Source organism: Spinacia oleracea, chromosome 4, assembly GCF_020520425.1.
Source record: "Spinacia oleracea cultivar Varoflay chromosome 4, BTI_SOV_V1, whole genome shotgun sequence".
NCBI classification, from domain to species: Eukaryota; Viridiplantae; Streptophyta; class Magnoliopsida; order Caryophyllales; family Amaranthaceae; genus Spinacia; species Spinacia oleracea.
The window spans coordinates 24,429,552-24,501,640 of NC_079490.1; the positions used below are offsets into that span (position 1 = coordinate 24,429,552).

The following is a 72,089-nucleotide window of genomic DNA, read 5'->3' on the forward strand; positions in this document are numbered from 1 at the left end:
AGCTACAGAGTTTTTCGAAATCAAAGCTGTAAAGTGTAATTGGGCCTGGCCAAGCCCAATCACGAGGTAAAATGTTTTTTTTTTAAAGATTCTCATTTTCAGGGCTAGCTAAACGAGAAAACCCCCTTGTTTTTATAGGACGTAAAACGAAAGAAAATCCAGCACCCTTGTTTTTATAGGACGTAAAACGAAGGAAAATCCAGCAAAAGTTATCGCTGCAGCGACTAAGGACCTGCGCGGTTTTAATGGCGCAGACCCCGCCGGCTAAAGATGGCGAGCCTGTCTGCTAAGGGTGGACACCCCGTCCGATAGAAGTGGACGAATCTGTTTTTTGAAATTTGAAAATAAGGACCTACGCGGTTTGTGGCGTAGACCCCGCCGGCTAAAGATGGCGAACCTTGTCCGCTAAGGGTGGACACCCCGTCCGAAAGAAGTGGACGAATCTATTTTGAAATTTGTATTGCTTTTTTGAAAATAAGGACCTACGCGGTTTGTGACGTAGACCCCGCCGGCTGAAGATGGCGAGCCTGTCTTAATTTTGAAGACTTTATTTTTCGAAAACTGAGGACCTGCGCGGCTAGTGACGCAGACCCCGCCTGCTGAGGGTGGGCGAGCCCTGTCTGCTGAGGGTGGACGTCCCTGAATTCGTTTTCTTTTCGATTTGGGAACTCGCGCGGTTTGTGATGCGATCTTGCCGACTGAAGATGGGCAAGTTCCTAATTCTTTGGTTCTTTGTGATTTCTTTTGAGAATTTCTTTTTATTCATTCTTGCAAGAGAGAATTCTTTCGAGGGGTGCTCGAATTTAGTTGTAACCTGAACGTGGGCTGACAACGTGTTCAGATGGATCTTTGTCTTGCGACCGTCCGTTTTCGTGATTTTGAGCTAGTCTTTACGGCTCGACTTGGTCTTTGATCAGAGGACCGTGCACAAGTGTCAGTGACGTCCTTTCGATGAGGTCGAACCTATTGTTGTTCTTTTTTGAGATATCCAAACATGATATGGTGTATGGCGCAGTCTGGGAATGTGATTTTGATCGCGCGCTCCTCGTTGGAGTCTATTTTTTCGCGAGCCCCCAAGCACTGGGGCTCGTCGGTTGTTTTTCGCATCTTGTAATCATGTTTGGGGTCATGCTCGTATGTGCGAGCGACCTTCTACAGTAGTGTGCTACTTTAGCGAAGCCGTGGAGTGCGACTTTAGTTTTCAGGCGACATCCGGTTTTAGCTTGGCCCGGATTAATCCTTTGACAGACAAACATTTTTTATTTGGAAAACCAATGACTTGACGACACATATTTTTGGTGTTTCGAAGAATGACCATGATATTTAACTTGCTCTTTTTTTTTGAAAAGTGTACATAAGCATTTTCTGAGACGAGTCTAAGTTTCGACCAAGTTTTATTATATTTTTTTTTGGTTATTTGGGAGCTAAAGGTGCTTTGGGCTTGATCCTACTTGCAATAGGGCCTCGTGTTTAGCAACACGGTCTTAAGTCCTTTCCTGTTCCGTGTTTTGTGAAATCTGGGCCTTGGGCTCCATTTTCAGCGCCCAAGGCCTGGCGTTAAACATTTCGGCGCCTAGCCGTGGGCGCTGAATGTCCTTTCCTGGTAACATTTGACTTTCGGATTTCCTAACACGTTTCCGAATGGGATCAGGATGTCATTGGGTGCGTTCAGCTATATATAGGGGCTAGATACGTCCTTATTTTCCACCACTCTCAAATTCTTTCTCTCCTTTTGCTGTGCTCTAATTATTCACTGCTTTTGCCATGTCGATCCCTACTTTCTCACTCCAACGGACTGTTAGGCGTTGGCTACGGGCCCTTACTCCCACAGAAAAATCTTTGTTAAAAGAATACCACTTAGAGGCACTTTTAGGCTTACAACAAATTAATATTGATTATAACTTTCTGCACGCTGCCTTAAGCTTTTGGGACTCCGATCATCATGTTTTTGCCTTTCGGGGCAACGAAATATGTCCTTTGCCCGATGAATTTGCTGCGATCCTTGGTTATCCTACTAATGCTACTCCTGTTACCCCTGGCACTATTGAAGAGGGTAAAACAATCATAAGGGCTTTCCTAGGGCTAGCTAGATGATAACATGTTTGCTGAAATTGTTGTAGATGATAAGGTTAACTTGGCAAAACTTGTAAACCATCACTTTAGGCCTAGTAAAAATATGACCGAACAGAAATTGAATATTCGAGCCCTTGTATTTTGCTTGTTGAATAATTATTTGCTGTCGAATAACAATGGTGAGTTCGGTGACATAAGGTTGATCCCATTGATTAGCCAGATGGAAAGTTGTTATTCTATTATGCCGTTAGTTGTTGCCGAGACTTTGCTGAGTGCGGATGAGCTGAAGAAGGATGCCAAATCTGAACATTTTAAGGGAAGCCCCCTATTATTGCAGGTAATCGATTTTTCTTTGCGCGCATACACGTCCCTTTTGCATATATTTCTTTTTGCCTGGGGCTGAGTTTCAGCGCCCAGGGCTGGGCGCTGGAATATTCGGCGCCTGGTCCTGGGCGTTGAAACTGCGCCCCAGGAACCGTTTTTTTCTTTCTTTTCATTCTTTTGATTCGATCGTACCTGTTTTTGCAGATTTGGCTTGCGGAACGGCTTAGACTTTTGGAAGCTCCTGCCGATCCTAAACATTATCGCCCTATAGCTTTGGGTAACCGAAAATACTTGCACCAAGGCCAGGACCAGGCCGAATGGACCTCCTTTTTTACTTATGGCATTTGTTCTATTAAGTGGGTGGTACCATGGTGGGGTTTGACTACTATGACAGGGGGGTTTGATGTATCGGTTTATGTTTCTTTGTTGGGGCTATCTCGTCCCATTTATATTTTCCCTTACCGAGTCATGCGTCAATATGGTTTAAGGCAGACTATCCCCTTTTCTGATACGGTACCACCTAAGGTAGCGGCCTTTTCACAAACACGGGTCCTAGTGTGGGCCAAGTATTATGATGGTCTCCCGCGTTGGGCCGTGGCTACAAATGGCTTTGTGGGTCTTTCTGAAAACTACAAGTTGTGGATGAGCTCCGATGACAAAGATGTGAGGACCGAGGCTCGTAATGGGGAGCCGGCTGAGCTTTTGATACCTCGTATTCGTGTTAAGTATGAGGGTCCTGATTCTGCCAAACCTCGTACCTATAGTGTTAAGACTGTGAAAGCTCGTCCTGATCGAAAGCGAAAGGAAGTTCCTCCCCGTTCCAGTTTCAGGCCTAAGAAGATGCCTAACATGAAGGGGCCTACTGTTGTTAAAAGGAATACAAGCTCTCGCGGAGATCGTCGCCGGAACAATGTATGGGTTAGGAAGGCTCAGCCGCCTGTAGAAACAGTGGCTAGTCTAATTGATGATAATAATCCTTCTCCCACCATTGCCTGTGCCCTCGAGGCTGAGCGGGCTATAACTGAGAACGTTTCTGAAGCCTTGGCATCTTTGGAAGTTAGTGTCCAGGAGCCGGTTCTCATGGAGATTGACATTGGGGCAGCGCAGAGGACTTTGGGAGTGGATCCTGCGAATATTGCCCTCTACAAGACTTTATTTGATGATCCAGAAGAACTAGAGTAGTGTAGTTCTTGCTAGGGTGTAGGTGCCCTCTATTTATTTCAGTCGTGTTTGTTTTTATTTTTAGCACTTTGTTTTCCTTCTTATTATATTTTAATAAAGGCGTATTTTTAGTTTTCATTTATTTTTGTTTCTCCTCTTTTTTATGTATTTTATATGTCTAACACTTTTTTGCACAAAGAATATTTTTTTTTATTATTTGGACCGAATCCTTGGTAAGGATTGCCTACGTATCTTGTCAGAATCAGGTCGCGCGTAGTTCTAGCTTTTGGATTAGTTCTAGTATGCCTGATTTCGGTAGATATGCCCTGAGGTGGAAACATATTACTTAGTCCGTCAAATGAGTGAAGTATTATCATTATTTTCATCTGCCATTTTTTTTTTGCCATAAGTCGTGTAAAATATGAAATTCGAAATTCGACTACTTTGTATGGCTATATTCTTGGTTGGTAAGCCTATTTGGAAACATACTGTACCCCCTAAGTGTTCGTTATTTTTCCGTTGTGTGCGGATAAAATGACGAGCACTTCTGAAAAGAAAACTTTTGGCAGGCAGAGAGTTTCACAACCAGGCTGGGGCGTCAGAAATTTCGGCGCCCAGCCCTGGGCGCTGAAAATGACTTGGGCGGTCAATTTTTGACGCTTTGCTTCACATGTTCTTGCGTTTATTTCTATTTCTTTTTTTTTTGTGCCTTGATATTTTGCTTCGTATTTAAAGTTAATTTTGAGGCTATTTTGGAGGCTTTTTTGACTGTTAGCGTGAAACGCATTTTTGTCCAGATTAATTTTTTCTATGGGGACTCAAAACAGTTTTGAAAATGGAGTTAGGGTGCGGAATTTATGAAGATCTTTGTGTAGGCTTTGGAGGTGGGTTGTTAGTGAAGGGTATGATGGAATCTATGTTTTATGAATCTGTTTTTTTGGTAACATTTGCGTTGTTTTGGGTTTTTGATTTCCTTTGATTTCGGGTTGCATGGATTGGCGCTTATGATGACACTGGTTGGCTTTTTAGGTTTTGGGGATATGAATGGGATAGTGTGGTTTATTTTGTGGGTTTCGGGAATTGGTTCCCATGGCACTATTTCAAAACCGAGTGGGCTTTGTTTGTTGGGCTTATAGTGGGCCGCCTCTTTATTTTTGTATTTTGCAAGTACATTTGGTGTTTATTTAGTGTTAGAATAAAAATTTTAGGAGAAATATTACGCCTTTATTGATTCGGAAAGTAAGGAAAACACACTGAAATAAAGCTGACCTATATTCTAAGCGGCCTTAGGACCATCTAAAGTCTCTATTATTTTTTTCTATCAATCTAAAGAACTACTAGGCGCTTTTTACTAATGGTGCTCTATGTGGCTCAAGCCTGGGTTTAGTCTCATAAAACTTCGGTCCTTCACCGGTACTCATCTTGAATTCTATTCCTTTTGCATTGATCCACTGATATGTCTTCACCCATCCGTTCTCGACCTCTTCTAGTGTTGATGCAGGAGAGATTAACCGGGTTGGATCGAAACCTTCATCTTGTAAAGCTAGGGTACTCATCACAGTCTCGTTCTCCATAGGCCTCGATTCGTTAAACAATGTCCATAGAGCCTGGTTGTCCAATATTTCAGCTGTTTTAGTCTTGGCGAGGTGGGGTGCCTCATCCAAGGTGTGGCAGTCATGGAAAATTTCAAATCCGGGTTTTAGCAAGCCATCCTGAACGAAGGGTTCAGGGAAATCACAGCATGGGTGTTCTTCTCCTTCCCGAACGAACATCCCGTTAAGGGTCCTTTGATATGGGGGGAGGAGGGTGGTTTGTTTGGCTTTGTTAAGGCGTAGCCTAGATAGGCGGTCAGCAATATCTTCCTCCGTTGGTTCATAACCTAAGCCAAAGGGAGTAGATTTTTCAGGAAAAGGATGGAATGTGTATTCCTTCTTCCTTATGCCCAATGGGGTTCCTGGGAAATAACCTTGAGCTAACAGCATTCTAGGGACGACTCGGGATACGTGCGGGTCTAGGAATGCTGGATCATAATCTTCGATGAACTGGATTGTTTCTTCCATTTGAAACCCATAAAGGTCGTCTGCAGTTTCGGCCGTTCCAACCATAGTACAACTGACGTCGAGAGGAGGGGCGCGGATTTCTAGTATTACCCCGTTATGGTTAAGTTTAACCATTTGGTGCAAGGTAGAAGCCACACCTCCTAAGTCATGGAGCCAAGGTCTCCCCAAGAGGAGGTTGAAAGTGGGCTTGATGTCGATTATTTGAGACTCCGTGGTGCGTGCCACAGGCCCGGTTTGTATGGTAAGGTTGATTTTTCCCAATACAGGCCTTCGGGAGTTATCCTAAGCTCGTACCCCTTGCGTGGAGGTTTGGAAGTCATCGTTTCCTAGCCCCAAGCAATGGGTGTTTCGCAATGGGCAGACGTTAACCGCCGAACCATTATCTACGAGCGCTAGGGGGATGTTTTGTCCTTTGCATCCAACCGCTAGGTAAAGGGCTTTATTGTGAGCACCCCCCTCTTTGGTTAAGTCTTTATCGGTGAAAACTATGGCCTTTTCTCCGGGTATCTCTCGTGACATGGCTAACCAATGAGTCAGGTGTGATATCTGTAGGTACTGAGATGAGGTCAAGTGAGCGAATAAGCTTTTCGCGATGTTCCTTTGAAGTACACATAAGATCCCAGATGGTAATCTCGGCCTTGGTTCTTTTTAGTTGTTTCTAGAGAGGATTTTCAATGACTTCCGCGACGGTGGCGTGCCGTCCATTCTCAGGAGTTTGCCTAACCGGGATGTCGTCCATAGGAGGTGGGTGAATATCCGGTTGGTATATTCTTCCGGATCGGGTGAGGTTGTCGACCTCGGGCTCCTGAGGGGTGGTGTCAATGAGACCATACCCGGGCCAAGTTTCAGTGAAGAAGTCTTGGCCCGAGACTTGAGATAGGTAAATATCTTCAGCATCATCGTTCCACACACCGCACACTTCCCTCTCGATTCGATCCATAGGGACCACAGCGAGTGGTGCACCTTGAGGTGTAATATACAACGTGGGGTCGAAATTCTCTGGTTGGTCGAGAGAGATGTGACAAGAGCCGAGTGGGCTCTTGTTGTTGTTGGGTTTTCCAACGTTAGGGAGAGGTATCACTTCATCCTCTATCATGTCCTGGATCGTATGTTTTAGATTCCAGCAGTTTTCAGTGTCATGCCCATTTCCTTGATGGAATTTGCAGTAAGTACCTTCGACCCAATTTTTCTTTTGACAGGAGGGTCACGGGTGGGGCCTATAGGTCTAAACTTTCCTTGATTGGTTAGTCTTTCAAAGGCTTTTACCAAAGTTGACCCGAGTGGGGCAAACTTTTGGTCTCGGACCCATCTTGCAGGGTTTCTTCGGGCGGGAGTCTCTTCTACAGCATGGACTTCTTGGGCTTGGGATGTGTTACCCCGATTATAGGTGTTGGTCTTATATGTGGGTTTGCTCTGTATGGTTTTGGCGAGGTCGTCCTCGATCTTTATTCCCACATCATAAACTCTTTTGAAAGTGTCAAGTCCCAGGTACCTAAGGTGTTGTCTGTAAGCCGGGTCCAGGTTGTCAATGAATTTTTGGACCAATTCTGTTTCGGGAGGCCTATTGATTAGCTGGGCCGTCTGGTCCCTCCATCTAGCAAATTAGGTTGTGAAACCCTCATTTTTCTTTTGGAAGAGAACTTCCAGCTCGCGCATGGTGACTTGGAAATCCATGTTCGACGAGTATTGCTTGATGAAGACATTGACAAAGTCTTCCCAAGTGGGAAAGAGCTTAGGGTCCTGGTGATAGTACCATTTGAGCGGCACAGGTTCCAAGGACAAAGGAAAGGCAGGTAAGTACATGGACTTGTCCACGCCTTTCAAGTTCATGGTATTCACAAAGCTTAGTAGATGATCACGGGGGTTGTCCGTGGCCTTGAACTTTGGTAAGTCAGATGAACTGAACTTTTCTGGTAATTTGCCAGGAAAAGGTTCAGGATCGAGGGAGAAGTATTTGCTCCCCATGGTTTGCTGTAGGACTATTTTTTCAATCCTCTTCTCGTTATCGAGGTCATTTTTGGCTTGCGCAGCCGCTAAAGCTTCATTTTCCTTTTCAGTTGGCCCATAAGTTGGGTCATTTGGACCATCTGGTCTTGCAAATCTTCGATGGACATATTTGAAGGTGCGAATCGAGGTTGGGGAAGCGGAGATCCTTGAAATGAGGGACGACGGACGGAGCTTGGAGTTACTAAACCTGGTGTTGGCGATGTATCTTCGAGACGCACTAACCGTTGATTCCCTGATCGGCACCAAGTGGCAGGACCAGTCCTAGGCATAAGATAAGCTAAAGTTTAGGTTCCCAAAGTTTCAAGCATTACGTAGTCTAGACTTCGACTCTCTAAATTGGTTTTTTACTCTTTCTTTTGTCGGTACACTTTTTGGGTTTTTTTTATTTTGGTCATTCTTTGGATTTTCGAAACACTTGCCCGTGTGACATTCATAGTTATTAGCACGTTCGGTTTTGGTGTCGGGTATTGTCGTCGTAGGAGGCCTAACAACGACACAAAGAGTTATTAATTTTTTGCGAGTCGCTTTTGAAATCGAGTGCTTTTCTTATGCCCTCGTAGCAATTCTTTTTTATTAACATTTTTTTTGCGCTACGTATTTTCCTTTCGCGCGGGCACCGAGGCTGCTGCGCCTGACCAGAAGGCCAAGCAGCAACTTCAGCGCCCAGCGAGGGGCGTGAGAAATTCTGGCGCCTAGCCAAGGGCGTTGAAAATTCGTCCCTGGCTGGTTCTCGTTTTCTGTCTTCTGTTTATGCGACTTCGATTTGTGTGCTTGCCTAATAACGTCCTTTACGCGTAACAGCGTTTGTGGGATTCGTTACAGGCCATCCCGAGCGTCGCTTATTTTGTGGCGATCATTCGGGTTTGCGGAACACGTGTTTCGGTATAACTCTTTGGCAAATTAGTCTATGAATGTTTGGGCAATTTTTAAGGTCGTTGGTTTTCTAGGATAGTTTGTCACACACAATAACATATTTCGCTACACATAACTACATTACAAACATGGATTTGGAAATTAAATATGCCACGTAGTTTATGATAGGCTTCTATGGGTAGTTTATTTGCGCCTGGCTTGGTACCGCTTCTATCGTAGATCCAACACATGCCCCGGTCGAGGTAGTGTCTTCAACAGACGAATTTCGCCCAAGAGGCCAACCCGCAAGTGCAAGCCAAGGGGGCATGCAGGCGAGAGGGACCTAATGAGCGAGCGATTGGGTTCGGGATAGGTGTACAACCTGCACAAGTACCGAGTGGGAAACATGCGCGGCGTATGCACCCCCCCTACTGGCGGAAAAAGGTATCCTTAGTCCCAACTCCCGAGGGAGCCGAGATTCGTTATGCAGTTCTGCCCGTTCACATTAATATGCTGATTTTCAGGTCGTCCCAACTTGATGGGGAAATAAACGCGAGGTAGGATCGTTTCACCCTTCGGCTATTTTGATTACCTACAAGCACGAGTATTTCCTTCACTATCCCCAGTGGAGTCGCCACTGTGAGGGGGTCGAAAAAGCACGAGGCTAATGCGTGACCTCGTCCCTTGTGGGTGTGACGATTCTTTTTATTCAATCAAGTGTAATTGGATTTCCTGTGAGTTTACACCCAATTGACTAGTAATATAGGAGTCGCCATTCAGTTTTTAACGACAATGAGAAAAACTGACAAAACCCGGTTATCGTGACATAAAGGGAGTGCAATTATGTTTGACCACGACGGCCGTAGGTTCCCTTGTGATCCCTGGTGTGGGGATCTCTCAATATACACCCGCAAGGTAGAGATTGAGGGTTCGGGGGACTGCAACTACCGAGAGGAGTACTTCGCTCGTCGATAACTCCAGAGGCAGGATATCCTTACTAGCTCAACATAAATAATTGAAGGGACATGCGTTAACTATTAAACTAATCTGAGTTGATTTTAGCAATATGCAACATATAATACTAATTCGATCGTGATTATCTGATTTAAATAGCATTAAGGGACCTAGCATGATAATCCGATTTCCCAAAAATATTATATTTGTTAGGCGTGATAGAACAAGCAGATTAGGTTAGTTTAACAGTTCATAAAAAGGGCGAGGAAAGCGATTGAATCATCGAAAAGGGACACATTACGACGCACCCTTGAGAGGTGCGTCACGGTTCTCAGAAAACTAACCACTTTGACTTTGCTATTTCTCCTTTTTATTTAACGAATCTCAAATTACGGGACAAGATATGTTCTGTTCGATTTATGGATCGATTGCGACAGAACGCGTGAATAATTTCGCAGCGTGAGGCTTAGGCTTAGGGGTTGGAGTCAATACTCAGAATATGAATTGTGTTGTTGTTGTGTGTTCCTTTCACGTCGAATTTAGGGGTCTATTTATAGGGAAGAGTTCGTGGAAAGATAGAATTGCAGAGTTCTAATCCACAAAGAATTAGGAAAAAACACGTACCCAGGTATTTTCAGCGCCCAGGCCTGGGCGCCGAAGATTTCGGCGCCCAGAGCCAGGCGTTGAAAATAGGGTCTGGGATGTTTTCTTTAGTCAGATTCGGATTCCTGAAATCCGTAGAATTTGAGATTTAATCGAGTCTTTTAGCGCGTATCAATTTTATGACGGAATGCGTCTGGGCCCGTTACGAACTCTAGGTTCGTTAGGATTTTAATTAATACGTAACTCTTATTTCCGAATCATATTAGGAATAGGATTCTCGCAGTTTTCTATCTCATTTAGGATTTATGTTGGAATGCAACACCTAATTCTGACAGGTTTCTATCCTTTACGATTTGCCACTTTTAGAAGCTACCTTTTACGGCAGTTACTATTTTTAGCAGGTTTCCATAAATAGCAGGTTTCGGGTGAAATGAAAAGGGGAATTGAGTTTCGTTTATTTTATAGGAGATGCGTTGTCAAGTGGAGATTTATGCTTTCATCATCGAACCTTTCCCTTGCGGGAATGGGGACAAAAGTAGGTGTCTACAATGCCAATCATTATTGACAAAATTACCGAAAATCCGGCGAACATATAATTAAAAAATCGCATGCATTTGCAATTAATTACACCAAATTAATTCACCCCTTTAATTATTTGCAAATTTATAAGATTAATCCATATTAATTTAAATGATTATGAAATTAATTAGAGGGTCGTGATACCACTGTTAGGTTATGGACAATCCAACGGAAAAACCATAAATGCCAAAATCCAAATTAAATGCACATTAGTGAACACACTTTGTGATGCGTGCCTTCCCTTGCTGCTCCCGAACCGAACAAGAACAAGTTAGAACGCCAAACGTAGTCCCTCCCTAGAAAGTACGTTCTGATCCGCCTTAGATCGTACCAACTAGGATATAATATAAGGTTTATGATTTCGGGATTTCACTATTAGGTGATAGGCTATTATTTTGTATGTGGTGGGGGACATACCTTCAATTAGTGTTGTAATTAGATTTACTGCAAAGGAGTGGCCTCAGGTGAGTAAACCACAAGTTTTTTTTTCATGAGGAAGGGTATTTTGTGGTGAGATTTGAGTCTAGGAAAGATAGAGATTATGTCGTCATGGCTGGTCCTCATACCTTCTTTGGAAGAAAATTGATTGTTAAGCCTTGGGCAGCTAATTTCAATTTCCAGGAGGAGGTATTGAGAGTTGTGCATGTATGGGTCAGGTTGCCTAACTTGCCCCTTATTTGTTGGGGGTCTGATTCTCTCAGTAGAATAGGAAGCCTTTTAGGAGCTCCATTGTTTGCTGATGAATGTACCTCAAAACAACTTAGGATCTCTTTTGTTAGAATTCTTGTGGAAGTTGATGTGACTAGAGAATTGCCAAAGTCTGTTGTGGTGCAGGTTCCTGTGGGGAAGACTATTCAACAATGTGTGGAATATGAGTGGCTTCCTCCATTTTGTAACACTTGTAAAGTTGTTGGTCACACTTGTAGTAAGGAGAAGAACAACACAACCATATTTAAGCCTGCAACATTACATCAGAAAAAGGTAAAGAAGGTGTGGCGGCCTAAGACTTTCAACCTGAATACTTGTAGTGTTGAGATTACTGAAAGTGAAAAGGGGGAGATTGCTAAGGGTGTGAGTGATGACTTTGTGGCTCACTTGGACCTAGTTGTCACACCAGTGGTGCCAATACAGGATGATGGTTGGAGGGTGGTCTCAAGGAGAAATAGGGAGGTTAGAACCCCAGTTCAGACAGTTGGCTTGGCTCAAGTGCATATTATAACTGATGGAGTTGCTAATGATGGTGGGGGCACTGGGATGGACTCAGTTATTGATCAAACATGAACCTTTGCACCTGGAATGTTAGGGGAATGAATGACCCCATTAATGTAGTTGAAATTAAGAAGTTTTTAGCCAAGAATAATATTTGTCTTGTTGCTTTGATTGAGACAAAAATAAAGGAGAAGAATAGTAGTAAGATTTTTAAGAAATTGGGGGATTACTGGCATTGGATTATGAATTATGAGCATTCTCCAAGGGGGAGGATATGGCTAGGGTGGAAGCATAATGTTGTTTCTGTCCAAGTTCTGCAGAAAACTGAGTTCCTTCTTCATGGCTCAATTACTTTGAAAAATGGCCAGTTTAATAACTTTTTCACTACAGTTTATGGACTGCACAATGAGGAGAATAGGAGACCTATATGGAGAGAGTTAGCTGCTTTGAGTCAAGATATAACTTGTCCTTGGGTAGTGATAGGAGACTTTATATAAGTCAGTCCTATTGTCCAATGATAGGCATAATGGTAATGCAATTATAGATGCTGAAACAAGAGACTTTGAGGCTTGTGTGGATATGTCCAACCTGACAGAATTGAAGTGTTGTGGCCAATTTTATTCCCGGAGTAATAAGGGGCAAGGAGAGTTGAGGATAAGTTTAAGGATAGATAGAGCTTTTGGTAACTCTGGTTGGCATAGTTCCTACTCTGATGCAATAGTAGACTATATGAACCCTGGACTTTCTGATCATTCTCTTTAGTTTTGACCTATAAAACTGTTGTGGGGGGAGAAAGTAGACCTTTCAAGTTCTTTAATTATATGGCTGAGCATGCTAGCTTTCTCTTAGTAGTTCTAAAGGGGTGGGATGTCCAGTGTCATGGGACTGCTATGTTCAGAGTTTAGAATAAATTGAAGGCAGTTAAGCAAGGGTTGAAAGCTATTCATAAGAAGGAGTTTGCAAGGCTAGATGACAGAATAGAGCTATTAAGGGGGGGAGCTGGCTAGTGTTCAGACACGAGTGGCTGCTGCTCTAACTGATAGTTCATTATAAGTTCATGAGAAAGTCCAAAGTGAGAAGCTCAGAAAGTTCCTGCAGATTCAAGAGAGTGCTTATAAGCAGAAATCAAGAATTTTATGGCTAAAGGCTGGAGATTCAAATACTAAATTATTTTTTAGTGCAATGAAGGAAAAGCACTCAAAGAACAGTATTGATGTACTTTATGATCAGGCAGGGAAAAAGTTGACCACTACTGAGGAAATTAAAGGGGAAGTTATCACCTTTTACAAGACTCTTATTGGCACTATTGCACCTTATATTTAGAGGGTATTGATGTTCAGATTGTGAGGAAAGGGAAGCAGCTTACTCATGTTGCTGCTAAAAGTTTGGTTCTACTTGTCACTGAAGAAGAGATAGATAGTGCTCTCAAACACATTGAAGTTCATAAAGCTCCAGGATTGGATGGTTTTAACAGTCTGTTCTTTCTCAAAGCTTGGAATATTGTCAGACCTGATATCTATGAGGCTGTTAAGGAGTTCTTCAGGATTGGGGTGATGTTGAAACAGATTAACAACACTTCAGTCACTCTTATACCTAAAATCCAGAATGCTTCAGAAGTGAAAGATTTTAGGCATGTTGCCTGTTGTTCTATGGTTTACAAGTTGATCTCTAAGATCCTCACTGCTAGAATGCAAGTGGTCATTGGTGATGTGGTGAGTCATGCTCAATCTGGATTTATCCCGGGAAGGGTTATCTCTGATAATATTCTGCTAGCAAGTGAACTTGATAAATGATATTCAAGGAAGTATATGTCCCCTAGGTGCATGATCAAAGTGGACTTAAAGAAAGCCTATGACTCCTTGGAATGGCCTTTTTTGAGGTCAATGCTTGTTGAATTAGGTTTTCCTGCAAAATTTGTTGGTTAGCTGATGCAGTGTTAACAGACAATCTTTTATTCAATTTTGATCAATGGCTTCCCCACAACTCTTATTCCTGCTAAGAAGGGGCTAAGGTAGGGTGATCCTATGTCACTTTACTTATTTTCTTTAGGCATGGAATATCTTTCTAGATGTCTGGATTCTTTGAATCAGAATCCTGATTTTTCATTTCATCCTAGATGCAAAAGAGTTGGCCTGACATATATTATGTTTGCAGATGATTTATTATTTTTTGCAAGAGCTGATGAAGGGTCCGTGAAGGCTATCTTTGCTGCCTTTCAAAAAATTTCTACAGCTTCAGGTTTGGTTGCTAATTTGCATAAAAGTGAGGTTTACCTTGCTGGTATTCGTAGCTCTATTGCAGATCATATTGTGGCTACTGTTGGGATTGATAGAGGTTCCTTAACTTTTAAGTATCTGGGAGTTCCCCGCACTACAAGGAAATTAAGCTTTACTGATTGCAAACCCCTCATTGAAAAGACAATAGCTAGAATTAAAACTTGGGCAGCTAAACTCTTATCCTATGCTGATAGGCTACAATTGGTGAAATTTGCTCTTTTTGGCTTCTAGTTATACTGGTGCCAGATCTTTGTCATGCCCAAGAAAGTGATGAAGGAAATCCAGAGGCTATGCAGTTGCTTCCTTTGGACTGGTTCTGATACAAATTCTAAGAAATCTCATGTATCTTGGGAAAATCTTTGCTTGCCTAAGAGCTGTGGTGGGTGGAACCTGAAGGATCTTACTATATGGAATAAAGTTGTTGTTCTGAAGCATTGCTGGGCTTTTTCTAAGAAACAAGATAAGTTGTGGGTTAGGTGGATCCACACCTACTATATACAACACAGGGATTTCTGGAACATGCCTATTCCTAATGGCTTATCTTGGTCATTGAGGAAAATTTGGCATGCTAGGGATGTCTTACTGCAGGAAAATGGTGTTGATAAGTTTGTGGTGGCTGGCAAGTTCAAAATTCAGAAAATGTAAGCATCTTCACCACTGTGGTGATCAAGTTGAGTGGAAAAGGCTGATATGCAATAGCAAAGCTATCCCCAAAAGTACCTTTATTGGGTGGCTAGCTGTTCAGAATAGATTAGCAACAAAGGACAGACTCTTGAAGTGGAATTTGAGTGTTGATGGCAAGTGTGGCTTATGTCAGTTGGCTGATGAAACTCTTTCTCACATGTTCTTCTCATGCCAGTTCTCACAGGAAGTTTGGAGTATGGTGTTGCAGAGTTTGGGTGTTGGTAGAAGCATTCTCCCCTGGAATGAAGAAGTGTAGAGAGCTGTGAAGAAAAGTAGAAGAAGCAAGAGTGCAGACTGTAGATACAACATTGCTTTTCTGGAAACTATCTACTTCCTCCGTTCTGGAAATATCGCACCATTTGTTTTTTACACTATTCACATTACGACTTTGACCATTTTTTGTGATTCGTACGTAATGAAATTTTTGTCATGTGGGGTTATGTTAGATTCATATCGATATATATTTTCTAAATATTAATTTTTTATAATTTTTAATTGCACACAATTTGAGATATTAAGAGTCAAAGTAATGGTTAAATGAGTAAAAGTCAACCATGGTGCGATATTTCCGGAACGGAGGAAGTATATTATTTGGCTACAGAGAAATTCTAAGGTGTTCAAGGATCATGTTGATTGTGTTAATATAGTGGTTGGCAGAATTCTGTTCAATATTGCTTGTAGGCAATAGAGCTTGTTTTTGTTGCTAAGGCTTGTTTGCCTTTTTGGTGTTTTGGGATAAGTTGTAAAACTCTCTTTGGTAAATGAAAATAGTTATTATTTGCCAAAAAAAAAATGTAGACAAGGTGGTAATGGTGAAGAAGGGTATTTACTTAATACGCTTTTTGACCATGAATTTGAGAGATAAGGTCTTATCAGGACATTACTTCTTTGACAGTAACCCCTTGATATTGCAGAAATGGAAATGGAGAAGGAGGATGTGAAATCTGTACCCATCTGGGTACAGTTGAAGTTGAACTTCAAATATTGGGGGAGAGGGGGAGAAGTGCTTGTTTAAGATTGTGAGCCATCTAGGGAAACCTTTTAAGAGGGACTATGCTACTACAAGTAGAGATAAGATTCAATATGCAAGGGTAATGGTAGGTGTGCCAATGAAAAAGAAGTTACATAAGCTGATTTCATTCAGGAATGAGAATAGATAAATGACCAAAGTTAGCCTGTACTATGAATGGAGACCAACTATTTTGGGAAAGTAAATAATGAATGGGCATGTGGTTACTGATTCTAGACAAGAGAAGGCTAAGAAGGTCTGGGTTAATTAGGAAGCACACAAACACTAAACAAGTCCAGGTTACTTAGAGTGTTCCATTTACTGAGAGTGCTTTAGTAATGGTCCAGAGGGGTTCCAAAGAGATCTTAGACCAATAAAAGTTAGAGGTTCACCTGTGATCCAAACTCAAACATCTAATGCTTTTCATCCATTGCAGTCTGAGGTGGAGGGAGATCTTGGAAATACAATGGGTCCAACTGATGTGGATAATGGGGGTGAACAAAGGAGAATAACAACTGGAAGGGGGGACTCTTCCTACCCTAATAGATATAATCTTAGCATGGAATGTCAGGGGTCTCAACCTACCTCAAAAGCAGGATGAATTCAAGATATTTGTTCACAAATATAAGGTGGGTTTGGTGGGAATCCTGGAGCACACAGTGAAGCTTGATAATCTTGGCAAGCTTTATCAGAAGATTTTCTCAAACTCGTGTTTCACTGGCAATTCTAGTTATCATACTTGTGGTAGGATTGTGGTTGCTTGGAAGTCCGATAGCTTCACAGTTAACATAGTAGCTGCATCAGGTCGGTTTTTACACTGCCATATTACTCATATGAATGGTATGCCTACCTTTCATTGTACTTTCATCTATGCTTTTAATGATAGTACTCTAAGTTAGGAGTTATGGAGGAATTTGAAAGCCCTCAATACTCAGGGTCCCTAGGTTCTGTGTGGGAATTTCAAATGTGTCTTGGCTGTGGATGAAAGAATTTGTGGAGTTGTGAGACATGCTGATATTATAGACATTAATAATTGTATGCATGTTTGTGGTATGGAGGATATTAAGAGTGTAGGTAATATGTACACCTAGAATAATAAGAAACAAGGTGTAGGCAGAGATTTTTCAAAACTTGATAAAGTGTTAGCCAATGCTGCTTGGCAAGGGTGTTACCCACATGATGAGGTTTATTTCATGCCCCAGAAGGTTAGTTTCATTATTCTCCTAGCCTTCTAACTGTTTATCCCAGGATAGATGGAGGAGGAAGCCTTTTAAATACCTCTCCATGTGGAAAACTTCTCCTGTGTTTTCTGATACTATTCAATTGGAAAGGAGCACTCAGATAACTGGGAGAAAGATGTTCAATATTGGTGATCATATTAAAGAAAGTTAAAGTTGTACTTAAAGATCTTAATAGAGTTGGATTTACAGATATTCAGGCTGCTGATGTGAGAGCTTATCATGATATGGTTGATGCTCAGGAGGCTATGCACTTACACCCTACTGATCAAAGTTTGGATGATTTAACGTTCAGTGCCATTCATGAGTATAAGGTCAAACACAAATCTTATCTGGATTTCTTGAGGCAGAAAGCTAAGCTTGAATGGATTAATTAGGCTGGTGATGAGAACACAACCTTATTTCATCATAGTATTAAAAGAAGAAATTTGCAGAAGCAGGTGTATAACATCCATGATATGGAGGGTGTGTGGAAAGATAAACCTTCTGATGTATAAGGATTTTTTTTATCTTATTATAAAGTCCTCATGGGTAGTAATCATGAGCATAGAACTCATGTTCTTAAACAAAATTTTCAGACTGTCCCTGTTTGTCAAGATCATCATAGAGAAATTCTAAATGCTCATACTTCAGAGGAAGTGAAGGGGGCTCTCTTCTCTATTCAAGGTATCAAGGCACCGGGTCTTGATGGATTTTGTTCATTCTTTAACAAAGATACTAAGAATATAGTAGGTAATGAGGTCATTTCAGCATGGAAAGTTGTTAAAGAGCTAAACCACACAGTAGTTACTAAAGATACTAAGAATATAGTAGCTATTTCTTGTTGTAATACATTGTGTAAATGTATTACTAAAGTGATGTATGGGAGACTTAGGCAGTGTTACCTGATTTAATTCTAGAAAATCAAGGAGGTTTTGTTCATGGAAGGTATATTGTCCATAATATTATGGTGGTTCAAGACCTTGTGAGACACTATGGGAGGAAAGGGGTTGAGTCTACTTGCCTGATGAACATATGATACTGTTGATTAACAGTTTCTAAAGACATGTGAGAACGTACATCTGAAATTTCCTAAACAAATTGTGGAGTTAGTCATGGAATGTGTTATCACTCTAATGTTTTCCTTCATTCTTAATGGTACAATGCATGGATTCTTTAAATCTCATAGAGGTTTAAGGCATGGTGGTCCAGTTTCTCCACTTCTATTGGTCATTTTTATGGAATATCTTTCATGAGTGCAGCATAAAATGAGTGATATAACACAATTTCAGTTCCATCCAAGAGGAAGGATCTCAGACTCATTCATCTGTGTTTTACAGATGATTGATTCTTTGTTGTCAAGGTGAATACCCTTTAATTTACCTTCTACTACAGGCTTCAAGTTATTTTCAAACACTTCTGGTTTATAGGCTAATCAACAGAAATCTTCTATTTTCTGTCATGGGATGCCTGACAGTGATGGTAAAAGATTTGTGGAGGCTACTGGTTTTACTAGGAATAAGCTACCATTCAAGTATCTTGGAGTTCCCATTTGCTCCAAAAATATATTTGCTGCTCAATGTGGAATGTTAGTGGATAAAATGACAGCCCGAATTAAACCGTGGAGTTCCAAGAACTTGTCTTACACAACTGAATGCAGCTGATTAATTCAATTTTTCTTAGCTTACACATGTACTGGGTTCAAATTTACATTCTTCCTAAGAATGTACGTACTCTAGGAGATCGATAAGATTTGCAGATCCTTCCTATGGAGTGGACAAGCTTATAACCATAAAACCAAGTAATATCTCTTGGGAGAAGGCCTGTTCTGATAAACAGTTTGATTGTTTTGGGATTTAGAGATGTTCTGTTGTGGAATGTTGCAAATATGGGCAAGTACGTATAGACTCTTGTTACCAAACAAGACAATGTATGAATTAAATGGTTCACTTCAGTGTATTTAAAATATGGGGATTGGTGGGAATATCAACCTAGTGCCACTGCTAGTTGGTATTGGAAGAAGGTGTGTGCTGCAACAGCTTAGTTAAAACAAGTTTACTCAGGCTGAATTGAGTGCAATGACTATCTATTTTGTGAAACAGGTGTATAAAAAGCTAGTAGGCATCAAACTTAGGGTGAAATAGGATAGATTGGTTGGATATATTGGTTTAGGATAGACTTAACACTCCAAAGAATAGATTCATTTGTTGGCTTGCAATTCAGTCCAGGTTGCAAACAACAGCAAAGCTTGGCGGAATTAGTATTAGCAATTCTGCAAATTGTTTTTTATGTGGTCATGGAGATGAAGACCATTAGAGCATTAGGTGTCTCAAAGAAATGAAGATTTGGATGGGAATTTAAGCTTCTGGTAACACATTGCAACATCTCCTCAAAAGTATTAGTCATAACAGAAGTTCCAAGTTCAGAAAACAGGTTTACTATGCAGGTATAGTACTAGTTGTTTACTTGATTTGTAAGAGTAGGAATACCAGTTACTAGGATACATATTTTCCTACTGTTAAGAATACTATAGCTAGTCTAAAGCAAATAGTGAGAAGTAGAATTGTGGTTGTAATGCCTAAGCATGTTAGTAGGAGGGATAGCCTTTGATTTTTGGCTTTGTAAGCTTATTGTGATGTTTGTTTTGGTTTCTAACTCTTAGTTGAAGGGGTCCAACCTAGTTGGTTCGTTTGACTTTGAGCTAGTTTAGGTTGTAAATTGTTTTGAGCTTAATATTATTCCTACTTGCTTAGGAATAATAAGGAGTGAAAATGCTATGCCATATATATAAGTACACTATACTTCGAAATTTTATTTAGTAGCAACCAAAGAAGACGAATTGGTGCATGCTAATGACACTAGGTCTGTTAATATTGATTCAAATACGTTGGTTCAATAAAATTTATCTGTACAAATTAAAAAGTGTTTTTTACAATTCAATGCTTTTGTACAATTGCACATACAATTAAATCTTTTGAAGCACTCATATAGGACATGATCTCAAATTTTTAACTAAGAAACTACAATAATCTTTCATACATATTGCTGTTGTTGCTTAGGGTTTGAGTTCGCAGAGGCAGCATCAAGCTGAGAATTTGCCAAGGCAATGCCACCTTGATATGGAATGGCTTCCGGTGGGTATTTAATTTCAGCCAAGAAGGTGTAGAGGGTGCATAGACCTTGGCAGCAGGCAAACAATGCCATAAACCCACCCGCTTTAAATAAGTTGTGTTTTAAGGTGTAGCAATGTCCTGTTGAGACTACAAACTCTTGACGACCGCTGAGTTTAGCACCAGATAATAGGAAACCAATTCCAATACCAGAACCAACCCTATATAACACATGATCAAAAAAAGACAAAAATAGCAGGTCAATTCGTCTACCTCTGGCTGAGAAATGGCTCAAGCAACCAACTTAAATTGCTTAGGAGCATATATAGGGCATATACCTATTACTTTACTATATACTAAAAGACACACCATTCTATATTTTAAAAAATCTTATCATTCCTTTTTTTATATAGAAAATCATTCTTTACAAAATTGTTATTCTTTATCAAATTTTTATTTCCTATAAATTAATTTTTTGTGTATATATGTTACGGAGTATAAAATATATTTACGTTATGATTCTTTTTAAAATATGGCAACATATATCTTTTGTATTATGTAAGATTATTTTTTTATAATTTTATTTTTGAACATATATTACTCTATATACTAAAAGACACAACATGAATGACACGTGTCACGTCCTGGTGAGTCCTTAGTATTATTTTTCCTCTTATTTTTTCCACCGAATTTTTTTTACTATATTTTAAATAATATTATCATTCATTTTTTATATTGAAAATCATTCTTTACAAAATTTTTATTCTTTATCAAATTTTATATATATATATATATATACACACACACACACACTCCGTATATGTTATGGAAGATAAAATATTTTACATTATTATTCATTTTATAATATGACAACATATATCTTTTGTACTACGTAACAATTATTTTTTTTATAATTTTATTTTTGAACAATTAATCAATAATTACACTACTTTATTTTAAAAAAATCATAAAGTCTTATATGTGACCATCCACACCATCAACTGGATGGTGTAGTGTGTTCACTTTTATAAATAAACCCGTACATTGGTTAATAGAATCTAAAAGTAACCCCAAAATAGAAAATAAAATAACACCAGCATAGAAAATAAAGTTACACCAGTATATACATAGAATAACCTCTAACATGAAAGAATAATAAAACAAGAAAAAGTAATGGCGAAGTATACAATATATGTGTAAGTAACACCAACATAGAACGTCAAGTAACATCAGTCTATACAAGGAATCTCTAACATGAAATTGAAGAAACTGCAATAAATCAAGAAAAATAACAACGAATACAATGTATAAGTAATACCAACAAAGAAATTCAAGTAACACCAGTCTATACAAGAAACCTCTAACATGAAACTGCAATAAAACAAGAAAAAATAACAAAGAATACAATGTATAAGTAAGACACCGGCATAGAAAGTCTAGTAACATCTGTCTATACAAGGAACCTCTAACATGAAACTGCAATAAAACAAGAAAAGTAACAACGAATATATACAATGTGTAAGTAACACCAGCATAGAAAGTCAAGTAACACCAGTCTATATAATGAACATCTAACATGAAATTAAAGAAAATGCAGTTAAACAAGAAAAGTAACAATTAATACAATGTATAAGTAACACCGGTGTAGAAAGTCAACTAACACTAGTCAATAACGTTCTCCATTAGCTGTGTGCAAGGGAATTGCGTCCATGCGTCACACCATCAAGTTGATGGTGTGGCTGGTCACACAGGAGACGCGTTGTAAAATAATATCGAGAATAATGTCTCACTCCTTTGCGAGAGTTGTTGGCACATTTTTTACTACCAAAATCGATAACTATAACTACCAGTCAATAAATGACTATATAATAAACCTTGAAATCGGGTTGTTTTGATCACATTCGAATCAGGTCATTTCGGGTCACTTTTACTTCGGGTCGGGTTCGCGTATTAGTCAAAATTTTGAGAGATTTTGTATTGTGTTTTATTACATTTTTTGCATGTAATAAGTATTAAAAAGTGGGCTCAACTAAATTATTCAAAAATCCAAAATTCAGTCACAAATCCGGTCTATAAAATAGGATATCCGGACATATATGGGTACCGGATCAGATGCTGATTCTTGATACAAAAATTTGTATATTGGGTACGGTAAAAAATGTTATTCTAAAAACAACGAGTTATTGAGCCTGATAAGCCTTTTCCTTCTATTTTTCCATCTTAAATATTTTTGTTGAACTCTTAAACTTCTAAAATAGTAATTCGTACTAATCACTTTATCCTTCAAATAAATGGTAATTTTCTTTTATATTTCCATTAACATTTGACAAATTCTGATTTTATTTTACTTAATGAAAATATTATTTTTAATAAATTAGTGTAAAATTTTAAAATAAACAAATTATTTATTAACATCCGTGTGTTGCACTGGACCTAACCTAGCAGGGGACTATAAGACCGGGAGTGTGGTGGGATGTAAAATATTTGTTTTGTAGATTAAAGGGACGGAAAGAAGTTTTTCAATGAAGCAAAATAACATATTGTCAGCTTAATTAAGACAACATTTAAATAACTCATGAACCTGTCCAACCTATATACTTAATTCCCATATAGTACCCCCTTCGTTCCTTTATTAAATTTATCGTATTTTTTCCAACGTCAGATTTTGGATAAAAATGAAAACACTATGGAGTATTAATAAAAATAATTTACATTGTTTAAATTGATAATAATAGTAATAAAAAGAATCAAAATACACATTAGTTAGTAATAAAATTGCGTGTACGATATCAAACGTAAAGATTAAAATTGACCTAGGGAGTAGTTGATTGCATCAGAGCCATAAGGATAAGATGGAATAGTAAATAGTTTGTTTTCCCTAATATTTGACAATCAAGCTGGAATTTCAATAAATGTTAGATTTAAAAAAAAAAAGAATAAAAGTAGGCTTGGGTTATCTAAGAAGAGATTCTAGATCGACTTCAGACATTTACGAGTCCAAATGAGGGTTCGTCTTTAAAATGACTAGCTATTGCCAAAAGTAGTATCTTAGCTCAAGTCAGCGGTGAGACTCGGACTTGAAGGTGAGTTTTCCACCATTTTCATTAATCACGTTTGGTTACATATAGCCATTTCAATAATTAAAAAAACCTAAAGAGTCGCACGATCATTCATCCAAACACTCCAATTAAACGGCTTGAAACTTACTTACCTGTTAAACCATGCTTATAGCACGTAAAAAAAAAGTTACCTCTTCGCACTGGACAAGTACTTGAAATCAATCAATTACGTACCATGATAAAATGAAACATAAGATTGCACCAAAAGGGGATCTCGATTTAGTGTTGGTATTATTTCTCCGGCGATAAGCCAAGCGAAATACAACACAAATAGCAATTTGGGTGATAAGCGTGAGCAATGCTGCTATGTATCCAAGTATAATTGCTGGACTTCTTGGGTATTTGCATTCACCCAAAGTTGTTATGCTAACGTTTGATGCCTGGTAATGATCAGCATGAACAATTTAGGGGTTATTTTATTGACATTAGCAAACGCTCCAATTAGACTGCCTGAAACTTACTTACCTGTTAAACCATGCTTATAGTATGCCAGCTAGGTAAGATGTAAATTATAAAATGTTACATGACAGTTTGTCAAACTGTGTTTTATAAGATTCTAAAATGTTATTGTTTGTCCTGATCTCATGAACTACAAGAGCACGCATTAAACTTATCAAAATTAAGCAAAAATAATGATACCTTAATCCTTGTAGTCCCAGCAACAAAAGCAAGAACAGCAGCTGCCGAACCTAGGAAACCCACAGCTAAGTATTCCGCGATTTTTGGCTCTCCCATGTTGACTTCTTTATGTTGTGTCGTCCTCATCTTAATTAGTGGCTTTATAACTCACAATTTTTTTTCAAGTTTATATTTCTATCTTTCCTTTTCACCTTGATATTTTAAATATTAAAATTAACGTTAGTTTTTTGTTAAATCATTAGAAGAACATCTCACCAAACAAAAAAAGAAGATTTCTAGCTAGAAGAACAAGCCTTTGGTATGGTCGCACTTTTCTTTTTGACTCGTCGTATATATTATATACGTGTTCTCAAGTAGTTTTGAAGTCAAGCTCATATCGACTTAAGCCAAATTAACCTGGCATAATCTTGACTGATTATTAAAAAATATTTTGGTACACTTGCTTTTTTAATTAATTATAAGAGAGGATAATTAACTCTAAATAATACTCAATTCGTGTATGTGATCTCCCAAATAACAACACCAAAAGGTCTTGTTCGCACAAGGTGTACAATAAATTTATTTTACACCAAGATAACTTTTACGCTTTTTTTCATAACTTGAACCTAGTTTTGATTAACTTTTATATTAGTAAAAAAAAGTTGATACAAATGATTAATTTCATACATTATTAGTGGTTTGAAGAAATATGTTTTTACTAAAAAGAAAAAATTTATCACTAAAAAATAGATAACTTTTACATATATAAGCTTAACTTTTAAACATTTTGAGTTAACTTTTACTCCGGTGTACAATATTTATTGTACACCCTTTGTAAATAAGAATTTGTGTAACCACAATAGTTTATGGGTAAAATAACATGACATTGTAATAAAATAACACAATATTTTTGTTTTTTTATTTTTTATCAAAATTATAAATAACAAACACAACTCATAACTTTTTAATATAAAATCGTGTTATTTAAGTACAACATGTTCACTGTGAAGTATGTTAGAGCTGTCAATACGGTTACTTGAGTCGGGTCCGGGTCTAGTCATCTTGGGTCATGATCTGGTCGGGTCGTGTCAGGTCATTTTATCACCGGGTTCAGGTCGGGTTCGGTCAGGTTGAAAATTCGTCGGGTCATGTCGGGTTATTTTTCTGTTTCGGTATAGGTCGGGTTCGGTTCGGGTTCGGGTCGGGTCTTTTTCTAGTCGGGTACAATTACGGGTTCGAGTCTTAACGAGTTGGGTCAAGTACGGATCGGATAATTATCGGGTCGGTTAAAAGTCAGGTCGGGTTCACTATCGTGCACGGGTTAAGACCGGGTGAGATAGCTATCAGGTCTAGTCAAATTTTAACCTTATAATTTACTTTTATAAATTTGGTTAAATTTGGTTTAACGCTTTTCACTTGTTCTAGATTATGTAATTATAAAAAATAATATTAACTTGGTTTAATTAAGTTATTATTTAGTTAGGTCAATGACAAATGGGGTTGTCATCATGTCGCGTAAATTCAGGTAACGGGTTGTCATGATTGAGTCAGTAACAAGTTTCACTGGGTTATAATCGATTTTGGGTTGACATCGGGTCGAGTGTTAAATCGGGTTCGGGTCATTATTCTGTCGGGTAAGCTGACTCAATTTTGTTATCGGTTATATTTCGGTCGGGTGTCAGGTTCGGGTCCGGCTCATGCATTAGCGAGTCGAAATCGGTCGTCGATTTTAACGGGTTGGATACGGTCGGGTTACGGATTCCCTATTTTAACAAAATTTCGGGTCTCGGGTCGAGTCCGGATCTTTAAAAATACAGGTCGGTTCAGGTTGGTTTTTCAGATCGGGTCAAATTTTGACAACTATGCATCCTTGTGCCCCACATCTAAATTGTGAGTATAATGTTCTTGCTCCGCTAATTGCATAAGATGATTGGTTTACTCTAGACCTGTCAAACGGGTCGGTTGGGTCGGGTTATAAAAAATTATTTTCGGGTTCGGGTTGAATCGGGTCGGTCATTTTTGGGTTCGGGTTTACAAATGCTTGTTCAAGACCCAGAACTTTCGGGTTCGGGTCGACCCAACGGGTTGAGAGATTTTAAAACGCGCATTATATTTTCATTAATTTAGGTGATAAATATACAAAGTATTAGCAGAAATTAACAAATTTTCCTACACAAGTTTATATTTAGTCAAATTCAACTATAAAATGACGTATAAGTATAAATAAAATCATATTACACACAACAATAGTAAAAACAACGTGCTTATAATGCTTAAATTTTCTCATAATCTCATTTTTTAGTATAAATACAATGATTTTCAATCGGTCGGGTCCAAAACGGGTTCGGTCGGGTTTTGACCCATTACTTTTCGGGTTGCTCGGGTTCGGATAAAATCGGGTTACGGGTCACAAAATCTTGTTCAGGACCCAGTATTTTCGGGTCGGGTTCGGGTCGATTTTCGGGTCGGGTCAATTTTTGACAGGTCTAGTTTACTCACATGTAATCAAAGTTATGTCATCGCCTCTCGTAAATTATATACGAGCGCAAGACAAAATTGTTAGGTGCATGTGATCTTCCATGTTACATTTATTATATTTTAATGTGAATTTTTATAAAGCTAGTGGAAGGTTGCGCGCATTGCGCCTAGTGTAGCTAGGTATTTCAGTTAGAGCGCTAATGATGTTCTAGTCCTTATGAATATAAGGAGTAAGAACTTATTTAATATGCACAAACACTTAGTTATATGTTAAATACGGGTCTGAGCCGCGCCCGTCATCAAGAGAGCAGTGGCGGATCTTGGATAATTTTCTTCCAGGGCCCACAAATATTTTAATGCAATATAAAGATTACGGAATAGTACGTTACTACATTATATATTAGACAACAGAAAATAATTTGATCCTCTAGAAACTATAAATAAGTCCTCGGAGGCACAATTAGAATAATGCACATAGTTACTTTAACAATTTTTGTTCATTATAATACTTGTAATTTACGGTTTAATCATATAAAAAAACTAAATGACTAATTACTCCGTAAGAAATTAAATACAGAGTATAGCAGGAGGCAAGATTGTCAATGTGTGATTTAAGAAAAATTGATGAATTACAAGAAATGCTAGTGTTAGCAAACAATAAAGTAAATACGGAGTATAAAAAAAAATAAAAAATACTTCGTAAAAAGTTAGGGTGGGGTTGCTGCATCATCATGGACCCACCAATTCAGTTAAAGACAAAAGCACTGACAAAAAAGAAGTGGGTTATCCACATATCCTGTTTTGGGTCAAAGACGGAATAATATAGGAAAGGGAATAGGTTAATTGGGTTTCATTTCATTGGGCTTTTAGACATATATTTTTCTTTTGCGCTACCAGGGGCCAGGCCCCAGCTGGCCCCCCTGGAAGATCCGCCATTACAAGAGAGAGAGCCCACATGCATAACAAGACCAAAGGAGGTTCCACCTTAAAACCATATGGCTATAAGGGGAGTAGCCCCTTGGCCTTATTAAGTGTTTAACTCTGTTCTCTTTTATCAATGTGGGACTCTCAACACGTGATGTTTCATGGGTCATATCTTAACACTTCCCCTCACGTGTGAGGTCCCTTTTCAATATGGGTCACATGTGATGTTTCATGGGTCAGAGTGTCTTTATCACTCCCTCACATGGATCCCGCTCAGTTGGCCCAGAATACCGTACAATAAGGTCTCAGCTATGGGCCTGGCTCTGATACCATGTTAAATACGGGTCTGGACCGCACCCGTCAACAAGAGAGAGAGCCCACTTAACAAATCCAAAGGAGGTTCCACCTTAAAACCATATGGCAATAAGGGGAGTAAGTGTTTAACTCTCTTCTCTTTTATCAATGTGGGACTCTCACACGTGATGTTTCATGGGTCTGATCTTAACACTTCCCATCACGTGTGAGGTCCCTTTTAAATATGGGTCACATGTGATGTTTCATGGGTCAGAGTGTGTTTTATCACTCCCCCTCACATTGATCCCGTTCAGTTGGCCTAGAATACAGTACAGTAAGGTCCCAGTTGTGGGCCTGGCTCTGATACCATGGGGGTTTGGGCCGCACCCGTCATCAAGAAAGAGAGTTTACTTAACAAGACCAAATGAGGTTCCACCTTAAAACCATATGTCTATAAGGGAAGTAGCCCCTTGGCCTTATTAAGTGTTTAACTATGTTCTCTTTTATCAATGTGGGACTCTCAACACGTGATGTTTCATGGGTCAGATCTTACCATTATAACATAAAGTTTACAAAATTAAGGGATTAACATTCCCTGAATAAAACCAAAGGTAGTTTGTTAGTGTTTACAAAATTATTGGGCCAACATTCCCTAAATCAAACCACTCTAAGGTGGTTTGTTACATGATACTCCGTATCCAATTGCTATAATAGGTACAAGTCTGACGTAGTGTTGCAAGGAGTAGTTGATGCATTTCTCATTTGGCCTTGAAGTTGCAACTTGATTGGTTTTGCTGCCTACCCCTGTATTTTGAGCTGATATTCTTTCCCCAAAAACTGAACCCAATGGTTGAGAGGATTTACGTCATGCCTGGTGAAGTAAAGCTAGTGACTAGAGTAATCATCCCAGGTGAGAAAGCATACTTTCCAGTAGTTATGAGCTTTGTAAATATTTTGCATAGATCATCATAAAGTGGGGACATCCATACTTTCTGTAAGGTGCAGCTTCAGGATGCACCTGCATAAGACCAATACATATTCAATTCATCTAATTCAGTTAGTAGGGTAATTTATCTCATATTACTTCGGATTTTGGATCGATAATTTGTATTCAAGACCCTAACTATTTGACCTATAACAAAAAAGGGTTTCCTAATAATATTGAGAAATTTCAACTAAAAGCATAGAGGTTCTCTTGAACCATACTAATGACCACAAGTTTATACAGTTATATATTTCATGCTTTGACCTACGTCTACTGGTTAAAATGAAGAAGAAATTCTTACTTGAACATTGATGAAGAGAAGAACAAAATTATGTGTGGAATCAACCATGCCTTTTGGTTTCAGTACCATCTTGTGAATGCCGAGAAATCTTTGTTAGGTTATGATACATATAACTGAATATAAATCATGCGGAAAAACCATAAAGCCAGGAATCCAAATTAATTGCCACATAACAATTAGCATAATTTAGGACACATACACTTTGTAGCGTGCCCTCCCTAGCTGCGCCCGAACCGAACAAGAACAAGTCTAGGACTCCAAATGTCGTCCCTCCGTAGATAGTCCACAGCACGCTCGGATCCGCCTTAGATTTAATTAACTAGAATTGCACCTAAGGTTCTATGTAATTTTCGGATTTTATAGCAAATAAAAATCTGAGTTTTAAGCCTAAAACTTGTATGAATACTTGAATTAGATTGTCCACATATTGTGAATATGAACACCTATTTATAGGGTAGGGAAATCGGATTCTAGAATCCTACAAGGAATCAATTTAGCTAATCTGAAATTAACTTAAATTCAATCACCTAATTTCTAGTAGATTTAGGAATTTAATCTAAACGAATCCTAATCGATCAAGGCTTCGTACACAAATACAAACACACACGCACAACCCACGAAGGGTGTGAAGGAAATAATTCCCTTGGTCCAAGTATGCATTCTATGTTAAGTCTAATAAATGCGGTTCAGTATTAATTAACAAGTTAATAATTCAGTGAGATCAAGTGAGCTGAATGCCTAGCTAGAGGCCGCTTCAGTTCAAGTGGAATTAATGATATTAATCCACAGCTTACTCTTGACTGAACCCGTAGGGTCACACAAATAGTACGTAAACGGATCAAGTATTTAATGGCATTAAATACTCCATCTATGGATATTCGGAATCGACGGATCTTGGTTTCAGTGGGAGCTGAGATCGTCACAGGCAAGAAATGAATACTCCGGAAACGATGATATTGCCGGAAACGGAAATATGGATCGTATCGGAAATATAAATATTATCCAAGTCGTAGATGTTGCCGGAAACGGAAACATGGTACGTATCAGAAAGTGTTATCGGAAATGGAAATATTGCCGGAATCGGAAATATTGCCGGAAACGGAAATATTGTAAGAATCGGAAATATTATCGGAATCGGAAAATAATTCCGGAAACGGAAATATTAAATATTTGTTCGAAACGGAAATTAATTCCGGAATCGGAAATATTAAATGTTGTTCGTATCGGAAATGAATTCCGGAATCGAGAATTTAATTGGAAGCGTATCGTACGAATTAGCATCGGACGAGGCCCGCTAGACGAAGGCCAAGCACGAAGCCAGGCCATCGCCCAGCGAGCCGCACGCAGCAACGCACGCCTCGACCAGGCCCAGCGCAAGGCCAGGCCCAGCCAAGGGCGCGCGCGCACGCAGCACCGCACATGGGCTGTGCGCTTGTCGTGGGCCGCAAGGCCTGCGCGGGTGCACGGCTTGTACGATGCGTGTGCGGGAAATCCTAATTCTATTAGGATTCGTGCGAAGATTAAAATCCTAATCTTATTAGAATTGCTTTGTTATTTAGAGTCCTAATAAAGTTCTAATTAACAAATCCACATCCTAGTAGGATTACAATTCCTTTTCCATACCTCTATAAATAAGGGCCTAGGGTCATTATTTATACACAAGTTTTTAAGTATTCAAAGCTAGGATTTTTAAGCAGAAAAATCAGCCATAACTCTTGCCCATTTAGCCGAAAATAAGTAGTACCTTAAAGGCGATTCTAGTTTGTCAATCTTAAGGCGGATCCGGACGTGCTGTGGACTATCTACGGAGGCACGACACTTGGAGTCCTAAAGACTTGTTCTTGTTCGGTTCGGGCGCAGCTAGGGAAGGCACGCAACAAAGAGTATGCATCTAAACTATGCTAAATGATTATGTGTAAATAATATGTTTTCCTAGCTTTATGGTTTTTTCCGCATGATTTATGAATTGTCATATGTATCATAACCTAACAGTGGTATCAGAGCCTCTTATTATTTTCATAATCTAAATTGCATGAACATGGTTAAATATTACAAATTTGCAAGAATTAAAAGGGGTGATTAATTTTCGTAATTGTTAATTAATTGCAAATTGCGTTTATTTAATTATACGTACGCAGTTTTTCGGCAGTTTCTTCGTTACTCATCCAAATCGAGTGATTTTTGTGTCAATTCCGCAGGTAAAAGGCATTCTAAAATTTTGACAAAAACAGTATTTTTCGGCCGAACCCAGAATTCTCAAATTCGAAGCCTAACTATGACTTTTCGGAGGTTTTAGTTTTTCGAATGCAAAATTTCGTAAATTTAAGATGTTAAATTAAATATTTGCGATTCTTGTTGATAAATCTTGAATTTTTGATTGACCTACTGTATATGTTTAACAAGTTTGAATGCCTAACCTTGTTAATTATGCAATCTAATTTGTAATTATGATTAATTTGTTGAAAATTGGAATAACTTAGAATTAATTTGATTTTCATAATTAATTATAATTTAATTAGATACCTATGATTAAAAACCACCATAAAAATTGTAAATTTATGTTAAATTTTAAATTTTTATGACCTAGACTTGAATCCAAGTTAATCGGAAATCAATTGAATAATAAATTTTCGATTTTTCGCCCTAAAATTATGAAATTAATATTATTTATTAATTTGTCATTAATTTTGAATATAAATTTTAAATTTTTATGCGATTCGCTCATATAACTTGCACGCACAAAGCAATGGACGCTACGTGTTACCCTTAAGGGGTGTTGTATAGTGCGGGCATGTGACGACGAGCAAGGGAGCTCGTCGCCCATGCGGTACGAAAACAATGAGCAAGGCCATGGTGCACGAGCACAAGGCAGCAGCCCTGCCTTGTGTCGTGGGCTGTGTGCGATGGGCGAATGGGCGAGGGCGAGGGCAAGGCACGAGCAGTCGCGTGTGGGCAGCAAGCGAGCTGCGCCACAGCGCGCACTGCCTCGCGCAAGCGTGCGGAGCCTCGCGCGCAGTGGGCGCAAGCTCGCGTGCCACGAGTGCTGCGCCAAGCATCGATCGCTCGCGCGCAGCGAGCGCTGTTGTGCGTGCAACGAGCGCTGCGCCCAGCGATGGCGTGCGAGTGCTTGTTGCGACATGCGACGAGCGCTGCGCCCAGCGATGGCGTGCGAGTGCTTGTTGCGACGTGCGACGAGCGCTGCGCCCAGCGATGGGCTGCAGCAGCATGCTCGTGCGTCGAGCGCTGGCGCGCGCAGCGAGCACCAGCTCGCGTGATGCCTTGCGATGGTGAGCAGCAGCAATGCGAGGCAGCGCATGGGCTGCGCGCACATGGCCAGCGACGGCTGTGTGCGTGTGGCCCATGGGCGTGCGATGCGTGGGATTGTTACGTTGCGATTAAATCGTTTTGAAATTTTAATTTGAAATTTTCAGTTTACGTAATTTTAATTAATTTTAAAATTAATAATTTAAATTATTTTCTTGGATTTTAATTTTGAATATTGTAATTATAATAAATTTTATTTATTCTAATTATTTTACCAAAATTAAAATCATGAATTAATTTAAATACGACTGAAATTAAAATAAACTTTTTGGATTCAATTATAAATTTATATGAGCTTTAAATTTTAATTAAATTTGTATGTTTTCGGTTAGACTAGAAATACATTTTTATGTTTAAAATTAGTAAAGCATATGAATTTATTGGTTTAAGTGGGAGCCCTTTTTAGTCATAAACTCTTGATTAGGTCTACAAATCCTTAAGGTTAAACAACTTGATTAGAATTAATAAGGACTGAATAATTTGTAGATTATTGGTGCCCTTGATTAATTGCTGGAAATGTTTACGTGATGCATGATGTGTTTTACTAACCAGCTATGTGGGCCATTCATGATAATGAATGGATGAATGGTATGTATTGTATATGTACTGTTTTGCAGGTTATGAAGTGACTAGTATGGCCCAAATAGGATAGAAAATATGGTCTGCGTACCATTAATTTGAATGTAATTGGTCTAAAGTACCAAAGTCGTTTTTTAATTCAAATATGGTCTGCGTACCATCAAATAGTTGTAATTAGTTTTATTTATAGCTTATCCTATTTGAAGAAAATGGTGCCTCCCACGGAGATTTTCAAGACGGACTTTGAAGTTAATGCTTCAAGATGAAGTCGGGCCATACTAGATCACATTTATCTTATGCATGTTTTAAGTTATTTATTGCTTTTAAATATGTCTTAAAATGCATGAGATCAAAAGCTTGATTATGTTGCATGATTAAGGATTTTAGTTCACTTAAAATCTAACCAACATAGTAAGAGCCTTAAGTTCCAAACTTAAAAATTGAGTTAAAAGGTGCCATGCCAAAATATACACTTGCTTGGATATCCTTTACATCAATCTAGTAATAGTTTTCGCTCAGCGAGGTGTTACTTATTGGTCCTAAAGGGGCAAGGTACACAAATAATTGTGAGTACATGTTAGTTTTGGTGAAACTCAACGATATAAGTAAGGAGTCCTTTTATGTCGTGGCAAAATCGATAGGTTTACCTAATAAGTTCTTAGACGTGCCTATCAACCAAGAATAGTTTCTAGACTATTAGCAAAAGGCTTTTGCTTACCTAAGATGTTTTAGGATTAAGTCGACTAACTGTGCTTAGTTCTTCAATGATTTTAGGATCTTGGAATCATTTTATTCACACATGCCGGAACACATAACTTGAATAAAATGCTTAATGAACATTGAATTATGCATGAATGCTAGAATTTAAGTTTATTAAGAGAAACTGTGAATGGTTATTTATTTGTTTATTCTTTTCAATTGTAGTTTTAAATATGGCAAACAACAATTCATTCAACATTCGATCAATTCTCGAAAAGGAGAAGTTGAACGGGAAAAACTTCCTTGACTGGCAAAGGAACTTGCAAATAGTTCTTATGCAGGAAGGAAAGGAGTATGTCCTAGAAGAGGCGATGCCCGAAGCCACAGGCGACGGGGTCACTCAGGCAGCCCTCAATCGTTGGATTGATGCCAACAAGGATGTGAAATGTCTAATGCTCGCCACCATGAGTGCAGATCTGCAGAAAACGTTCATCAACTCAGATGCTTTCACAATCATCAGTGAGTTGAAGAACATGTTCCAAGATCTGGCTCGAGTCGAAAGATTCGAGACTCATAGGCAAATTCTTGAGACCAAGCTTAAGAAAGGCGAGCCCGTAAGTCCACATGTTCTCAAAATGATTGGACTCATTGAGAATATGAGTCGGCTGGATCAGCAATTTTCTCAGGAAATGGCTATAGACACCATCCTCCATTCTCTTCATAACGGGTATGATCAGTTCAAGCTGAACTACAGTATGAATAGTCTGGACAAAACGCTCACTGAGCTTCACGGTATGCTGAAGACCGCTGAAAAGACGCTCAAAAGTGATAAGCAGGATGTGCTTATGGTGCGTGGGGGCAAGTTCAAGAAATCTGGAAAGAAGAGGAATGCTAAGAAAGGTGGCAACAAGGCCAGCCCAACTAAGCAAACTGGCGCCAAATCTGTAAAGAGGAAGGTCAGTCAACCCACTTCTGAATCCGAATGCTTCTACTGCAAGAAGAAAGGGCATTGGAAGAGAGATTGCTTGAAGCTAAAGGAAGATCAGAAGAACGGAACAGTCATTCCATCTTCAGGTATTTTCGTTATAGACTGTATACTTGCTAATTCAACTTCTTGGGTATTAGATACAGGTTGTGGCTCACACTTATGTTCCAATCCACAGGGACTAAGAAGAAGTAGAAAGTTAAGCAAGGGTGAAGTCGACCTACGAGTGGGAAATGGAGCACGGATTGCTGCATTAGCTGTAGGAACTTACTATTTGTCGTTGCCCTCCGGGCTAGTTTTGGAACTGGAAGAATGTTTCCATGTTCCAAGTCTTACTAAAAACATCATTTCAGTTTCTTGCTTAGATGCTAAGGGATTTTCCTTTTTAATAAAAGACAATAGTTGTTCGTTTTATTTTAAAGAGATGTTTTATGGATCTGCTAGATTAGTCAATGGACTTTATTTATTAGATCACGACAAACAAGTATATAACATAAATACCAAAAAGGCCAAAAATGATGATTCAGATCTCACCTATCTGTGGCATTGTCGATTAGGCCATATAAACTTAAAACGCTTAGAAAGACTTCAAAAGGAAGGAATTCTAGAACCATTTGACTTGGAGGATTATGGTAAATGCGAATCATGTTTACTTGGCAAAATGACAAAGCAACCTTTCTCTAAAGTTGGAGAAAGAGCAAATGAACTATTGAGTTTAATCCATACAGATGTATGTGGACCAATGAGTACAAATGATAGAGGTGGTTTCAGCTACTTTATCACTTTCACTGATGACTTCAGTAGATATGGTTATGTCTACCTAATGAAGCATAAGTCTGAATCCTTTGACAAATTCAAGGAATTTCAGAGTGAAGTAGAGAATCAATTAGGCAAGAAGATTAAGGCACTGCGATCTGATAGAGGCGGTGAATATCTGAGCTATGAATTTGATGACCATCTGAAAGAATGTGGAATTCTATCAGAATTGACTCCTACTGGAACACCACAATGGAACGGTGTGTTGGAACGGAGGAACAGAACCTTGCTAGACATGGTCAGGTCAATGTTGGGTCAGGCCAAACTTCCATTAGAATTTTGGGGACATGCACTAAATACAGCTGCACTCACTATAAATAGAGCTCCGTCTAAAGCTGTCGAAAAGACTCCATATGAATTATGGTTTGGAAAGCCTCCAAATGTGTCTTTTCTGAAGATTTGGGGATGTGAAGTATACGTCAAACGATTAATTTCAGACAAACTTCATCCAAAATATGACAAATGTATCCTTGTGGGCTATCCAAAGGAAACAAAGGGGTATTACTTCTACAATACATCTGAGAACAAGGTGTTTGTTGCTCGAGATGGTGTCTTTTTGGAGAAAGATCACATTTCCAAAATGACAAGTGGGAGAAAAGTAGACCTCGAAGAAATTCGAGTCGAACAACAAACTCTATAGAATGCTCAAGATGACATTCAGGATGAAACTCAGAGATCTTTAGAAGAATCTGGTGAGAATCATGGTCAATCTAGAAATGTTACCCCGCGTAGATCGCAAAGATATAGATCTCAACCGGAAAGGTACTTAGGTATTTTGAGGAACGAGAGATATGACGTTCTATTACTTGAAAGTGATGAACCTGCGACTTACAAACAAGCTAGTGGAAAAAATACCTGTTGAGGGGGGCATTTTGGGTTTATTGAGGCGAACAAGGCCCGCTGCGATAGACGTAGCTTCAACAGCTCAGTGATCTGTTGAGGCGGGCTTTGTTCGCCTCAACAGGTGATCTGTTGTGGGGGGCTTTCAAAAGCCCGCCTCAAAAACCTCTACAGAAAGCGCGAAAATAAGGACCTGTTGAGGGGGGCATTTAAGAAGCCCGCCTCAACAGCCTCCTCTGTTGAGGCTCACTTCTTAAATGCCCCCCTCAACAGGTCCTTATTTTTGCGCCAAAAGTTCATATGTTGTTGAGGCGTACATTAAAAGCCCCCTTCAACAACATTAATTTTTTTTTTCCAAATTCTTTTAAAATATAAAATAGGCGGCAATAACCACAACTAGATATATACTCCATTGAGTATTGAAACCTGTACCCAATCAACACCAAAATAGCAAAGGTATGAATCTGCTTATCTTTGATAAATAAATCATTACATTAACTTCATTTATATTAACCCAACAGAGCAAAGCGTATATATAGTACGTATGTTTACAATTTTTAAACACCTAGCTAGTCTAACAAATTACAACTAATATTAACAACTAAAGACAAAAGGCTAGAGAGCTAATCTAACAAATGTCTCTAATCCAGCCACTTAGGTCCCTTTAGATCATGCATTACAAACCTTAAGTAAGGTCGTGTTGACTTTCTTCCAATCGACTCGATCCCTAGCCTGCAAGTTGCATGGAAGGAAAATATATATGAGTACCAAAGTTTACACTCACGATATTGTCTTTACATTCCATTGAAGCATAAAATTAAAAGATATAGTTGCAGACTATAGAGATAATTAAGTACGTTGTTGACCTATAACGACCCAATGAGCCTTAAATGTGCATACGTAGATTAGAATGAGTTTTAGAAAGTTAAAGCTATGTATATTAGTAATGTAATAAGAATCAAATGAGTCCTTAGGTTCTTTAGTTCAAAGTTGGGAGCGGAAATGTCATTTTAGCTCTAAACATGACCTATAACGACCTAATGAGCCTTAAATGTGCATAAATAGATTCGAATGAGTTTTAGAAAGTTAAAACTATGTATATTAGTCATGTAATAAGAATCAAATGAGTCCTTAGGTTTTTTAGTTCAAAGTTGGGAGCGGAAATGTCATTTTAGCTCTAAACATGACCTATAACGACCTAATGAGCCTTAAATGTGCATAAATAGATTCGAATGAGTTTTAGAAAGTTAAAACTATGTATATTAGTCATGTAATAAGAATCAAATGAGTCCTTAGGTTCTTTAGTTCAAAGTTGGGAGCGGAAATGTCATTTTAGCTCTAAACATGACCTATAACGACCTAATGAGCCTTAAATGTGCATAAATAGATTCGAATGAGTTTTAGAAAGTTAAAACTATGTATATTAGTCATGTAATAAGAATCAAATGAGTCCTTAGGTTCTTTAGTTCAAAGTTGGGAGCGGAAATGTCATTTTAGCTCTAAACATGACCTATAACGACCTAATGAGCCTTAAATGTGCATAAATAGATTCGAATGAGTTTTAGAAAGTTTTAACTATGCATATTAGACATGTAATAAGAATCAAATGAGTCCTTAGGTTTTTTAGTTCAAAGTTGGGAGCGGAAATGTCATTTTAGCTCTAAACATGACCTATAACGACCTAATGAGCCTTAAATTTGCATAAATAGATTCGAATGAGTTTTAGAAAGTTAAAACTATGCATATTAATCATGTAATAAGAATCAAATGAGTCCTTAGGTTTTTTAGTTCAAAGTTGGGAGCGGAAATGTCATTTTAGCTCTAAACATGACCTATAACGACCTAATGAGCCTTAAATGTGCATAAATAGATTCGAATGAGTTTTAGAAAGTTAAAACTATGTATATTAGTCATGTAATAAGAATCAAATGAGTCCTTAGGTTCTTTAGTTCAAAGTTGGGAGCGGAAATGTCATTTTAGCTCTAAACATGACCTATAACGACCTAATGAGCCTTAAATGTGCATAAATAGATTCGAATGAGTTTTAGAAATTTTTAACTATGCATATTAGACATGTAATAAGAATCAAATGAGTCCTTAGGTTTTTTAGTTCAAAGTTGGGAGCGGAAATGTCATTTTAGCTCTAAACATGACCTATAACGACCTAATGAGCCTTAAATGTGCATAAATAGATTCGAATGAGTCTTAGAAAGTTAAAACTATGCATATTAATCATGTAATAAGAATCAAATGAGTCCTTAGGTTTTTTAGTTCAAAGTTGGGAGCGGAAATGTCATTTTAGCTCTAAACATGACCTATAACGACCTAATGAGCCTTAAATGTGCATAAATAGATTCGAATGAGTTTTAGAAAGTTAAAACTATGTATATTAGTCATGTAATAAGAATCAAATGAGTCCTTAGGTTCTTTAGTTCAAAGTTGGGAGCGGAAATGTCATTTTAGCTCTAAACATGACCTATAACGACCTAATGAGCCTTAAATGTGCATAAATAGATTCGAATGAGTTTTAGAAAGTTAAAACTATGTATATTAGACATGTAATAAGAATCAAATGAGTCCTTAGGTTCTTTAGTTCAAAGTTGGGAGCGGAAATGTCATTTTAGCTCTAAACAGAAGCAAACAGAGGAGAAACACACAGATGGAAGTGAAATTCTAAAGACCACCAGATCAGAATTCACATGCAACAGCAGCAAGACCAGCAGATTAGTATTCAAAGCAATAAATTAGCAAATCCAGCAGACTTGTAATTATGGAAAAATTAAAGAACTTTACCAAATCCATGAAGATATAAACGCTTCCATCTTTGTGTCTAAACAACCTAAGTAAATAAATACTCGGTTGTAAAAAACTTAGCCCATTGCTCACGAACCACATCTATTTCCTCATCGGTATAAGGCGAATTTCTTGGAGTGTAAGCCTGAAATAAGTAACATGATAAGTAATGCTACTTGTAAATTAAGAATTCTACTACGTAAAAGTACTAGTATTAGTAGTTCAACTAACATATGGTAAAAGAACGAACATTGTCTAACCGCTCATCAGTGTTATGGTGTAACGTGACTATTTCATGCATGAACTTCATAACGTAATAGCCACACTCGCGGGCGCCGACTTGTTGAGCACACTGATTTGGAGATAAATCATAAATTATATATCCAAGTAGTTACCCAAAAAAAAAAGTAAAGCTAATTAGTAAGCATGATATACCTTTACATGGAAGCCTTTCAACCCCTGCATAGTCGCTCTATTCGGACAAATCCCATCATTAAACTTGTACACTTGGTATGCCCTGGAAGTTGAGTAAAACTTCATGAATCTGATTCGGCACGAAAAGAAATAACTTAAAAAGAATTGAAAGTAACTTACAAACACAAGATTCCCCATGCACTATTTTCTCGGTTGGAACCTATCGCAGAGTCGAAAATATACGCACAACCTCTACGTAGGTCTAACACGTACAAAATCCAATGATTTCTGCATTATATATAAATGTTATTGCAACCTTATGCATGAAAATAACAATAACATAGCTATTTACCAAATATCGATCAATCTCTAACACTTACTCTTGATGGTATGGGATCAAAAACCACTTGGTAATGTTAGGATCACCCTTCTTCTCCTTTTCAATTTCAGCATTGAAAACTACTTTCAAATACATTGATGCAGCCTGAGGGTTGGCCTTGATTCTAGAGCTTGACATTGCCTCGGGACAAACAAACCCAATCTGAGAGTTGTCAAATGCAAAGGTGTGTTCGTGGAATAAACACCTACAAAGTAAATGTATAATGCAAAAATTTCAAAAACTATTATAGTTGACAAAACCAAAAACAAAAATATCGATGGAAAAGTTTACATCATATAGACTTGGATCACTGAAATGTTGAGGCACGCCCCTCTAAGGAACTCTTCAACGTCAACCTCATTTACATAAGTTTGTCGATCTTCGTCATAATGCCAAACCGAAGCGGGCAATGGGATTGAAGTATTTTTATATACATCACCGGGCGCCGTATTGATGATAAACTTCAAATAATTGCATGATGGGCCAAGACCTTGAATTGTGTCGTCTGCCAAATTTTGCTTCTTACTTTTGGCGGCTGATTCTTCAGTTTTACGATCACAACTACCTACCATCTCTTTGGCCGTCTTAGAGTTCTTCGACTTCGATTTCGACTCCAACTTATTTGAGCATGAATTTCCCTGTAACAATAATGTTAAGCTAGCATGAAAAGTTCAGTTTTGATTTCAGTGTTGAAGCACAGGGGAGTGGGAAGCATATGGTTTACCTTGGCCGTTAACTTCAGTGTTGTCTTCTCTTTGGACCCTAAATCAAGTGTTGCCTTCTCTTTGACAATTAATTCTGTTGTCTTATCTTTGACAACTAATTCTGTTGTCTTCTCTTTGACAATTAATTCGTTTTTCTTCTCTTTGGAGCTACCAACCACCTCTTCAAAAATCTGACTCCTGGACTTCTTTGTTGGGCGTGGAGTAGAGTACTCCTAAACAGAGGTAGAAACCAAAGGAGTTCAAGGCTCTGAATCTAATTCTAAACAGATGCATAACGCAATGAATGACAATTAATAATTAAAAAGTTATACCTCGTCTTCTTCGAAAATCACCAAGTGAATTGGCCATTGCACAAAACTAGCAAGAGCCCTGCCTAAGTTATTGAATCCATCTCCAGTAGGTACCGGAAGAGTGTCATCATCATGTCCGTCGTAAATACAATCAACTTGGACCTTATAATGACTAGGCTTCATCGATCTAAAGTGTTGGTGCAACGAACCATCCAATGGGTACGCCATACCATCTGCCACTATCACTTTGTTACCCAAAACTTTATCCTCAAGGGCAAGACGACATGGAGTTATGGCCTTCACAAATAAATTTACAAAATTTCAGAAATCACTACAAAGTACAATATTAAAAACCTAGCTAGGGGTGTTTTGAGTGTATGCACTATAGAGAATATATACCTTCAGCTCGCGTGGTTGCTGCGATGAACTCGGACAACAGGTTACGAGTGCACGGTTAACATCAAACTCATCACTTACAAGAGCAGAATCAAGTGCGGGGGTAGAGAGGGTGTGTAGTTGACCGGTTGCTTTCAATGTGGCTAGTTGGTTTTGGAGGGCCTCCGCCACCTTTCTCTCTAATTGATCTTCAAACTCCCTTCTCACCGAAGCTCTGATTGATTCGATAGCCTCCGGTGATGGTTCAATATGGCCACATCTACTACTTCGGTCTATTGGACCGAAAGCAACTTTGTAACCGACATTAACTCCACCTGTTGCCTTGACACGCCCACGGTGATCCTTTTTTCCCATAGCCTTGGTGAGGGCATCTTCTCCCTGGGTGAATGAAATATTTCCTTTTCCCTCTTCTTCTATGTACTCCAACTATAAGAATTAGGAAAGTAAAAATTAGATGGTATACATGATGGAAAGGAGAAGCAATCTTAGCAATAGAACTAGGAATTAGGAAATAAAAGGATATAGAACGTAAAATTTCATATGCACTTACAGCCATCTTAGCAATATTTACGGCTTCTTTATCATTCGGGTCAACTTCCCACTTTCCCTCTTTGTTTTTAACTTGATGAGCCAAGATCCACTCTACTGATCTAAACTTCTTAAATCTATCTGGCGCTGTGGTGAGTGATGAGGTCACTGAGGAGGAGCCACTTGAGAGGGTTAAAGCTGCCTCTGGCGGTAGTCGCCCATCATTTATCCACTCTGGTCTCTTTCTAACATAACCCTTTTGGCCTGTGCGATGTGGGTGCTTGTTTTGTAATGCACTTTTACTTGCTTTTTCTCTACGAACCTGTCAAAAAACACATAAAGAACATGTCGAACATTTAAAGATGGCAACAACAAACTAATCATATAATTATATAAAAAAATATCTAGCAAAGTAAATTCATTATTACCAACATCTCCGGCTTGTTTCGTTCTATCACAAATGTTTTCCAATCATCCTCTGTGATTTGATGGTAGATGTCCCAAGGCATGTCATTTGTCTGATGTTTCGGCATTTTTTCTTTCTTAGTTATCCAACGCCGCGTTAACCTGGACTTGAAAGCTCCAAAGCGTTTCGCCACACACATATGAAAATATTTTTCTCTCCTTTTAGCCGGATCATCAATAATGTGGAACAGAAGCTGTTAATTTTATGGATAAGAGATTGTTAGAAACGTATGCTACACAAATAGATAATCTAGGAGAATACAAATCAAGTTTTTATTCAATGTTTACCTTGGTCTCCTCCCAAAACCCCTTCTTTGTGTGTTCATCTAACGTTGAATATTCTTTCACATTAATGTTAATTCTAGCAGCACAAGACCCAACTTGCTTCCCGTATTCTCCTGACCATTCTCCATCGGGGATTCCATATTGATTATACTGAAGATGCATAGGCTTTTTGGCTTGAACTCCTTTTGACGGACCACGGAATTTGGTCTTTTTACTAGTGTTGGTACCTTGTGATTCCCCCGTAGGATGACTAGCTCCATCAATTCCCTGTATTTCATTATCACGATGATCATCCATGGTAGCTACGGTCCTGCAACAAAGAAAAGAGAGCAATACTTAGTAAAGGGAGCAATACTTAGAAAAGAGAGCAAAATGCAACAATTGGCCATTTACAAAGCTATACCTAAAATAATGGCCTTATGGTATTACACCTAACATGCAAAACAATCCCAAATCAAACCTCACCTAAAAAAACAACCCAAAAAAAAATCATAACTCACCAGTTCTACGCACTGATCTGCACAGCTCAGATCAGAACTGTGCAGATCAATGCACAGAACTGATCAGAACTGACCAGTTCTGTGCACTGATCTGCACAGTTCTGATCTGAACTGTGCAGATCAATGCACAGAACTGATCAGAACTGACCAGTTCTGTGCACTGATCTGCACAGTTCTGATCTGAGCTGTGCAGATCAGTGCACAGAACTGATCAGAACCTGACCAGTTTTGTGCACTGATCTGCACAGTTCTGATTTGAGCTGTGCAGATCAATGCACAGAACTGATCAGAACTGACCAGTTCTGTGCACTGATCTGCACAGTTCTGATCTGAGCTGTGCAGATCAGTGCACAGAACTGATCAGAACTGACCAGTTCTGTGCACTGATCTGCACAGTTCTGATCTGAGCTGTGCAGATCAGTGCACATAACTGCACAGTTCTGGGCAAAATGCTACAATTGGCCATTTACAAAGCTATACCTAAAATAATGGCCTTATGGTATTACACCTAACATGCAAAACAATCCCAAATCAAAACTCACCTAAAAAAACAACCCAAAAAAAAAATCATAACTCACCAGTTCTACGCACTGATCTGCACAGCTCAGATCAGAACTGTGCAGATCAATGCACAGAACTGATCAGAACTGACCAGTTCTGTGCACTGATCTGCACAGTTCTGATCTGAGCTGTGCAGATCAGTGCACAGAACTGATCAGAACTGACCAGTTTTGTGCACTGATCTGCACAGTTCTGATCTGAGCTGTGCAGATCAGTGCACAAAACTGATCAGAACTGACCAGTTTTGTGCACTGATCTGCACAGTTCTGATCTGAGCTGTGCAGATCAGTGCACAGAACTGATCAGAACTGACCAGTTTTGTGCACTGATCTGCACAGTTCTGATCTGAGCTGTGCAGATCAGTGCACAGAACTGATTAGAACTGACCAGTTCTGTGCACTGATCTGCACAGTTCTGATCTGAGCTGTGCAGATCAGTGCACATAACTGCACAGTTCTGATCAGTTTTGTCCACTGATCTGCACAGTTCTGATCTGGGCAGTGCAGATCAGTGCACAGAACAGAACTGATCAGTGCACTGAGAAGCTAAAACAGTACTTCATGCATGTAAATTACACCTTCAAACATGTAAATTACACCATACTGTAAGCAAAGTATCAAATTGTAAACAAAGTCATCTTCAAAACGGTTTTTATGTACTTATCCATCATCAACCACCAGAAAGCAAACATCAGAAACTAAGTTACCAATCACAAAGCCATGCAAACAAGAACAGGTAATTGATATTATTAGACAAAATGTACTGAAAACTAACCTAGGAAAATTCAACTGCAATTTCTGCAACCTGTGCTTGGAACCTGGCTCACATAAGAGGATACGACATTCACCAAGTTTACACCTGTGTGAAAAAACCAGATAAAGTTAGTCAAGTTATTAGAAGTATCAGACTCTCAGTAACTTAAATAGGAGGGATAAAGTAGGAGACTATCACTGCAATTCCTCTTCACAATACAAGTGGCAATTGATTGGGGTTGAATTTTTAGAAAAAAAATATGAATTAATATCCACAAGTATCCTTCACTATTCAAATTTAAGTAGTCAAGATAACAAAAATTCCAAGGCGCACAGGCTTTCAGATATGAATAGAAAGAACAAAGTCAAAAACTTCAACAATGCATCAGAAGTGAAGCCCGAACTTACACATGTATGTTTCAATTACGATTCGTAACCCATATTCCTTCCGTATGATCTGTACGCATATGATTAGTATTATTTGCATCCTCCTCTTCTGGCAATGGTTGAACAACCATTGGTAACGGAGGTGTGTCATCATACTCATCATACTCATCTTCATCTACAACATCATCAATACCCAAAATATGTCTTTTTCCTTGGGCAACAACACGCCATCTAGGATCAATATTGTCAACCACATAAAAAACTTGCTTAGCTAGTGATGCTAGAATGAATGGCTCGTCACTGTCACTTAGTCGATCAAAATTCACCAAGGTTAAACCCGGGAAAATTTCATCTCGCTTCACACCATTTTGGTTGTTAGCCCACTGACACCGAAAAACAGGGATCACAAAATAGGTATAATCAAGCTCCCATATTTCTTCGATAACACCATAATATGATTGTGTTGAATCAACCGGCCTTTTATCCTTAGCGCTTGCATAGACCCTAGATGATGCAACAACCTTTACTCCACTATTTTGCACTACACTCTTTTCATCTTGCCTTCTAGTGTAGAATGTGAACCCATTGATATCATATCCTTCAAAAGATCGAACACATAGTCGAGGACCTCGAGATAACCACTTGATCGTATCAGAAACATCATGGTCTTGTTTCTTTCCAACTTCCTTCTTAAACCATTCAATAAATGTGCGATTATGTTCCCGCATCAACGCTCTTTCCTTCAACTTAGGATTACAATGTTGCAATTCAAGCAGATGCTTTTCTAAATAAGGATGAACCTCTGTAAGATGCTGCAACACACAAAGATGTGCCTTCTTCTTCCTCTCCGATGGAGGAGATATCACATTTTTACCAATTACTCCCTCCCCTGCGAGCCTACCAACATGTCGAGATTTTGGAAGTCCTATTGGTTCAAGGCTTGACAAAAACTCAGCTAGATATCCAGAAATCTCTTCTTTAAGGACTCCCCGAATGATACTACCCTCTGGATTAGCCGGATTCCTTGCTTTGTCCTTTAAAGTCTTAAAAAATCTCTCAAAAGGATACATCCATCTTAAGAACACCGGACCACATAACTTGACTTCGCGAACTAAATGGACAATCAAATGCACCATTATATCAAAGAAAGAAGGCGGAAAATACATTTCAAATCGACATAGAGTTTCAACAACATCATTGTGCAAAGCATCCAAAGTCTCCGGATCAATCACCTTAGCACATATGGAATTGAAAAACAAACAAAGTTTTGTTATAACATGTCTCACGTGTTTCGGCAATATCCCACGAAGTGCAATTGGCAAAAATACATTAATCAGTGCATGACAATCATGAGACTTCATACCAATCAACCTAAGGTCCGAGAGAGACACTAGGCGCTTAACATTCGACGAATATCCCGAGGGAACCTTAATGCCATGTAAGCACTCACAAAACTTCTTCTTCTCCTTTCTCGACATTGTGTAACACGCTGGAGGCAGAAAGGTCTTTGTACCATCCTTTTTTTTAACAGGCCACAAATCTGGTCGAATATTCTTATTTTTCATATCTTTCCGCACATTCTCATTGTCCTTGGTCTTTCCTGGTATGTTTAGCAAAGTCCCGATGATAGCATCGCACACATTTTTCTCAATGTGCATTACATCGAGACAATGCCTAACCGACAAATCTTTCCAGTAGGGAAGATCCCATAATGGAGACACTTTCTTCCATAAAACACCCTTTTTAGACTTGGACTTGAAGCACTTACCGTATTTGGTTTCAACATTTTTGATACGTTCATAAACTTGTGATCCTGTCAAAGGTGTACGAGCTACTCCTTCCTCGGTGAACCCATTGAATTCCTTCTTCTTCTTACGATAAGGATGATATCGACTAAGGTGCTTCCTGAAATCTGGGTAGATATTTTTCTTGAAATGATCCAACCGTGTGGGCTTCATGTCCTCTTCACATATAGGGCATGCTTGTTCTCCTTTGGTTTTGTACCCAGACAAGTTTCCATAGGCCGGAAAATCATTTATGGTACAGAAAACCATTGCCCGCAATGTAAAGTTTGAGTTGGTGTGAGCATCGAACATTGGAACACCTTCATTCCACAACAATTTCAAATCATCTATGAGTGGAGCGAGATACACATCTATATCATGTCCTGGCTGCTTAGGCCCTGAGATGAGGAGTGACAACATGATATACTTGCGTTTCATACACAACCATGGAGGAAGATTGTAAATTGCAAGAAGAACCGGCCAAGTGCTATGCTGACTACTCAGAGAGCCGTATGGATTCATCCCATCTGTACATAGAGCAAGTCTCAGATTTCTAACCTCCTTGCCAAATTCAGGATACTTCTTATCAATAGTTCTCCATTGAGGAGAATCAGCCGGATGTCTAAGGAATTCATCTTTCTTCCTCCCTTCCGCATGCCACCTCAGATACTTAGCATTCTTCTTTACGGAGAACAAGCGCTCAAACCTAGGTATGATCGGAAGATACCACAATACCTTGGCGGGCGGTCCCCTCTTAGCTGAATTGGCCCCTTTACGCTTGTAACGCGACATAGAACACGTTGAACACTTATCCAAATTTTCATACTCTTTTCTGTAAAGAATACAATCATTTGGGCAAGCATCTATCTTGACGGCCTCTAAGCCTAAGGGATTCGTCAATTTGTTGGCATAATAGGCAGAGGTGGGAATGTCATTGCCATCGGGAAACCAAAGACCTAGTCGTTTCAATAATTTCGTGAAACTTTCTTCGTTCCAACCACTCTCCGCTTTCAAGTTGGAAAGTGATGCCACACATTCTAACAATTTGAATTTTGTACACCCAGGGTACAAAGGCGTCTCAGCAGCCTTTAATACCTGCTCGAGTATGTGAGGTCGTTCATTCAAGTGATCTTTCACCGCATCCATCATTTCATTTATTTCATTATCTTCTTGCTCATCATCATCCATCTCATTATTCTCAGAAATATCAGAATCACTCTCATCACTCTCATCACTCTCTGCCAGAACATCAAATTCATTCACACTAGAACTTGGACGATCAAGTATTTTCTCACCATGCCAAAACCAGACATGGTAATCTTGCTTAAACCCACGACGAAATAAATGATCCTCAATTTCATCAATATCAGCTAACCGCCTTACATTGTTACAATCACGGCAAGGACAATAGATCTTTGCGGCTTTCGTATTCCGTTGGTGTGCTAAAGCACATCTAAGGAACTCCTCAACCCCACTCAAGTATTCCACCGTAGTATGGTCACCGTACATCCAACGACGACTCATTTCTAATAACACAAGGTTTTACACAGAATTAGATAAATCAAGCCACAAATTCTTAATTTTGACACAAGAACTATACTAGCTTGGCATAAGATCTTTGTTCTCTAATGATGCAATCTTAATTTTGACACAAGAACTATACTAGCTTAGTTTCTGATGTTTGCTTTCTGGTGGTTGATGATGGATAAGTACATAAAAACCGTTTTGAAGATGACTTTGTTTACAATTTGATACTTTGCTTACAGTATGGTGTAATTTACATGTTTGAAGGTGTAATTTACATGCATGAAGTACTGTTTTAGCTTCTCAGTGCACTGATCAGTTCTGTTCTGTGCACTGATCTGCACTGCCTAGATCAGAACTGTGCAGATCAGTGGACAAAACTGATCAGAACTGTGCAGTTATGTGCACTGATCTGCACAGCTCAGATCAGAACTGTGCAGATCAGTGCACAGAACTGGTCAGTTCTGATCAGTTCTGTGCACTGATCTGCACAGCTCAGATCAGAACTGTGCAGATCAGTGCACAGAACTGGTCAGTTCTGATCAGTTCTGTGCACTGATCTGCACAGCTCAGATCAGAACTGTGCAGATCAGTGCACAGAACTGGTCAGTTCTGATCAGTTCTGTGCATTGATCTGCACAGTTCTGATCTGAGCTGTGCAGATCAGTGCGTAGAACTGGTGAGTTAAAAAAAACTAAGATTTGGTTTTAAGTCCAAACCTTGGTCTGATGGCTGATTCTTCTATTGCAAAATGAGGAATAGATGGATATAAGGAAGACAGGGTTGAATAGCTTGGTCTGAAGTTCCTCGAGAACTGGCACCAAGAAGCATAAAACAGAACATCTACACAGTCCTGATTGAGGTTGTACACCAAATGCAGCGCTTTTTGCAATGATGCTTCATCTCCCTTGAAAATTAGAAGTAAGCAAATGCTATTAGATTTAGTTGAAAAGTAACAGAAAGGAAAAAGCTCCACATAAAATAACATAGCTATAGAATCTCCTAATTTGGTTATTAAAGTCCTTTCTTAAGTTAAATATCAACCACAGTTTGTTTCCATGCAACAGGATGGATAACTGAATGAGCCCCTATGCATGCAACTATGCAAGAGTTAAGCTACAAGCACCTGGCACTACTCATACTCAGCCATAGTCAAAAGCCTTGTAAGTAGAACTAGTTAATATGAGACTGGTCCTCGGCAAAGGAAGAGGCACGGAGGTTTGCTGCGGACTGTGCATACATTTTCAAATTTTGACAGGTGCTCGACGACCTGGCTTGATTAAATTTTTAACCAAGAAACAAAAAAAGACTAAAAAAATCTCTAGGGGGGCAGACTAGTTTTTTTCACACCGTTAACATAATACTTGCAATAAAGAAGTGTTTACAATCTGCGTTATTATCAGATACTGTAGCAGGCTATATCAGGTACACCAGCTGGTTGCATCAGGTACACCAGCTGGTTGAGCTGCTGCGAGCCCAAACCACAGACCGATAAATCCAACCTTGACCGAAAATGCCATAACAACTAGTACAGGCAATGCAACCAAGTAGAAGGTGACAAAGTTTATTGTTGCACCTATTTTAGTCCTTGTTGAACCTGTCAAAGCCCCACAGGCAGCTGTCTATGGACAGTTTCCGATCTCACAAAACCCCAGAATAGGAACTCAACAATAGCAAGAGCAATATTGTAGCATAATAAAAATGGAACTAAAAGAACTTGAAAATCAAAGCAGCAGCAACAACAGTCTCCACTGTCATACATCAGAATATTGTAGATAAGCGTGTACAAAAAACATCACAATATACTATAGTGAATACATCAAGCTATGGTAATTTTAGAGCCTATAAAGCTACAATCCAATATCAACGATTAGTTTACATCATTAATAAACTATCAATATTACAATGAACACATGAGTATATTTTATGCAGACATATTTTCAACAGATTCATATCGATTCGCTCCACTTAAAAGTTCAAACACTTCATTTCATCTGCATACTTTGGATCGAGCTACTCACATAGCTTACATAAACCATCACCATAAAAGAGACCTTCATCATTTAGACACAAAACCCATATCACTAACTTCTATTTTGTAACTGAACTAGAAAAATTTAACCTAACATCTATTTTGTAACTGAACTAGAAAAACCACAAATATCAAACCCTAATTTGTAAATTCATCCAATATTGAAACATTAGCCTAAATTCTCTGCATAATCAACTCATTATGCTCAACTAATTGAAGAGAAACTGAATTTTAAGACCAAGCAAAACAAGAATCAATTATAACCTAACCTTGATATATTGCGGCACTGTGTGAAACAGAGTCAACCGAGATAGGGAAGACGACGGTCGGCGGCGACCGTTATGGAAGAGAAGGCGAGGAAGGTGATGGTGGTGGTGGTGGTGGTGGAGCCGCGCGGTGAGGAGCGGCGACTGTTCTTGCTTTGTTCGAATAAATTGCCCAGTGCGTGTTTGGCGGTGAGAGAGGTGTGTTTTAATTGATTTAAATTTTGTGAATATCTATTGAAGCGAACAACAAGAAGCCCGCCTTTTTTGAATACTACCTATTGAGGCGGGCAAACTAAAGCCCCCTTCAACAGGATCTGTAGAAGCGAACCTAACAAAAGCCCGCCCCAACCACATGCTTAAACTTTTGACCCGCGTTGACTAAGGGGTTATTGAGGCTCACTTATATATGCCCCCCTCAATAAGGGGGCTACAACAGGGGTTTTTTCCACTAGTGTGTACAAGCCCTAGCTCCAAGCAATGGCAGGAAGCCATGCAATCTGAATTAGTCACCATGTCTGAAAACCAAGTATGGGATTTGGTCGATTTGCCAGATGGCTACCAAGCCATTTGAAGCAAATGGGTTTTCAAACTGAAAAAGGATAAGGATGGGAAACTTGAAGTTTTCAAAGCTAGATTGGTTGCAAAAGGTTACATGCAAGTCCACGGTGTGGATTACGATGAAACCTTTTCACCAGTTGCAATGCTAAAGTCTATTCGGATAATGTTAGCAATCGCTGCATATTACGATTACGAAATATGGCAGATGGATGTCAAAACTGCTTTCTTAAACGGCGTTTTAACAGAAACTGTGTTTATGACACAGCCTGAAGGTTTTGAGGATCCAAAGAATGCTAAAAAGGTATGCAAGCTAAAGAAGTCAATCTACGGATTGAAGCAGGCATCCAGGAGCTGGAATATACGTTTTGATGAAGCAGTCAGTGACTTTGGTTTCATCAAGAACGCAGACGAATCTTGTGTATACAAGAAGGTCAGTGGGAGCAAGATTGCTTTCCTAGTATTATATGTCGACGACATATTACTTATCGGAAATGACATTCCTATGTTGAACTCTGTCAAGATTTGGCTTGGGAAATGTTTTTCGATGAAAGATCTAGGAGAAGCACAGTACATATTGGGCATCAAGATTTACAGAGATAGATCTAAAAGGATGATTGGACTTAGTCAAAGCACTTATATCAATAAGGTGCTTGATAGGTTCAAGATGGCGGACTCCAAGCGAGGCTACCTACCCATGTCTCATGGAATAACTCTAAGCAAGAATCAGTGCCCAAAAACACTTGATGAGCGTAGACGAATGAATGGGATTCCATATGCATCATTGATTGGTTCAATAATGTATTCTATGATATGTACACGCCCGGATGTTGCGTACGCACTCAGTGCTACGAGCAGATACCAGTCAGACCCAGGAGAGGCGCATTGGACTGCTGCCAAGAATATTCTGAAGTACCTGAAAAGGCACAAAGATGACTTCCTGGTCTATGGTGGAGATGATGAATTAATTGTTAAAGGCTATACGGACGCAAGTTTCCAAACCGACAAAGATGATTTCAGATCACAGTCTGGTTTTGTCTTCTGCCTCAACGGAGGTGCAGTAAGCTGGAAAAGTGCTAAGCAAAGCACCATTGCGGATTCTACAACTGAAGCGGAGTACATTGCTGCACATGAAGCAGCAAAGGAAGCTATATGGCTAAGGAAGTTCATAGGTGAACTTGGTGTAGTCCCCTCCATTAAAGGACCAATAGCCCTGTATTGTGATAATAACGGAGCTATTGCACAGGCAAAGGAGCCTAGACACCACCAGAGAGTCAAGCATGTACTTCGTAGATTTCACCTTCTACGAGAATTCGTTGAAAGAAAAGAAGTCGAGATAAACAAGATTGGAACTGATGACAACATATCAGATCCATTAACTAAACCTCTGCCGCAGGCGAAGCACAACTCGCACACTGCAGCTATGGGAATCAAGCATATTGGAGAATGGCTTTGATGTCCCTGTTTAATGTTTTAAAGTTTTAGAGTTTAAATCTTTGTAAAACATTATTGGTTAATCATTCACAACAAATGAAAAGAATTCATTTTTCCATTTAATTAGTGGTTTATTAAATGATAAGTCCCTTCAATTTGACGATATATTCAAGATAGACTGTCAGGACCAGTCCTGTGACTAAGAAATGTCTATCAAGTGAACTTGAATGTCAAAGGTTGAAAATGGTCCCTAGTCGGAGTTTTCTATAAAATTGGACGCATAGAAAACGTTAGACGATTAGAATGCAACATGACTAGTAGTTCTGTTTCTTGAACTATGTGGACATGGCAATGTCATAATCATTTGCATAGATACTTACTTTGGGAAGACTAGTATCGGACAAGACCTATGAAACTTTACTGTAAGAGATGAAAATCTGTCATAAGTAAATTTCATTAAAATTATTAGACACTAAATCCTCAATACCTGAGTGATTTGAGATTACTTGTTTGAGAACTGGTTGCTTTGACGTTGACCAACCGTCGCACCGTAAAAGGAGGCTATAAAGGCAACGCTCAGGTAATCACCTATCAAACGAAGTCTAATCTCAAGATCACAAGATTGGGATTGTCCTCCCATAAATCGGGATGAGATGCTTAAAAGTTGTACAAGGCCACTCGGAGAGCTAGAAACTGTGAAATGCATGGCCGTGCTCGGATGAATCATAGGCTATGATTATCTGTTTATTTGATCAGTTGAACTCTGAAACCGAGGAACACCTCTGGACATAATAGGGATGACAACTCTTACCTTATGTTCAAGAGCAAGCATCGAGCGACAAAGGAATTAGGAAATGCACACTTGTCCCTAAGGACAAGTGGGAGACTGAAGGAAATAATGCCCTTGGTCCAAGTATGCATTCTATGTTAAGTCTAATAAATGCGGTTCAGTATTAATTAACAAGTTAATAATTCAGTGAGATCAAGTGAGCTGAATGCCTAGCTAGAGGCCGCTTCAGTTCAAGTGGAATTAATGATATTAATCCACAGCTTACTCTTGACTGAACCCGTAGGGTCACACAAATAGTACGTAAACGGATCAAGTATTTAATGGCATTAAATACTCCATCTATGGATATTCGGAATCGACGGATCTTGGTTTCAGTGGGAGCTGAGATCGTCACAGGCAAGAAATGAATACTCCGGAAACGATGATATTGCCGGAAACGGAAATATGGATCGTATCGGAAATATAAATATTATCCAAGTCGTAGATGTTGCCGGAAACGGAAACATGGTACGTATCGGAAAGTATTATCGGAAATGGAAATATTGTCGGAATCGGAAATATTGCCGGAAACGGAAATATTGTCAGAATCGGAAATATTATCGGAATCGGAAAATAATTCCGGAAACGGAAATATTAATTATTTGTTCGAAACGGAAATTAATTCCGGAATCGGAAATATTAAATGTTGTTCGTATCGGAAATGAATTCCGGAATCGGGAATTTAATCGGAAGCGTATCGTACGAATTAGCATCGGACGAGGCCCGCTAGACGAAGGCCCAGCACGAAGCCAGGCCATCGCCCAGCGAGCCGCACGCAGCAACGCACGCCTCGACCAGGCCCAGCGCAAGGCCAGGCCCAGCCAAGGGCGCGCGCGCACGCAGCACCGCACATGGGCTGTGCGCTTGTCGTGGGCCGCAAGGCCTGCGCGGGTGCACGGCTTGTACGATGCGTGTGCGGGAAATCCTTATTCTATTAGGATTCGTGCGAAGATTAAAATCCTAATCTTATTAGAATTGCTTTGTTATTTAGAGTCCTAATAAAGTTCTAATTAACAAATCCACATCCTAGTAGGATTACAATTCCTTTTCCATACCTCTATAAATAAGGGCCTAGGGTCATTATTTATACACAAGTTTTTAAGTATTCAAAGCTAGGATTTTTAAGCAGAAAAATCAGCCATAACTCTTGCCCATTTAGCCGAAAATAAGTAGTACCTTAAGGGCGATTCTAGTTGGTCAATCTTAAGGCGGATCCGGACGTGCTGTGGACTATCTACGGAGGGACGACACTTGGAGTCCTAAAGACTTGTTCTTGTTCGGTTTGGGCGCAGCTAGGGAAGGCACGCAACAAAGAGTATGCATCTAAACTATGCTAAATGATTATGTGTAAATAATATGCTTTCCTGGCTTTATGGTTTTTTCCGCATGATTTATGAATTGTCATATGTATCATAACCTAACAGGGTGCTGTGCGTGCGCGCTAAGCTCGGCCCAGCAGCTGATCGCTGCCCACGAAGGGCGCGCCAGCTTGCTGGCCTTGCTTCCTGCTTGGCTGGGTCTGCTTGCTTGGCGCAGCGCGCTGCGCCTATGTGTTTGCTTGTTTTCCTATTTCTTGTACCCTTTCTTATAGTCTTAAGAATTGAATTCTTTAGTGTTGACTTTTATACTTTGTTTAGACATATCCATTGTCACTCCAACAAAGTTCTTACCATTTAATTTATGTTAAATGTTTTGTTTCAACTAGATGATCTTACCAGAAGCTTCTAAAGTTCTCTAAGCATCGATCTATTCGAATGTCTAGGGACTAGACTCATTCGAGAATTAAATGGACAAAGATATTAGGTTGTTAACCATTGGTAAAACTGAGTGTTTAAACTCAATGCTTTATGATCTTAAAACTACATTGTATTTTGAATTCACAAGCACCAATTGGTTTTCCATTCGACTTTGATACTCGAAAACAACCATAAAAGTCGCTAAAAGAAACGTACATTTAAATTGCTCATTTTCTCTCATTTCAGTGAATCGTTCTTGGATTCACTACCAATCGAGGAAATTTACTGTTACCTTTCTAAAAGGATTTATTGCAGTGCAAGATATTTAATTATATATAATAATTAAAACATACATTGAAGCATGCAAAGTCTAAACATTTATCATGAATAATAACTTGAAAATTAAAGCAATCATGCAATTTAAACAAGTTATTGGCATTTTATTCGAATTTATTGTTCCGGCAGGTGTGAATAAAATGAATCCAAGATCCTTAAATCATTGAAGAATTAAGCACATTATGTATTTAGACTCAATTCTAAAATATTTTAGGTAAGCAAAGCCTTTGCTAATAGTCTAGAAACTACTCTTGGTTGATAGGTACGTCTACGGACTTATTAGGTAAACCTATCTCATTTGCCACGACATAAAAGGAATCCTTACTTATATCGTTGAGTTTCACCAAAACTAACATGTACTCACAATTATTTGTGTACCTTACCCCTTTAGGATCAATAAGTAACACCTCGTTTAGGCGGAAAACGTACTATTACTAAGATTGATGTAAAGGTTTATCCAAGCAAGTGTTATTTTGGCATGGCACCTTTTAACTCAATTTTAAAGTTTGGAACTTAAGGCTCTTACTATGTTGGTTAGATTTTAAGTGAACTAAAATCCTTAATCATGCAACATAATCAAGCCATAATCTCATTCATAATTAAGACATATTTAAAGCAATAAATAACTTAAAGCATGCATAAGATATAAATGTGATCTAGTATGGCCCGACTTCATCTTGAAGCTTCAACTTCAAAGTCCGTCTTGAAAATGGATTGGAAACTTCGTCTTGAATTTCACCATGGGAGGCGCCATTTTCTTCAAATAGGATTAGCTATAATTTAAACTAATTACAACTATTTGATGGTACGCAGACCATATTTAAATTAAAAACTTTGGTGCATTAGACCAATTTTACATTCAAATTAATGGTACGCAGACCATATTTTCTATCTTATTTGGGCCATACTAGTCACTTTCAATAACCTGCAAAACCGTACATATACAATATACAATTCACCCATTCATTTATCAATGAATGGCTCACATAGCTGGTTAGTAGAACATATTATGCATCACATAAACAATTGCAGCAATTAATCAAGGGATTCAATAATCTACCAATTATTCAATCCTTATTAATTCTAATCAAGAGTTTATGACTAAAAGCTCCCACTTAAACCAATAAATTTACATGCTCTACTAATTTTAAACATAAAATTGTATTTCCTAGTCTAACCGGAAACATACAAATTGAATTAAAATTTAAAGCTCATATAAATTAATAATTAAATAAATAAATTTAAATTTATTCAAGGTTTTAATTTTAGTAAAATAATTAGTATAAATAAAAATTTATAATAATTAGATTATTCAAAATTAAATTCCGAGAAAAAAAAAATTTTAAATTACGAATTTTAAAGTTAATTAAAATCGATTCCGAACTGAAAATTAAAAATTAAATTCAAAGCGTATCAATCGGATCAAGACGAGGCCATGGGCTTGCGCCCATGCCCCGTCGAGTGCACGAGGCATCAATGCCCCTCGAATGATCGCATGGCAATGCACGAGTAGGCCACACGCATACGCAGCCAGCCCAGCCACGCATGCGCGCAGCCCGCCTTGCTCAACACGTTCTGGTCTGCTCGCTGGGCGAGGCAGCGCGCGCTGTGGCGCAGCATCCATCGCTGCCCACACGCGTCTGCTCGCTCGGCTTGTGCCTTGCCCCCCATCGCCCATCGCACATGCGCGCAGCACACACACGCCCAGGCATCACTGCCTTGCGCGCACGCCACGCTCGCTGCATTCGTATCGTATGGGTGACGAGCTCCCTTGCTCGTTGTCGCATACCCGCACTATACAACACCCCTTAAGGGTAACACGTAGCTTCCATTGCTTTGTGCGTGCAAAATTCATGAGCGAATTATATAAAAATTAAAACTTTTAATTCAAATTTATTGACAAATTAATAAATTATATTAATTTCATAAATTTAGGGCGAAAAATCGAAAAATTTATTAATCAATTAATTTCGATTATTATGGATCCAAATCTAGGTCATAAAAGTTTAAAATTTATCAAAAATTAACAATTTTTATGGTGGTTTTTAATCATGGATACCTAATTAAATTGTCAATTAATTATGAAAATCAAATCAAATTCTAAATTATTCGAATTTCAACAAATTAATTACAATTACAAATTAGGTTGTATAACTAACAAGCTTAGGCATATAAATTTGTTAAACATATACAGTAGGTCAATCAAAAATTCAAGATTTAACAACAAGAAAGACAAATATTTAATTTAACATCTTAAAAATTACAAATTTTGCGTTCGAAAAACTAAAACCTCCGAAAAGTCATAGTTAGGCTTCAAATTTGGGAATTCTGGATTTGGCATCAAATCTATGATTTTCGTCAAAATTTTAAAACGCCGTTTACATGCGAAATACACTATAAAATTATACGATTCCGACCATTATTGACTAAACTGCCGAAAACTCTGCGAACATATAATTAAATAATCGCACGAATTTGCAATTAATTACAAAAATTCAAAAATTTCGTACATTAATCACCCCTTTAATTCATTGCAAATTCATAAAATTTAACCATGTTAACTAATTATTATGGAATTAATTAGAGGCTCGTGATACCACTGTTAGGTTATGATACATATAACTGAATATAAATCATGCGGAAAAACCATAAAGCCAGGAATCCAAATTAATTGCCACGTAACAATTAGCATAATTTAGGACACATACACTTTGTAGTGTGGCCCTCCCTACCTGCGCCCGAACCGAACAAGAACAAGTCTGGGACTCCAAATGTCGTCCCCCCGTAGATAGTCCACAGCACGCTCGGATCCGCCTTAGATTTAATTAACTAGAATTGCACCTAAGGTTCTATGTAATTTTCGGATTTAATAGCAAATAAAAATCTGAGTTTTAAGCCTAAAACTTGTATGAATACTTGAATTAGATTGTTATAAATTGTGAATATGATCACCTATTTATAGGGTAGGGAAATCGGATTTTAGAAACCTACTAGGATTCTATTTAGCTAATCTGAATTAGACTTAAATTCAATTATCTAATTTCTAGTAGCTTTAGGAAATTAATCTAAACGAATCCTAATCGATCAAGGCTTCGTACACAAACACAAACACACACGCACAGCCCACGAAGAGCGCTGTGCGCGCGCGCTGAGCTCGGCCCAGCAGCTGCTCGCAGCCCACGAAGGGCGCGCCAGCTTGCTGGCCTTGCTTCCTGCTTGGCTGGGCCTGCTTGCTTGGCGCAGCGCGCAGCGCCTATGTGTTTGCTTGTGCGCGCGGGCTTCGCTAGGCGTGGGCCTAGCTTCGTGCTGGGCCTTGCGTCTAGCAAGCTCATCCGATGTTTATTTCGTATGTCGCGCTTCTGATTAATTTTCCGATTCCAGAATTCATTTCCGATTCGAACAATATTTAATATTTCCGATTCCGGAATAAATTTCCGTTTCGAACAAATATTTAATATTTCCGTTTCTGGAATTTAGTTTCCAATTCCGATAATATTTCCGATTCCGACAATATTTCCGTTTCCGGCAATATTTCAGATTCTGGCAATATTTCCATTCCCGATAATATTTTTCGATACGTACCATGTTTCCATTTCCGGCAACATCTACGACTTGGATAATATTTATATTTCCGATACGATCCATATTTCCGTTTCCGGCAATATCATCGTTTCCGGAGTATTCATAATTTTGCCTTTGACGATTTCAGCTCCAACTGGAACCGAGATCCGTCGATTCCGAATATCCAAAGATGGAGTATTTAATTCCTTTAAATACTTGATCCGTTCACGTACTATTTTTGTGACCCTACGGGTTCAGTCAAGAGTAAGCTGTGGATTAATATTATTAATTTCACTTGAACTGAAGCGGCCTCTAGCTAGGCATACAGTTCACTTGATCTCACTGAATTATTAACTTGTATAATTAATACTGAACCGCATTTATTAAACTTAGTATTAAATGCATACTTGGACCAAGGGCCTTATTTCCTTAATGAAACCCATCCTACGCTGCCAAACAATCAATAGTAACAAACATTCACTAAGAATATTAAGCGACTTAAGAAGACCCAAAATATCAATATCAATTCACATCAACATATAATATATAAAATTAGCATGCCAAAACATACTTAATAGGACATGTACTATGTATCTTCGCCAACATATTTCACCCATCAAGCATATTACATCGCATCAGTTTGAAGTGAGAATCTTTGATAAGATCTAAGCTCCTCAACGAGGTATTCTTTCCATCCCATGGTGAATAGAAGTATCCATTTTTTTTATAAAATGTTCATGCACTTTATAGTTAATAGTAATGGGGTTTAATCAATAATTGACCCTGAATGAAATGATCCATCACCCAGCTACCAAAATCAAGCCTAATCACAATATAATAGAATGATGTGTGATCATCACCCAGAAATCGTGAATCTACCATTAAACTTCATATACCACCAGAAACCCTAACCATTCATAATTCAACAAAACGACCAATAAAATTAAATTCCAAAATGCAGCTAATACAATATATAACACTTCTATTAGAAACATTAGAAAACAAGTTTTACGTACCAAACTATTACCTCCATAAAATTCAATCCATAAACCATAAAAGAAAAAAAAATCACAAATGATAGAGAGAGATATCAGTCCAATTCGGGAAACTGATCCATCTTTCTGCAGCACCCCAGTCAACAACAATCAACGGTTATTACCTAACAATAGTCCTCAGTTATGTTAGCTTCATTACTCACGAGGAAGAAGAAAAATTAAAAATTGCTCAATCAAATAATCTCTAAATTAACCAATTGATTGAGAATCAAAGAAAAAATTAAAATGAATCATAAACCCTAAATTATTGAAAAGCTAAATCAAAGATAAGAACGTAATAATATTATTCTTGAACCTCAATATATTTAAAAGACAATAATCTAGGGACATTTGAACCAAGAACAAAAATTCCCAAAAATTCATAAACATTCATTTGCACTAAAGATTAGTAATTAGTTTTAAAACACCCCAAAAAATACAATAATTCAGGGACATTTGAACAAAGAACAAAGAAACTGGAAATTTCAATGAAGTAGTTGAACTAAGAACACCAAAACCCAAAAATCAAAACCCAACCAAGATCAAATCTAAAATCGAGAATTCATATGAAAAACAAAACGACATCCAGATCTAATGGAAGACCAAAAAAAGCTTGAACACCCAAAAAACAAGAGAAATACCTTCGAGATATTTTCACACTAAATCGCAGACCTAGGGTTCATAACGAGGAACACCTTGCTATGAACAAAGGTGATCAAAGATAGAAGAATATAAAGGTAAGATCGAAGAAGTGAAAGGTGGCCATGGCAGACCTAGTTACTGCCATGAGAAAGAATATGAGAGGGAGAGCTGAAGAAACCAGAGAAAGGGAGAAGAATCAATGAAGAGGGAGAAGGGAAGCATGAAGCTACAACAAAATGAGTAATTAACAGCACCTAATTTACAGCGTTTATGAAAAAACGATGTTTTTATAATGAATAAATTATAATACAGCGTTTTTTTATTGAAGTGCTGTTGAAACACTCTGAGTACTCCTTAACTCTTTACCCCAAAGGAAAAAGAACACTGTAACGCACACAAAAACTATTTACCACGTGACTTGAGGCCACGATCTATGCGGTTCATCTCTATCTCCCCAAAAAAATTTCTAAAACGCTAAACTACACTGTTCATTCCCAATTCGAACTCTCAATCGAAAATTTAGGGTTCCCTTCAATCCAAAATCGCCGAGTTCCCTTCAATCCGAATTTGTCGATTCCATTTGCAGTTTTGCGATTCTTCTTCTTCTTGGTAAGTTTTGCTGAAATTTCAATGAGTTGTAAATTGTTATTTTTTGGTATGGATGTTAGTATTGTGATTTTCGTCTTACAGGTTTGTCAATTAGGAATTTTAATATGTTAATTGCAGTTTAATTGCGATATGCTGGTTTTCTTTTGTTGATTTTGGTGTCCTTTTTTCCCATAATTTGTAGATTTTGACAAGTTTATTCGATATTTTAGCTAAGATCTAACTTGATCTATTTTGATTTTTTTGGTTTTAAGGGAATGCAGTCCAAGAGGATTTTGATGGAGCTCAAGGAGAAAGATCCTCCTACTTCTCGAACTGATGGTATAATACATTAATTTCTTGTAAAATAGCGTTTTTATGGAAGCTGCGAATTTGATTATGATTAATCCTATATTTGATTAAAAAAATTAATATATACTTCATAATTGCCTGTATTGCTGATAATTTTGGGATATAATTCCCAAATTTATGGTCTCTAGTGGTTCCTTTTACTAATTAGGGCCCTCGTCCTTGGTTTGCTCTACCTGAATTTGTAGTAAAAAAGGTGTGAACGCGTATGCGTCACTTAGTAAAGTTGGATAGGTTGGTTTTGGTATAGCTTTAATGTTATTAACCAGTGTTTCATTGTCCGTAGATTTAACTATTTAACTATTTAACCTACCGTGGACCCCTACCAGAGATAGTATCACCTGAAGAGCCTGCACTATACAACCATCAAATTATTCCTCGGTGCAAGATTTCAACCAAGGTATTCATTTACAAATTATTCTAGCTTGTTAAACTTGATTGTCCCATAACAATGAAGAATAGAGTGCCTTGATCTTAAAAGAACGAGGGTTATGTGCAGTTTATGTGTATAGTATTTGTCATGTATGAAACACAGATATTTTTCCCTCCCCAATATGTGTATAGTATCTGTTCTGTATCTATTCACTGCTCAACTCAGGTTAACACTAAGACTTTAAACATCACGATCATATTTATAGGATGAGGCCGGAGTAACAGAAGTTATTCAAATATGAGGTTAGTATCAGGCTTCTCAAATTTTATGGGATTCAATGTATGCTTCTCCTTTTATTATCACGCGTTCACAATCAGGTGATCTAAGCACATAATGTCTTCTGACTGATAGATAATATTTTAATGCTCAAGGACCATATACAGACATCGAATATGTAGTTGCACATTGGCATAAGTAGAATGTAGTCTGTTTTGAATTTGAAGTGGCCTAAAGACCCAGAATTGGCATGGTCAAATATTCTTTGATTGCCTATCGAATTCGAATCATAATTTGGATATGTTGTCTCTTTTCTTTAAGAACGATAATGTTAAAATCTGCATTTTGTACCCTAGACTTCTCATAAATTGCTTAGATTTTTTTCCCAATATGTATATTATATCACAAAAAAGGAAAACACGTGATCTTTAGGCCGCTGAAGCAAGCGTCGGGTAATGTAGTCAATCCCTACCCATGCTTTTGGAGCATATCGAGTGTTTGGGGGGTTTTACAAAAAATCGATTGAGTTGTTAACTTATCTGCTATTGATTTTATATTACCTTTAAAAAACGAATTAAACATATTGTAAAACTAAAACGAAAATTATCAAGGCAATATTCACATTTATCACTAGGGCCTATTCGATGTTTGGTATTTGAGCTTAATCGAATTAATTCTTAAGTTTTAATATGGATTGGATTTAATCTAACCCCTGTAAACTATGAGGACGGTCATCAGTACCGTAAGGTCTTTCTTGATACCTGATTGAGCCAAAGGAGGGTTGGCATATGAATATGGTGTAAAAATTCTTGCACTCTGTAGACAATACCTAGTTTTCTTTATTTATCTAATTGTTTTATGATGGTGACTTGATGGCTTCTGTGTTTTTTAAGTTATTATATCCACTGAATTCTAGGTTTTGCGTTGTGCTTGAGTATTAGGTTGGACAGCTAGATGTCAGAAATATCTTATAGTAGGGGAAAAACTGATGCCACCTGCTTCTTAACATAGTGTAAGTGTGTTGTTTTTAAGCTTTACTCTGCAGTGCATTTTATAAATGGGAGTGTGCTAGCTGATGGTTTAACTTTAGGGGTTGCCTGGATCAAGGGAAATATGAGGGAAAAAGTGCGGGAGGAAAAAATCTGGCATTTTTTTGTTGTTTGGATTGGAGGTGATCAATTAATGGGGTAGTTTGTTCCCCTCGAAGCAAGAGTAAAACTTACCCACATACCCCCTGGGTAACATTTACCATAAGCAAACTCGAATATTTGAAGATGTATGTATTTTTCTTTGCTCAATTAAGCCTAGATATTATTATATGCATTGTCACTAAGTATGTTAATTTTCTCATTTTGTAGTACTTTCATGATTGCAATGTTCCGAATTATGATCAAGGACAAATTGATGAAGTCAGAGCTCAATGGACGCGTCATGTTCTTCTCGTGTGAATATTGTGGTGGATTAATTATGTTTTTCGACTGGAATTTCTCTACAACGTTTTAATTTTAGTTTATTGGTTTCAAATTAAAAGAGGTACTACATGACAAAGATACTTCTTTCTGTTTTCTAGTGTGTTTTTATTCTACTGTGTATTTAGGCACATATGATTTTAAGTTATGCATATATGAGACATCGAGACATTTATTTGATAGGATAGAAATGAAGTTGAATCTTATATATATATATATATTCAATTTTACCTTGTGTAGGCTGTAAAATGTTTTTATATTTTATTACAGGTATTTAATAATTAAAAAAGATCCCGACAAAAATTAAAAATTGCATTTAAATAACAGCGCTTTTTAGTTACACGCTATTAATTAATTTAAATTAAATTAATCATAAATTTTTCCGCCTGTTAAATGAGGTAAAATTAACAGCGCTTTTTAAAAGCGTTGTCATTCTTTTAACAGCGCTGCTAATTAACAGCGCTTTAAAAGCGTTGTCTTTCATTGAAAAAAGCGCTATTAAAAGCTTATTTTGTTGTAGTGAAGGAGGAGATCAGAAAAAGGAGCGTGGAGATGAGAGCAATGTGGCAAGATCGAGGAAGAAGGGTAGATCAGTGGTAAATGGTTAGAGGTGAGGGTAAAATGATCACAACACTATTGCTGCGATAGTAACTTGAACTTTGCATGTTTTAAAGTGTTAGGATTCTAAGTAGAAAACTCATTAAGATCGCATGCATATATAACTATTATTAATTTGAAAGGCGAACTTAAGTTTCTAATAGATGTAAATATTTATTTTAACATCTAGATTGACGAAAATATCATTGATTGCATGTACATTCTAATTTTTGTGTGTAATAGACATTTACTCGATTACAAAACTTATTTATGACAATTTTATAAAATCAACTTCTTATCAAATACTTATACTTTTTAATCAAATAGTTATTCAAAATGATCAAATAGTTCTATTCTAGTATTATTAATTATGCTCAGTTGTGTCTGCTTTGCAGTGGCTTAAGCGAAGACCTGCGTAGCTGGGCTGATTACCTTATGCTAAGTGATGGTTTGTAGGGTTCCTTCTTCTTACAAATAGTTTTAATTTCTAATCAAAATAATTATACTTTCTAATTAAATAGTTATCTTTTAATAATGACATTAACTGTTTTACGCGTATGATTCAGATAATCGCGAGATGAGGCAATTTCATTAATGACGTACCATAAAACTAACAATTTTTGTTTTTACAATTGAAAGATTTTTCACATTTAAAATTTGGATAAATGATTCTTCGTGAAATGGCTACTCAAATTATAATCATTCAAACGTATTGCTATTTCTCGGTGTTCGAGTTCGCTGAAACGGGATCAAACTGAGAATTTCCCATGACAACGCCCCCATGTTACGGAACTGCTTCTGGTGCGGAGCGACGGTCTGCAGAACAACAGTCAACCGAGAAGTAGTAGAAAGCGCATAGACCATCGCTACTGGCAAAAAGTACCATCCAGCCACCTGTTCCAAGTAACTTGCGATTTAAGGTATAGCAACGTCCTATTGAGGCAAGAAACTCTTGACGAGAACTGAAGTATACACCAGCTACGAGAAGACCAATCCCAGTACAACACATGACCCTGTAACATGTCACAAAGAGGGGGAAGAATCAGTCAAGTTTTTGTCTGCTCAATATTTATATATTCCTTTTGATTTTTATTTTTTTTTAAAATTGTATTCGTTATAAAATTTAGTAATGATCATGCATCGGATAGAGCCAAAGGTTCTTTAAAACCTATGTAGCACGGAAACGGGTACGGGAACAAAAACGGGAACGGGTACGGGGACCGGATTACAGCAAAATCAAAATTTCAAAATACGGGTATTTCAAGGATTCGTCAAAAATAAAAATAAAAATAAAAGCAAGAAAATAAGACCCATTTCATACATTTAATACTATCAACAGCAAAACAAAATACAATAATACTTCAAATTTTGCTCCGTTAACTATACTACTCTACTATATTAGGGACTAATCAATACCTAATATTTAAAAAAGAAAACCAGCTTTATTTTAAAGACACGTAAGCAACTCTATTTTGAAGACACGTGGCGAAGACTTATATCACCATTTAGAAGACACGTGGCAAGCATATATCTATATCTAATCTAATATTTAAAAACTAAAACCATGAAAGTTATGTGTCATTCTCTTAATTTGTGTGAATAAATTGCTTATTTACCAAACGTTGTTAATTTGACGCTAATGGAAAACATATACTCATGTCAATGTCTTGCTTCTTCCCCTTCCACTTCTCCCTTCTAAACCAATTCTTCATTTAATACATAATAAGTCACCTTAACATTTCATCCTTCCCTTTCCAATTTTAGTTTAATGGTTTAGAACAATTTAATTAGAGACATAGATTAATACATTGGCGGTTATGGTGAATCAAGAATGAGAAACGTTTAAGATAGTTATAATTTCCGGGTTAATGAATTTGACTATTTATTAAATCTATATGTCTACAATTTTTGAAAGAGTGATATTCCTCCCTGCCTTATTTTGCTAAATTTCTTCATTCTGAAGAATTTTACTATTTTCATATAGGTGGGTGGAAGTTAAAATTATGTAATGAATTTTTAATTCATGTCCACCCCATTGTTTTCTGCAAAAATATTTCTTCTAATGAGGTTGGTATTAGTTAATGTTATCATTATATTCATTTTTTTTAGCCCATTTAAATCAACTACTCAAGTTCATTGCATCTCGTTGCCTGACTTGCCTTAATCGTCATCATATTTCAAGTTCATTTACAAACTACTCAAAAATCCGACAAACATGGATGCATTTTTGTTTTGAATTCTGTATGACATCTACTACTACCACACCCCTAACTCTATAAGCATAATTTCGAGTTTAAAAAAAATGGTTCAGTCTTTGATATTTTCCAGAATTTTAACATATCACGTTTGGTTAGCTTGATCATCAACTCTTAATTCTTAAGTAACTTTCCTTTTTGGTAGTTTTCTAGATTGTGATGCAAAGGATAGGGTGCGAAACTTCATGTATACTTGGCAACTGAAACATAGTTTTAATCTAACAAACCACGATGGTGAATTTCTTAGCATATTGAAGATTTGTGGATCTCTTTGGTTTAATCCAAAGAATATATATGCTTAACTTAGTTACTCCGTACTAGCATATTTCTCTTACTATTTTTTTTTAAAAAAAACCCTTGAACAAAAAGATATACTCCTAAACTAATAATACATTTGTGGTCTTGTGAGAGCTCAGAATATATTCCTTCAAAGTAATGCTTTTAACCAATACATCTTGAAATTTTAGTTTTTCTACATACTATAAAAAGTTTTAGTGAAGTAATATACATTTATACCTTTATCGTTTTGGTATGTAAAATTACTATTTCTTTTTTAATTGAGTTTCCTAAAATATAGCTCGTGCGTAGAACGGGCCAAAAGCTAGTACTATTAAAACTAACCACCTCCCCCTCCTCACCACTCAACAGACTCAACACCCATGTCAAGATAAATATAACCATATAAAATAGTTAACAAAAAATATAAGCAAAAATAAAATTAAAAAGGAAAGAAATACATTTGTTTCTCTTTTTATAAATATTCTTGTTTCTTCTTCTTTAGCTGAATTAAAACAAAACGCATACCCCAATTCATACCCAATTCAAAATCAATTGAAAAAAATTAACTAGAGAAAATGGAAGAAAGGGGTAAAAATCAATTGAAAAATATTGAACCAGTGAAAATGAAAAAAAGGGTAAAAAAAAGAGTGAAAAAGTCAGCCGGCAAAGTGTAGAAAGAGACTCGCCGGAGATGAAGAGCGCGAATAAGAACTACCGGAGTCGACAACCTCGCCGGAATTAGAACGAAAATGACCGGAGAGATTGAGAAAACCACAAATGTTGATTTGTGTGTTGTTTTAAACCATGGATACCTCTTAAAAGTCCCAAAACGGTACCCGAAACGTCCCCAAACTTTTCGTTGACCGTACCAAATTCCGTTGACCGTACCCAGTTTTTGGATACTTATCGGGGACGTATCCTTGTCGTACCCGTACCGTACCCGTACCCGCGAAGTACCCGGTACTGGTTCTTCATCTTCCAGAGGTACCCGTGCTTCATAGTTTAAAACGAATTAGGAAAATCTCAAACCCCCTTCATGATCTGTGAGCCATAAGACGAGTCTAAATTTTGCTGTCTCGTAATCTGTGTATCGATTGTGTGTCAGTTAACTTATTTTTTCCAATTGGTCGATATTATTGTAGTTTTAAATATGTAGATTGTTAACAACAAAAATCAAGAAAAATGACACATAAGTGATACACAGATTGTGGGATACATGTTCGATCTTGAGTCACCCGAGACACAACCCGGTTAATACATGAACCACCCAAGTAATTGTTAGATAATGCTTTGAATCGGTCAAGCCCCTTACTGCAACACCCAGCACGGGGATATGTTATTTTGGACACGGGTTATCTGTTTTGGGCCTATTTTCTGGGCTTTTCCACATCTGTCTAGAGAGTACGTACTATATAAACTCTTTAGGTCATAACATAGTCGTATTCTGTAATCTCAAATCCTCAAGATCAATAAAACTTTCCTCCCCTCTGCTTGTGGACGTAGCTAACACATTGTTAGTGAACCACGTTAAATTCTCTGCGTCCTTTATTACGTTATTTATTCTTTCTTTGCATCCGTTATAACAAACTGGTATCAGAGCTGGATCTGTTCTAGGGTTTGAAATTTCGTTGAGAAAGATGTCTGGTATTAACGTGAAGGCCGAGAAATTTACCGGGAGTAATAGTTTCAGTTTATGGTGAATCAAGATGCGAGCCTTGTTGAAACAACAAGGGTTGTGGGCGCGGCCGCTTGCTAGGAAGTCGGCGGATCCAATCACCGATGAGATGGCAGTTCTGGAGGAGAAGGCACACTCGATGATTTTGTTGTGTCTTGCTGACGATATCATCACCGAGGTCGTGGAGGAGGAAACCGCACAAGGTCTGTGGGTTAAGCTCGAGAGTCTGTATATGACAAAGTCCTTAACCAATAAGTTGCTTTTGAAGCAACGTCTGTTCAGTCTGCGAACGCAGGAAGGTATGCCTCTCCGAGATCACTTAGATCAATTAAACACAATTTTATTAGAATTGCGTAATATTGATGTTAAAATTAAAGATGAGGATGTTGCTTTAATTCTGTTAGTTTTTTTTACCATTATCGTATGAAAATTTCGTGCAATGGTTTATTGTTGGTAGAGATACTATTTCTCTAGAGGAGGTTAGATCGTCCCTCCATAGTAGAGAGTTGCGCCATAAGGCGACTGGTACAGGTACAGATAATCAGGCTGCTGGGTTAGTAGCCAGTGGGAGTTATGGGCATGGAAATTCGGGGAAGAAGAAATTCAAGAAACCAGTTTCTAAGGGTCCTAAACGTAATGATGTCTGTAATTACTGTAAGGAATCTAATTATCCCAAGAAGAAGAGGCAACAGGATAAATCGCCAGGTACTGCTGCGGTAGCTGATACCAATTCAGAAGAGGATATTGCTCTAGTTGCTGATGAGCACACGCATCGCAGTGATGTATGGATCCTTGATTCTGGAGCGTCTTACCATATATGTCCGCGCAGGGAGTGGTTTACAACCTACGAGCAAGTAGACGGTGGCAATATTTCTACGGCTAATAGTTCTGTTTGTAAGGCGGTTGGAGTAGGCTCAATTAAAATTCGGACACATGATGGTAAATTCTGCACATTGAATGATGTTAGGCATGTTCCACTTATGACAAAGAATCTGATATCTTTGAGTATGTTAGACAACAAGGGTTTCGGTTTTCAGGGTGAAGGTGCAGTTTTACATGTCTGCAAGGGTTCGAATGTGGTTCTGAAAGGTGTACAACGTGGTACCATGTATTTTCTTCAAGGATCTACGTTTTTAGGTTCTGTTGCTGTTGCATCTTCGGAGATTGATAAGGAGAACATGAAAAAGTTATGGCATATTAGGCTTGGTCACATGAGTGGAAGAGGGATGCAAATTCTGTCAAAAGCGGATCTTCTTTGTGGTCACAAGGTCACGGGTCTTGAATTATGTGAACATTGTATTTTTGGGAAACTACATCGCAACAAGTTCCCTAAAGGTATACACAGAACAAAAGGCACACTTGATTACATCCATTCTGATTGTTGAGGTCCTTCCCGGGTGGAGTCTTTAGGGGGTCACAGATATTTTGTGTCAATGATTGATGATTTCTCAAGGATGACTTGGGTGTTCATTATGAAGCATAAAAGTGAAGCTTTTAAGAATTTCAGACAGTGGAAGGCATTAGTGGAGAATCAAATAGGGAAGAAGATCAAAAGGCTGCGAACTGATAATGGTCTGGAATTTTGTTGGTCTGAGTTCGGTGAGTTCTGCAAGATGAAGGGATTGCTAGGCATCATACAGTCAGGGATACACCACAGAAAAATGGTGTAGCAGAACGTAAGAATCAGACACCTCTGGAGAGAGCTAGGTGCATGCTTTCTAATGCTGGACTAACTAGAAGATTTTGGGCAGAAGCGGTTAGTACAGCATGTTATCTGATAAATCCCACGGTGTGGTCTGGTAAGCCTGCTGATTACTCTAGTTTAAGAGCTTTTGGTTGTACTGTTTATTATCATGTAAATGAGGGTAAATTAGAGCCACAAGCTAAAAAGGAAGTATTTGTAGGTTATGGGGATGGGGTTAAAGGGTATAGAATCTGGTCTCCATCTGAAAAGATGGTTATACTAAGTAGAAATGTAGTCTTTGATGAAAATTCTATAATTAACCCTACTGTGAAGTCTATTGTTGTGTCAGAAAGTGGTAGTGTTGAGAAACAGGTGGAGCAGCAAGTCACTCTAGATGAGAGTGAACCACAACAACCACAGTCAGAATCAGAACCATCAGGTTCTTCATTACTAGTAGCGAATCAGCACAGTTTGGCTCTTGATCGATCAAAGAGAGCTAATTATGGGATGCCTCCCAAGAGATATGGTTTTGAAGATATGGTGGCCTATGCACTACAGGTTGCTGAAGAGGTGGATCCTAACTCTGATGAGCCATCCACCTACAAAGAAGCAGTTACATGTATTGAGTCTACCCAATGGCTTGATGCAATGGTAGATGAGATGGAGTCACTTCATAAGAATCGCACTTGGGAATTAACCAAGAGACCTCGAAACAGAAAGATCGTCACTTGTAAATGGGTCTACAAGAAGAAGGAAGGAGAAACATCAGTTGAGGGTATCAAGTATAAAGCTCGAGTAGTAGCTAGAGGGTTCACTCAGAGAGAGGGAGTAGACTACAATGAGATTTTTTCGCCAGTGATCAGACACACTTCCATCAGGGTGCTACTAGCGATAGTTGCACATCAGGATCTGGAGCTTGAACTACTAGATGTGAAGATAGCTTTTCTGCATGGAGAGTTGGAAGAGGATATATACATGACTCAGCCAGATGGCTTTCAGGTTCTTGGTAAGGAATATTATGTTTGTAAGTTGAAGAAGTCCTTGTATGAAATAAAGCAGTCTCCGAGGCAGTGGTATAAGAAATTCGATAGTTATATGATAGAGATTGGCTACACTAGGAGTCCGTATGATTGTTGTGTTTACTATAGCAAGGCAGCAAATGGTTCATTGATTTATCTGGTCCTGTATGTAGATGATATGTTGCTAGCTGCAGATAACAAGTCTGATGTTCAGAAGTTTAAGGATCTCCTTAGTGCTGAGTTTGAGATGAAAGATTTGGGTGGGGCTCGGAAAATTCTAGGGATGGAGATTTATAGGGATAGAAGCAAAAAGAAGCTCTTCTTATCACATAATGGATATATTCAGAAGATTTTGTCAAGATTTGGCATGTCTACAGAAAAGCCCATAGATACTCCTAGTGCTGCAAATGCACATCTATCTGTTGCTTTTGCACCTAAGTCTGCTGAGGAGAAGAAGTACATGTCTCGAGTTCCCTATGCTAGTGTAGTAGGAATCTTGATGTATGCAATGGTCTGCACTAGACCTGATCTAGCACAGTCTGTTAGTGTTGTTAGTAGGTTTATGGGTGAACCTGAAAAGGAGCATTGGCAAGCTGTGAAGAGGATTTTTCGGTACCTTAAAGGTACATCTGATGTTGGTCTCATTTATGGAGGTGATACAGAGTGCTTGGTGACAGGGTTTTCAGACTCTGATTATGCAGGAGATGTTGACAGTAGAAGATCTATGACTGGTTATGCTTTCACTTTTGGTGGTTCAGTTGTCAGTTGAAAATCTACTTTGCAACCTACGGTGACTTTGTCTACTACAGAAGCAGAGTACATGACATTGACCGAGCGTTCTTTATTACGTTATTTATTCTTTCTTTGCATCCGTCATAACAGTAATGTTAGCCACAACTAACCTTTGCAAAACCCAAACTATCTCACAAGCCAACCCATGTTGGTCCTGTGCCGATAAGAATAACCCAGTCTAGACCTGGTCACCTCTAGGTAGTGGAGCATAACTAACTATAACTGAAACTGAAGACAAATTCATAGCTTAGACCAAATCAACCGATGAACCTGTCTAACCTATATTATACGAGTTGATTGCATCAATTAAATAAGGTAACATACGAATATATAATTAGTTTTTTTCGCTAACATTTGATAATCAAGTTTAATGTACGTTTGATTAAAGAGGCTGTTAAATTTTGTAAACGGAAAACTTACGAAGAACA

At 38.3% G+C, this 72,089-nt stretch overlaps 4 protein-coding genes across 5 annotated transcripts in view; 1 reads left to right on the forward strand and 3 right to left on the reverse strand.

Annotated features, from left to right (window-relative positions):
• The first annotated feature begins 11,162 nt into the window (after nucleotides 1–11,162).
• LOC110786196 (uncharacterized) lies at nucleotides 11,163–11,894 on the forward strand. The gene has a single exon (XM_021990735.1). The coding sequence runs from the start codon at nucleotides 11,163–11,165 to the stop codon at nucleotides 11,892–11,894; it is 732 nt and encodes a 243-aa protein (XP_021846427.1).
• Nucleotides 11,895–19,923: 8,029 nt separating this feature from the next.
• Nucleotides 19,924–24,096, reverse strand: LOC130460118 (uncharacterized). Its single transcript, XM_056827775.1, has 3 exons — nucleotides 23,877–24,096; nucleotides 23,412–23,617; nucleotides 19,924–20,339 (listed from the first exon to the last, which is right to left on the reverse strand). Exons 1-3 carry the CDS (start codon nucleotides 24,000–24,002, stop codon nucleotides 20,042–20,044), a joined length of 630 nt encoding a protein of 209 aa, XP_056683753.1. The 5' UTR covers nucleotides 24,003–24,096; the 3' UTR covers nucleotides 19,924–20,041.
• Nucleotides 24,097–38,763: 14,667 nt separating this feature from the next.
• LOC130460039 (uncharacterized) lies at nucleotides 38,764–48,885 on the reverse strand. 2 transcript variants are annotated; one of them, XM_056827692.1, is made up of 14 exons: nucleotides 48,583–48,885; nucleotides 44,191–44,274; nucleotides 42,359–42,665; nucleotides 42,034–42,264; nucleotides 41,628–41,927; nucleotides 41,081–41,503; nucleotides 40,703–40,978; nucleotides 40,391–40,603; nucleotides 39,958–40,304; nucleotides 39,668–39,871; nucleotides 39,468–39,575; nucleotides 39,309–39,390; nucleotides 39,124–39,225; nucleotides 38,764–39,018 (listed from the first exon to the last, which is right to left on the reverse strand). In XM_056827692.1, exons 1-14 carry the CDS (start codon nucleotides 48,849–48,851, stop codon nucleotides 38,920–38,922), a joined length of 3,045 nt encoding a protein of 1,014 aa, XP_056683670.1. In that variant the 5' UTR covers nucleotides 48,852–48,885; the 3' UTR covers nucleotides 38,764–38,919. The 2 variants fall into 2 exon arrangements, with proteins under 2 accessions (XP_056683670.1, XP_056683671.1); XM_056827693.1 differs by lacking the exon at nucleotides 44,191–44,274.
• Nucleotides 48,886–64,527: 15,642 nt separating this feature from the next.
• LOC110789634 (uncharacterized) overlaps nucleotides 64,528–72,089 on the reverse strand; it is an 8,848-nt gene continuing 1,286 nt past the window's right edge. The window contains exon 3 of the mRNA XM_021994332.2: nucleotides 64,528–64,970. Within this exon, the coding sequence (XP_021850024.1) occupies nucleotides 64,742–64,970 (229 nt within the window). The 3' untranslated portion in view covers nucleotides 64,528–64,741. The remainder of the gene's footprint in view (nucleotides 64,971–72,089) is intronic.

Bases quoted from the DNA above. Each gene is read 5' to 3' on its own strand.
- LOC130460118 (XM_056827775.1), bottom strand. From the start codon at position 24,002: ATGAGGACGACACAACATAAAGAAGTCAACATGGGAGAGCCAAAAATC. The intron at 23,618-23,876 runs GTATCATTATTT...GATCATTACCAG, and splicing joins CTGGGACTACAAGGATTAAG to GCATCAAACGTTAGCATAAC. The intron at 20,340-23,411 runs GTACGTAATTGA...TGTGTTATATAG, and splicing joins TTATGTTTCATTTTATCATG to GGTTGGTTCTGGTATTGGAA.
- LOC130460039 (XM_056827692.1), bottom strand. From the start codon at position 48,851: ATGTTATTTTATGTGGAGCTTTTTCCTTTCTGTTACTTTTCAACTAAA. The intron at 42,265-42,358 runs GTAAACATTGAA...TAAAATTAACAG, and splicing joins GGTTTTGGGAGGAGACCAAG to CTTCTGTTCCACATTATTGA. The intron at 40,604-40,702 runs GTATAACTTTTT...ACCTCTGTTTAG, and splicing joins TGATTTTCGAAGAAGACGAG to GAGTACTCTACTCCACGCCC.
- LOC110786196 (XM_021990735.1), top strand. From the start codon at position 11,163: ATGGCTGGTCCTCATACCTTCTTTGGAAGAAAATTGATTGTTAAGCCT.